The following is a 57,532-nucleotide window of genomic DNA, read 5'->3' on the forward strand; positions in this document are numbered from 1 at the left end:
AAAATATGCCGCTTTTGCTGAGATATAGTAAATTTTCTGGGCATTTCGAAAACATGCACAACTGAAAATTGCCGATTTTTGATTTATGACGTTCTTGAAAGGAGTGAGCGACATGTCCAAATCATCTCAACACACCTTTCTTAATTTTATCGATATTACTTATCTCAGCCTTGCATTCTTTCCTTATTTCATTATTTATTTATTTTATTATTTATTTACGATAATTACAATAATCTTTATAAAATGAAACAACTTGGTCTGAACCACTTTTTTATTGGTACATTTTTTCTCCAACCGGTTTTGACAAGAATCTTGTTATCATCAGGGTTAAACACGTACATGTTCAACCCTGATGATGACAAGGTTCTTGTCGAAACTGGTTGGAGAAAAAATGTACAAATAAAAAAGTGGTTAAAAACAAAGTTGTTTTATTTTATAAAGCTTATAAAATGTGCCACAAAGTATCTGCGAAAAATTCATTGAAGAAGATGAGATTTTGTATACAGATTAGAGGTTTGGCGTTCTATCCTCTCCCCTCACCACAGACGACACGATGGCAGTTAGCAGTTATTGGTCCGAAATCGGCCCTGGCTATAGGTGACGTGAGTGTGCACGTGTGTGTGTGTAGTATTACGTATGCAGCGTGTATGATATATAGATGCTTAAAGGTTAAAAACAAAGTTGTTTTATTTTATAAAGCTTATAAAATGTGCCACAAAGTATCTGCGAAAAATTCATTGAAGAAGATGAGATATTGTATACAGATTAGAGGTTTGGCGTTCTATCCTCTCCCCTCACCACAGACGACACGATGGCAGTTAGCAGCTATAGGTGACGTGAGTGTGCGTGTGTAGTATTACGTATGTAGCGTGTATGATACATAGATGCTCCTTGGGCAAACACGGGCGCGCGTGTGAGCGTGTGAGCGTGTGAGTGTGTGAGTGTGTGAGTGTAAATAAAAACAGGATGTGCCAGACAATACACATAAATAACACAGGATGCGAATGTTTGCTTTAGCATGGAAATACCAACAATGCGCCGCGCCACACTCTACACTACACAAACAGGGATGTCCACCGTCTGTCCGAAAATATTCCCTGAATATTCATCGAATGTACATTCATCATTCGAAACCTCATCCGCACATCCTGCGTTTATATGGTGCAGTGCACAGGGCACTGCACCATATAAACGCAGTGTTATCTTATTATTTTTTGACATCTCATCAAAGATGAAGAAGAATATAGAAGTCTGGACATTTACGGGGCTGACGACCGTCATAGGCTGGTTTAAGTGATCACTTTTCACACGTGTAACATTCACCAATTCTACCCATTTTTGACAACCACACTACTCAAATTCTTGGAAATTCTATATATTTGAAACTATTTTGAAACAGTGTTCTTGAATCACTAGAACTTCACTAGAGACATCTATTGGTGACATGAAAATCAGTGTTTTATTGATAGTTAACACATGAAGGAAAGATGATAGCCCTCCACATCAAGTACAAGTCCAGGGTGATATTCATCTTATTAGACCCCCCTGGGAATAAAACCCAGAACCTCCAGAAGGTAGCCGAGCGTGCTGATCATTGCACTACGGAGGTGGACAAAATATACATAGATGTAGGATCCTGGATAATGTACAATCCTGGATGTACGATACGAATCCTGGATTGTATTCAAATTAAACGCACGGACCTCACATACAAATGAAAGAGTTTCTGCTCAGTCAAAAAGCTTCTTTTCATCTTACCAATAGATGTCTCTAGTGATTCAAGAAAAATGTTTCTAAATTGGTTAACATACAAAGAACTTCCAAGAGTTTGATTAGTGTAGTTGTCAATCATGGGTAGAATTGGTGAATGTTACGTGTGTAAAGTGATCACTTTAACCACCCTTTGACCATCGTTAGCCCCATAAATGTCCAGACTTCTATATTCTTCTTCGTCTATGCTGAGATGTCAAAAAAATATGATTGTTTGATATATATTTTTTTTTCAAACCGCTAAAGATAAAATGTAATAATAGAGTCCATTAATAATATTATTTTAACAATTTTGTTTAATTAGGTAGTAGTAAACAACTAATTCGCTTAAATACTAGTAATTTATATCGATATAAAAAATATTCAATGAAAAGTTATTCATTGATAATTTCGTAAAAAAACATCCTGACTCAATGAAATAAACGTCGAGTCGCATCATGTATCTCGGCGTTTTTATCTCACAACCGGAGAAGTTGAAATGTTTGGCAGTTTTAGGAAGGTCAAAGCGACAAGATAATATGGTGCGATAATGGTGTCGGGTCAAGAACGAGGTTGGCTGATACAATAGCAGATTTTCTCCATTGATTCCTTGTTCAACATACGCACATACGGACATGTGCTCTGAACTATACGATAGCTAGTTTTATATATATATATTTATATATATATATATATATATATATATATATATATATATATATATAAATATTTATATATATATATATATATATATATATATATATATATATATATATATATATATATATATATATATATATATATATATATATATATATATATATATATATATATATATATATATATATTTGCTTGGCAAGAAAATAAACATCAATGCAGTTAGTCATTTCTAAGAAGTCAATATATTATTATACTTCCAAGTTTAAAATCCTTTGGGATTTTTTTCAGGGCAATATTAAGCTAGTAAGATATCAAATAGTCAATGATCATGTTTTTGTAAAAAATGACTAGGTCACTTTCTCCTGTATGATTACGAAATATATATATACACATATTTATAAATATATATATATATATATATATATATATATATATATATATATATATATATATATATATATATATATATATATATATAACGTGGTAATATTTTCCTTTTGAAAATTAAGTGTAAATAATATGTAAAGTGGGTGTATAATAATAAAATAAACAATGTGTTGCTTTGTAATTAAAGTTTATTCTTAATTTATCTTTATAATAACTTTATATCTATCTATCTATCTATCTATCTATCTGATTCTGACAGTTAATAATATTATCGGAAGTCTTTTGTTTAATTCTGAGCGACGCATGCGGCATCTGGTGGTAGAACTGTTTTATGTAGGTACTTTTTGTAAGTACTTAATAAAATGTATAGGTAGGTACCTAGTTATTTTATTACATCTCCCCCCTTGGGGATGAAAATTCATAGTAAAATTTTCACTCGTCCTCCGGATCATCTTCTTGTAGTGAAGGGACTGGTATAAGTTTAGTGATATGATAAAGTTTTTTTTTTTTTTTTTTTTTTTTTTCTTTCTTTCTTTTTTTTCCTTCTTTTTTTTCTTTTTTTTTCTTTCTTGCTTTTTTTTTCTTTCTTTTTTTTTCCGTTTTTTTTTTCTTTCTTTCTTTTTTTTGTATTTTTTTTTTCTTGGCCCTTTTAAAGTAGACACAGTTTTTTTCAATCCATTTGTTTTTTTCTTTTGAATTCCTTCATTTTTATTCAGATCTCTTAAAGTATCTTCTAATTTAACCAAATGTACAACTTTTAATTGTTCATCTGCATTTTCATTCGATTCTAAAACTGGATTCCTGCTTAGACAATCTACTTCTAAATTCTTCTTTCCTGGAGTATATTTTGTTTTATATTTTGTAGTATTTTTTTCTACTTTATTTTTATTTTCATTCTTCAAGCACTGTTTCTGTGTTATTTGTATGTCTTCATTTTTATTCTGATCTTTTAAAATATCTTCTAATTTAACCAAATTTACAACTTTTAATTGTTCATTTGCATTTTCCTTCGATTCTAATACTGGATTCCTGCTCACACAATTTGCTTCGAAATTCTTCTTTTCTGGAGTATATTTTATTTTATCTTTCGTAGAAATTTTTTCCACATTATTTTTATTTTCATTCTTCAAGCACTGTTTCTGTGTGATTTGTAAATCTTCATTTTTATTATTAATCTTATCATCGTCCTTTGTTTTAAACCAGCATGTTGCTTCAGGGTGATATCGAGTTCCCTTATTTAATTTTTCACAAATCTTACATGGACTTTTATCTTTAATTTTATCACTAGTTCTTAGATTTCCACGTCTTCTTTGATTATCTTCTAATCGTTTTCTTTGATCATCTTCTAATTTTTCTCTCTCACTCCGAACATATTGTAGTAATTGTTTTAATACATCTAATGTTTCATCATCCATTTCCAATTAACAAAATTGTCGTTTTATAACGTGGTAATATTTTCCTTTTGAAAATTAAGTGTAAATAATATGTAAAGTGGGTGTATAATAATAAAATAAACAATGTGTTGCTTTGTAATTAAAGTTTATTCTTAATTTATCTTTATAATAACTTTATATCTATCTATCTATCTATCTATCTATCTGATTCTGACAGTTAATAATATTATCGGAAGTCTTTTGTTTAATTCTGAGCGACGCATGCGGCATCTGGTGGTAGAACTGTTTTATGTAGGTACTTTTTGTAAGTACTTAATAAAATGTATAGGTAGGTACCTAGTTATTTTATTACATATATATATATATATATATATATATATATATATATATATATATATACATGAAGTAGTGTGTGTACAATGACTAGGTCGCCCGGGGTTGCATACCTCTACTAAAACAAGCTACCGCAGAGACATTCGAGTCGCTTGTGGTTAGAATTGTACGTAGTAATCAACTAAATTAGAGGTAATTGATATTTTAAGTAAAATCTTCAAGTAAAATTTTATAATCAATATACGTGATTTCTTCACTTATATCTTAATATTTATTCAATATTACCCTGAAGCGGAGGACTGATCACCTTATCTTCACCATTGGGTGCGGATAAGGGTTAGAAGGATGTTTTATTAGTCAATAGTCGAGAATCTAGTTTTCTTTATTTAGTTGGTGTACATCAAAAACTCACAGAAAAAACGGTTATTTGGTGTAATTCGCCGATTTCGTTATATGGAGGTTCGACTGGTTTTCGAAGAAATGAATGATTCGAACACGTTTACGAGCTAAAATGTTGTCAACCCTGATTTCTTAGAGAAGCAACAGCGCTTTGACGAGGGGACATTTGAAAAATAGATTATGTACTTTTAAACTTACTAGTTATGTTTGGAAATGTATACAAGTAGTATCGTGGACTTGCAGCATTTCTCGCAAGATACGATATCGACGCCGGGAACAGAAAAGAGCGAAAGCGACACTAAGTAATTTAAAAAAATATATATCCACAACGATTGTTGCCAGCAGTGGCGTGCACAGAGAATTAATTAAGGTAGGCAGTAGAGGTGGGTGGTAAGGTAAGCTGGTACTACCTACTAAGGTAGGCAGTAGAGATGGGTGGTAAGGTAAGCTGGTACTACTTACTAAGGTAAGCAGTAGAGGTGGGTGGTAAGGTAAGCTGGTACTACTTACTAAGGTAGGCAGTAGAGGTAGGTAGTATCGTGAGCTAGGTACTACTTAATAGGGTAGGCAGTTTTTTTCAATCCGTTTTATCAAGGTTTTCCTTTACTTCCTCTTCTTTTTAAACCTTTATCTGAACCCCAATGGTGCATAGGGCACTGCATCATATAAACGCAATGTCATCTCGATCGTTAACACATGAAGGAAAGGTGATCAGCCTCCCGCTTCAGGTACCAGTCCAGGGTAATTTGAATAAACCTTAGAGAGAAAAAAATCACATATGTTTATTTGACCCCCCCCCCCTGGGAATCGAACCCGGGACGGATGATTGGCTTCTATTGGCTTGTGTTTTTGTCTTTCTTTCTTCGGATCGGTGTTCTCGATCGATGCGTGATCACGGTGCGCGTAAACTCGACCAAGCTAAAGGGCGTTTGTGCACTACCCGGAATTTCACCGTCCGGCAGTCCGGTTTTGAAAAATGAAAGCGACTACGACAGTTTAGCGTGAAAGAAAGATGGACAAAAGCACAAGCCAATCATCGTTTTAAAACGCTAACTGAGGTGCCGGACGGTAAAATTCCGTGTAGTGCACATGTTGTTGAAAAACGTTTTGATTATTTACTTTCATATTCTTCTTCATCTATGTTGAGATGTAAAAAACTGTTTTTAAACTGTGTCCATACTCCATTTTGAAATCTTGCTTATTTGTTTAGCTGTCAGGAGATGCCAAATTGCGTGGCTCTTTCTCATATTAAGACATAAATTCATATTCACTTTAAAACCCGCTAATGTATGTTAAATTATTCATAAATTGACAAAAATATGTTTGCATTCGATATAAAGATACATATCTATTACAAAAAACTTGAAATATAAGAAAAAAGGCCGTTTAACCGTCTTCCCATATGAATTTTGTTAACAAAAAAATATTTTTTCTCAAAGATTTTTGCAAAACTGAGTATATTTACATATTATGATTGGATCAATTAACGTGTAATTCGTGTCTATTAACATAATATGTTATATAGCTCACTCCTTTCAAGAACGTCAAAAATCGTCAATTTTCAGTTGTGCATGTTTTCGGAATGCCCATAAAATGTACTATATCCCAGCAAAAGAGGCATATTTTTAAATTATTATTTACCCGCTGCAGGGCAGAAAATGTTTTTTTTTTGCATTTTGAAGAAAAGGTCTTGTTTAATTATTTTTTTTAATAAACTAAATATTTTTCAAATTTAGAACATTCAAGTTTTACCGAAAAAAATCAGTAACACAGTAAAAAGTTCAATAAGTGGCTTGATATTTATTTTTAAAACATTGTATTATGTTTTTAAACTTTAAAAACGATCTCTTGAAAAATCAAGTACTTTGATTTATGACGTTCTTGAAAGGAGTGAGCGATATGAATTTTGTTAACAAAAAATATTTTTTCTCAAAGATTTTTTGCAAAACTGAGTATATTTATTATGATTGGATCAATTAACCTGTAATTCGTGTCTATTAACATAATATGTTATATGTTACATATCAGTAGAATGTCCGCCTCCGTAGTGTAATGGTGAGCACGCTCGGCTACCGTTCTGGAGGTCCCGGTTGCGATTCTCAAGGGGGGAGTCAAATAATTATAAGTGGTATTTTCACTCTCATATTTATTCTTTATCACCCTGGACTGGTACCTGAAGCGGAGGGCTGATCACCTTTCCTTCATGTGTTAATGATCAAGATAACACTGCGTTTATTTGATGCAGTGTTCTATGCACTATCGGGGTGCGGATAAGAAGAGTTTGAAGAAGAGGAAAGAAGATATATAGAACATTTTGATATAGGTAAGCTTTAAAAATTGAGTGACATTGAATGATCAAAACGGAGTATTTTCATATGTTACACATTTATTTATAGTTAGAAACGATACAGTCATAAAATTTGTGTAAAAAAATATTTACCGTGAATCAGATTTCATTAACGTACTGGTAGACATTACAATAGAGCGACTATTTTTACTTTCAAGGTTTTTATTACTATAAATATCAATAACGGTTTTTAATAGAAGTACGTTCATGAAACTTACTTACATATATATATATATATATATATATATATATATATATATATATATATATATATATATATATATATATATATATATATATATATATATATATATATATATATATATATATATATATATATATATATATATATATATATATATATATATATATATATATATATATATATATATATATATATATATATATATATATATATATATATATATATATATATATATGTATATATATATATATATTGAATGTTACCAAGTGTAGTTTAAAATTAGAATTTCATAATTTTTTAATTAATAATATATATATATATATATATATATATATATATATATATATATATATATATATATATATATATATATATATATATATATATATATTTATATATATATATATATTTCCATTCGCCAGGAACTACGCTTGGATGGCTTGACTCTGGCCAATATCTGTACCCGACGGATTCTCCAGTTCTTTGGACACGTTGTGCGTGGCAACGAAGATAGCCTGGAACGACTAGTTGTGATCGGTAGCCTGGAAGGAACGAGAGGGAGAGGAAGATCCTCACACGATGGACCGATCAAATTAAGGCAGCAGCAGGCACCTCAGTGGTTGGAGCGCTACGTGCAGCGCAGTCAAGGGATAACTGGAGAAGAGTCATTGCTTCTGCAAGGGTCACAACCCTCAGCAATGAGGAATAAGACGGAGAAGAAATATATTTAAACATCATGTACAGAATAGAAATAAGTAGATTGTCGGGCTTATTGCTGAAAAGCAATATCAGACTAGTAATATTGGTCAAAACGTTTGATACCATATATAGCTGTTTGCAATCAGAGGGTAGATAGTGCTTGAACATTAAAAAAAAACACGTAAATTACATAATATAAATTACATAACAAGGAAGGCAAAGGAAAGGGAGTTTAGGGAAGGAGGTAGAGGGAAAAACAAGGGGAGGAGGTTTGATGGACAGTTAGCAATCTAATAATAGATAGTAATGTCACAGATGTTTCTTCAAAGTTATTAAAGAAAATGCATTTTTACAAGGAAAGGCAATTTATTCCATAGTCTGGCCGCTTGGACAGAGAAGGAATTATTTATTGATTTGACGTTTAATTTGTAGAACTCCATTTTAATTTTTTGAGTCTACTAAGTTGTATCTTATCAACAAAAACACATAAAAAATTAATATTGTGACAATTATTTCGCCTTGTTAGGGCATTATCAAACGAATGTCATTCGAATATCATTCGTTTGATAATGCCCTAACAATTGTCACAACATAATATTTTTTCAATGTGTTTTTGTTATTAAAATACAACTTAGTAGACTCAAAAAATCTGTGTTTGATTTAAAATTGATACATAAAGAGGAGGAATTATTGAAGAATGATGTGTTATGACGAGGAATGGAAAGTGTGCCTTTATCCCAGTCGTACAGGAGAAAGTGACTAACTACCAAAACGTAAAATGTTCAGGAGGGCTATTTAAGTCACTTTTGCTTGGCAAGAAAATAAACACCAATGCAGTTAGTCATTTTTAACAAGTCAATATACTATATTTTCAAGTTTAAAAATCTTTGGGATGTTTTTTAGGGCAATATTAAGCTAGTAAGATATCAAATAGTCAATGATCACGTTTTTGTAAAAAATGCACTTGGTCACTTTCTCCTGTATGACTACGATATATTGTTTCCTCTTTTACTTCCGCATAGAACAAATTACAAATTATAGGAAGTAGGAACTATCAACTCCTTCCTTTTTTAACTCTTGGGATTATCGTCGTTGTGGGTGAAGCGAACATCATAGTCGTGCTCTAGAGGGGATTTATACTTTTTGATCGTTAGTTGCCCAACTACGATATCCATCCACAAATTTCAACGTACAAGAAGGGATTTGATACTCTTGTACGGTAATTCTGTATTGTCGCTATGAAGGTTTATATATTTATTATATGGTAGGGTAGGCGCCATTTTTACAATGGAATATTGCATTTTTTTATATTTTAAGATTTGTTGTAAAATACTAATAAGACCCTTATCCGCACCCCAATGGTGCATAGGGCACTGCGTCATATAAACGCAGTGTTATCTTGATCGTTTATACATGAAGGAAAGGTGATCAGCTCTCCGCTTCAAGTACCAGTCCAGGGTAATATTGAATAAATATTACAGTGAAAAAATCACTCATATTTATTCTTTCCCCATGGGAATCGAACCCGGGTCCTCCAGAACGGTAGCCGAGCGTGCTGACCACTACACTACGGAAGCGGAGGCGGTTCTAAAATAATGTCCCCATTATTAAAATGGATTCTACCAGCGAATATTAGATAAGTTTTCTTGTATTAATAATATTTAAGTACAGTATCCAACAAATTAATTGAAACAAAACTTTTTTTCGCAATTTTCAACACCCTCTAAAAAAATGTTTTGGGATGTTCCTCGTATTATGGACCAGGGCTGCTTCTTTCAGTGACTGAGATGATGAATAGCGATAGGTATTACCCAATTCTACAGGAAAAATATGCTACCAGAAAAACGGAGGTCAAACTGTAATGGAATATTTCAGCAGTATTTAACCCCCTGCCACAAATCCAAAAAAAATATGAAATTCTTCACACAAAAACTAAGAACTGTGTTGGACTGTTTAAGAATTTTGCCAGACATTAAGGTTTACCTAGTTGAAAATCTATCGGCAATCTGTAAGAATCGACTCTCCAAAATTGATTTCACTGCGGTGGAAAAGCTAATTTTGTCTATAATTCAGGTATGGTTTCGAGACGAAAAAATGGCATCCACGTGCCAAAACCTTATATAATAGATGCCAAGAACAGTAAAACCTTTGATTGAGACCATAGATATTATATTGAATATTAATTTGTGATATAACTAATGAACAAAAGATTTTACAAAACATTGTGCGAAAATACGACAAAAAAGTTTTGTTTCAATTAATATGTACGATACTGTATATTCTCCTCCTCTTATGCACAAGGATTTATGGCATATTCAGTTTAAATATCTTAAAAATGATAGTGAACGTGTTTGTTCATAATAAATAAATAAGGTTGTTTCCTAAAAACAATACAATATGTAGATACAATGGATTCAATATCTTATACGAGTATCAATCAAGATTTGTCATATAGTACATTTATTTGTCTCATTCGTCTAGTAGGAAGGTTTAGGCAAGATACAGGATAACTGAGCTCGTAGACGGCCAAAATAAATAAAATAATTAAACGGGGATTACCCTTACAGTCAGTCCAGTGTTGCTAGGTCTCCTCGGCAAATGGCAATCCTATGTTTTTTTGCACTGAAAACACCGAACCGAACTCACAAAGCACTCGACTCCTCGCGCTAACCCGATCGTCCCACAAGTCACTCCTTTTGTAAACATTTCACCGCCATTTTAAACAATTATATCACACAAACAAAACAAATAAACCGAGTAGGTCCTATTCACACGACCGCCCCCGCGCTCCGGCCGAACTTTTCGTGAAAAGAAAAGAAAACATTTTTAAAAAATCGAACGCATAGAATAATAATTAAAGTCCAGGAACTTGCCGCTCGTACATTCGTGTCATTGCGTCATACGACATAATACATGGCGTACAAAGTTTGGTTGTGAGTGTAAAACAAATAAGCAATGTCAAAATAGCCCGCTCGAGTGTGTGTGTAGAACTTAACCAAACATTCTCACACCGGCGCAGGATATGCACGCTATACTAACACCAGCGGACTTCTCAGGAGGACAGATAACGCACACGCACTCCTCAGATAAAAAGCCGACAAAAAACGAACGAAAAATTCGCAAACTCGCGATAAATAGGTACTTATTCGTTACCCCGAGGGCGAGACCCCGAAATTCAAACATAAACGATACATTATACGTATTAAAAACATTTAAAAACACGTAAAACGGTTGACTCGAGCGCGAAAAATAATTATGTATCAATTTGAAGTTTACAGTAGTTTACGGCGCGTTTTCAAGGTAATTATGTAGGTACTTTTATAGACGTACTTTCTATATTGTTTAGTCCAGTTTATTAGTCCCGGTGGCGGTGACGCGGGAACAATGTTGCCGTTTTAAATTTGGTTCGGATGTTTGATTCCCGCCGAAAGTGACAGTTCGTTTCAAATTTGTTTCCGTTCCCGCGCGAAGATGGCGCGTGCCTTTAATCGATACGAATTGATCGATATTAGATCTGGTCGGCCGTCGGCTGTCGGCTGTCGGCCCGGAGGTGGCTGAACACTGACTTTACTGAACACCAGACTCTGGCTAGAGACGGCACGGAACACAGCACTGTCGAATAAAATAAACAACAACATACCTAAATAACCGACTTGTGTCGTTCGGACTTGTGTGCATGTGTGGATGTGTGAAGGGGGCGGGTGCCAGTAACAAACTCTAAAAAAATTAATTTATTTATTACTATCCTTAAAAAATAATAAAAAACGGAAAGCGAAATTCGAGCTTGACAGCGAAAAAAGGCTACACATCACAACCCGGTATTTTCATACATATATTCAGGGCTTTTTTTAAACATAAAAGGTCCTGGAACTCACTTAAAAATATTTTCAAATATCATTTAAACATTCATTACACTACAATATTTTATCGTTTTGACGAATTGTATAAATATAGATTATAATTTCGTAAGCATTGGTTCGTCTAATCGATGTTGCAAATGATTTTTTTTTTAAAAATCCATGAAAAAAGGTGCCGGAACGCCTTTCTACCGCATTATATGGAATAAAAAGCCCACCATATATCGCTCACTCCTTTCAAGAACGTCATAAATCAAAAATCGTCAATTTTCAGTTGTGCGTGTTTTCGGAATGCCCAGAAAATGTACTATATCCCGGCAAAAGCGCCATATTTTTAACTTAATATTTACCTGCTACAGGGCAGAAAGTATTGTTTTTGCAATTTGGAGAAAAGGTATTGTTTAATTATTTTTTTTAAATAAACTATTTATTTTTTAAATACAGAAAAAACCTTCAGGTTTAACCTAAAAAGATTTGTTGCACAGTAAAAAGTTCAATAAGTGTCTTAGTATTTATTTTTAATAAAATGTAATATATTTTTAAACTTTAAAAACGTTCTCCTGAAAAATCAAGTTTTTTGATTTGTGACGTTCTTGAAAGGAGTGAGCGATATGTATATTTCTTTCACTATAAACTCTGCTTATGAATGAATTCAAGGTAGACAAAGTCAAATAATATTGATTTTATTACTGTGCATAATTCGTTATATCGCCCAGCTACGCTTAAAACGATCAAAAATTTTATATTATTTCGTGGAAACAGTCTAACTTTGATTTTGCTAGAAAGAAAAGCTAGGGAAATTGTGCTTCCGGTTCAAAAAAGTTCGCTCTCCAAGTCAACAAATGTAAACTTTTCAGGTCAATAAATTTAAACCTTTCGAGCCAAAAATGTAAAGTAAGCCCCTAAATTGGCATTCTCTTCTTCTTCTCCGTATTATTCCCGATTACTGAGGGTTGTGACCCTTGTAGAAGCAAGTTGGCATATCGTTGGCTTAAACTGTAAAGTGTCCAACTCCATTCGAACTTTGTCTATATGAGAGAATAAAAACATTTTAATCAAACTATCAAACTGAATTTATCAATTCTAAAAAAACTTTTATATTATTCTCACATATATTTGAATGGTATACAACAATTTACTACTGCAAGAGTCGGTGAGTTCTATTTCATCGTTAAATTACAATGTTTTTACTCTATCCCATGGACTAAGCACGAATGAAGTCAGATATTTATACAAATATGAAAATGCAACAAAAAAAAACGAAACATTAAAAGTGCTAATCAAAACAGATTTTTTTCTTATTTGATCTATATCAACATACTTTCCAACTACTGGATGATGTATCAATATTATATGTATATCAAATTGAAACAATGTATCTATAATTTTTATATGAAAGAAGATGGAAAAGATTTCCATCTTCTTACATATAAAAACGATAGATGTTTCATCTCAAGTTAACTATACTTTAATATTCTTTATTAAAATATATTAGTTTTTAAATACATCATCTGCTCAGACATTCAAGAGCAAAAAAAAACTATTTAAAACCTTTGGCATTATAAATTATTACAATTTATAGGATTTTTTCTTAGGAATAAGTCCACCTTTGTGGGCTACGCTTTTAACTAATTTAATAAAAATTACAAAAACGTAAAAAATGCAAAAATGATGTGGTATAATCTTGATGGTAAATTATATGAACGTAAAAGTGGTCCGTATCATATCTCAATGTAAAAATGACTTAGTAATGAACTTTTAATAATTAATATCAATTTAAACACATTCTACTGATATTTGAGACAGCTGTTTTGACTTATCAATCTGTTCTGATCATTTTCAAGGTGAAAAGGCACGTATTTAACAAATCAATAAATTGTACTCAAATGGCCTCTCAGGCAAAGCATAGCTTTATTATAAAATTTAATATATTCAGAAGAATTATTAATCGTATTCTAATTTATAATATTAATAGTAATGTAAACATGATAACCCATTGACGCAAATGTTTGCCTTTGTTATTTGCAAATGAATGCTCCATTTATACCAGGCCAATTATCAAGACCAAAGCGAAGCCAAACTTAAAGACTTAACGTAAAATCGGGATCAAATACAAATTTCTTACACGTTTTCTAATAATTTTCGCATTTTGGTTCATAAAATAAAATTGCTTTGCGAGAGATGTCTGTCAGGAAGCCTAGATGCTTCTGTATCAGATTCGGGAATGCGGTTGGGAGCTTTCAAGTAACGTAAATAGGCATTCGTATTTTTCGTACTGAGTACATTGATAACTGATATATGAATCATAAAATTACATTATCTATGTGTAATTATTGATAAAAAAAAGCGTAAATACGATATAATGCCCCATGCATCATTGTCTGATAATATTGGTTAGAAAAAGAGAGGAATTTATTCTTCAAACCTTTGGTTAAATCGTGAATTGCACAATTTCCGAAATGTGGGATTGACTAATTTTATTGTAGCTCAGAGTATTACTTTATGGTCTGTTATTGGCGCCGTCCCCTTTCAGAATAAACACGTGACGTCATCCGGCGTAAACAAACAAACAAACACACGCGTCGCGCTTTAACGATCCATTAGCGCATTCGCGGGCACACACACCAACGCGACACCAGATAACAGAATAATAACTCATATTATATATAATACACTAAAAACTACTTACATAACAGCCCGGTGACGAGTAGTTGGAGCCGGTACCTACCTAATAAAAAAAACGACGTGTCTATGAAATAATAATGTCTATGTACTTTGGTTCGGATTTCGAATCGGACAGCGGAAATCGAGCAAAAGGGATCGCGGGAAAAGTTTTCGTCCGGCGAAGGTCACGGCCGAATGGCGCGAAACGAAAGCCAAAAGGGCGTAAGAGCGAATCTGAGAACTTAATGCATTTTGTTTTGTATTTATTTAATGTATGAATTTTTATATCAAACACTTTTTCGAGTCTTCTTCTTCTTTTTTCTGTGCCACTTGTAACGAAGATCGGCGATCATCATGGCTATCTTGAATTTTGATGCTGCAGCTCGGAACAGAGATTTGGTGCTTCTGCCAAACCATTGTGGTAGGTTTTTCAGCCATGATGTCCTTCGGCGTCCTTGAGTTCTTCGCCCCTCAATCTTTCCTTGTATGATTAGGTGGAGAAGAGGATATTTTTCATTTCTCATGACGTGTCCGAAGTACATTAGCTATCTCTGATTGATGGTTGGTACGAGTTCCTTTTGAGTCTACTAAGTTGTATAAAACTAACTAACTAAAAGAGGTAGGCAGAGAGAATAGAACGCCACACCACTAAGTCTTTGCAAACATTCTTAGCCTCTTCCACGTTCATGCATCTCCTCATACATACCCGCCGATTGTTACGACTCCTAACCTGACCACTTTCAAGTTTTAAGTTGTATTTTATTAAAAAACACATAAAATTATTATGGTGACAATCGTTTCGCCTAGTTATGGCATTTTCAAACGAATGTGAAGATTAAATGGACTAATGCCATAACTAGCAAAACAATTGGCACAATATTAATTTTTATGTGTGTTTTTTTTTAAAAATAAATTACAAGTTAGTAAACTCAAAAAATCTGTGTTTGATTTAAAAATTAATATATGAATTAAAATGGGGTTCTACGATTTAAACCCCAAATAAATTTTATATTTATTTTACAAAATAATATACACGATGATAATATACAATGTCCGAAGCAATATATAAACGGGAATTATTGATAATAAATAAAAATAATCATAAATATTAATATCTTTTTTTATACATCGCTCACTCCTTTCAAGAACGTCATAAATCATATATCGAAAATTTTCAGATGTTTTCGGAGTGCCCAGAAAATGTACTATATCCCATCAAAAGAGACATATTTTTAACTTAACATTTACCCGCTACAGGGCAGAAAGTGTTGTTTTCGCATTTCGAAGAAAAGGTATTTTATAATATTTTTTTGAAATTTACTAAATATTTTTCAAATGTAGAAAAAGCATTCATGTTTTACCTAAAAAGATCTGTTGCACAGTGAAAAGTTCAATAAGTGGCTTGACATTTATTTTTAATACATAGTATTTTACTTTTAAACATTAAAAACGTTCTCCTGAAAAATCAAGTTTTTTGATTTATGACGTTCTTGAAAGGAGTGAGCGACATGGTAACAAATATATATATTTTTAATTATTTTGTTTTCTTTGGAAGATATTGTTTCTTAATTTCCTAACAATAAGGCCAGCAATGACCAAATATTATTTACAATAAATTTAAAAAAGAAAATAAATAAATTATATCTCATCTTCCTGAAAATTGAAACCGGAAATGGCATTTTTCCGATTTGTGAACATGTACAACTTTCGGAATTTTAGTAATATGGTTGTCAATCATGGACATAATGATAATTCGTCATGAGTCGTCACTTAAACCAGTCAATGTCAGATCGAAAGTAATTTTAAATCATCACCTGGTTCAAAAAAATGAAAAAGATCGAAAGGCCTCTCGAATAAAGTCATAAAAATAAGGAAAAAACCTGTATTGAGAAAGAGACTTGTACTTTTACTTACAAAACACAAAAATATGGTATTTTAATACCTAGGTCTCCTTTGAATAATTTTAGGTTACCATGCAGGTTTTGTTAATATTAAGGGCATTATTACTATTTGTTTCATTTCGAATTCGACAGCACAACTCCCCCACGAAGGGGTTGACGGGAAAATTTACTAAACGAAGGTCATAACCGCAAAAACACATGTTGTTGCATACGTATTTATAATAGTTAATTACCTTTCGAGTTTAAAAAAAAAGAAGAGAAAAAAAAAGAAAAAAAGAAAAAAAGAAGTTTGTAAAATTAAGAAAGGTGTGTTGAGATGGTTTGGACATGTGGAACGAATGAGTGACGAAAGAACGGTAAAACAAATTTATGAGGCGAATGTTAGTGGGAAAAGAAGCAGAGGAAGGCCGAGAAAAACATGGCACGATCAGGTATGCCAAATACTTGAAAGTGGTCAGGTTAGGAGTCGTAACAATCGGCGGGTATGTATGAGGAGATGCATGAACGTGGAAGAGGCGAAGAATGTTTGCAAGGACAGAGTGGTGTGGCGCTCTATTCTCTCTGAATACCCCTGCGGGGAAGCGGCGTGATGGTTAATTAGTTAGTTTAGTTTGTTATGTTTGTGTTGTGTTTGTAGTTAGCGTGTTTAGCTACCGTGCTGGAGGTTCCGGGTTCGATTCCCATGGGGGAGGGGGGGGGTGAAAATTAATATCAGTGATTTTAACTAACTAATTAACCATCACGCCGCTTCACCGCAGGAGTAGGCTGAGACAATAGAACGCCATACTACCCTGTCTTTGCAAACATTATTCGCTTCTTCCACATTCATGCATCTCTTCATACATACTCGACGATTATTTCAACTCCAGACGCGGCCGCTTTATCGGTGATTTTACACTCTAATATTTATTTGATATCATCCTAGACTGGTCCCTGAAGCGCAGGACTGGTCACCTTACCTTCATATAAGTAACGATCAAGATAACGCTGCGTCAATACGATGCAGTGCCCTATGCACAATTGGGTGCGGATAAGGGTTAGTTGTTATGTTAAATTAGTTCAATTATCATTTTCTTAAGATTATTGACGAGATGATAATTGGTGGGAAAAATCTATCGTATTTACTTATCATTATTTCGCGCATACAATCTGTTCACAGTTATTTTACCTCTAGTTTTTTTTCTTATTATTTAATTGGCAGTATGAATAATGAAATAAAAAAATTAAAATAAAAAACAAATAAAAAATTATAAGTAAAATAACTGTGAACATTTTTTAAAATTATTTATTTGGCAGAATAAATAATTTTAAAATTTTTTAAAAAACTAGAGGTAAAATAACTAAACAGATTGTAGCTTGTAGTAGATATAACGTGGCTCAGTTGTTGCCAAGCTAAAGAATGATCGGCTAACGCAACAGTGTTGAAGTCCCTAAAATCTGGATTTATTGCTATCCTACCCTCCCAAACGGTTCCAAAAGAAAAATTGCCGTATTTATGGTAATCAATTAAATTTTAAAGATGTTCAATGAATAATATGGAGATAGGTTTGGAGATAAGACCTTGTTGATTCGCCTTTTAGTAAAATTTAATTAATTTGCCACACTTTAGTCACTTTAAACATTTTAAAAAATATATTTTAAATATATTGATATGATTTGATAAATGGAGTTATTTTAGTGCGATAAATATATTTTTAACATGTTTTTATTTTAATTACTTTTTGCTTTGAAAGTAATAAATAAAAACATTTAAAATAAGTTAAAATATAAAATTTTCATTAAACATTATAAAAATTATTTTGCAGGGCTTTCTTTTAATGATCATCACGTAGCACCTTATTTGTATAAATTAATTTAGTGGTTCTTGAGATGACTTTTAATCAAGTTGGAAGCCCACCGTACACTTTCATATGAAATCGAGTAAGCTCACAATCTGACTAAAACGATTTTGATTAAAAGTTGGATAGCGCACGACATCTATGATTGCTTTGTAAAAGATTGATTTTAGCATTTCATTTGGTTCGAGTCGCGGATATTGACTAATATGGTTATTTACTCAACTAAGTATTAATTACTTAGTAATATTGCAGGAAAAATACTTGATGTTTCAAATATCTATCAACATTATTAAGTTATTTTTATTAAAAAGTATGTGGAAGATATATTTGAAAACACAGTTTCCATCTTTTCAACTTGGTTGTTAGGTAATCAGTGTCAACTCGAATTGTGACATTTAGATTTATGAATAATGTCAATTTTTGCCCAAATATATATGAATGCACGTTATATCTACTGGTAAAAATTATAAAAATCTTCAATGTTGAACGTTTCTAATGTAGGTAAGTTCCTGTTTAATTTATTTAGGAGGTTTTTTTCCGAGGTCGCCACATTACGTATTATGGCAATAATGTTAAGTAAATTTCAATCAACATGGCGTCGCAGGAGCTGACTCCGATAGAAAAGAGAAATAATAATGTTTTCGGTGCTTCGCCCTTAAAGGACGACGTCAGACCCGCGGTTTGTGCAAATAATTTTAATGTCGTGTCATTACATGCGGCTTGTCCGAGTGAAAATAGCAACCACCGTGATATGTGCCACGAACTGACGCAAACAATGGCGTCGAATTCTCACAGTTCCTCGGAGTGTAAACCTGAAGATTTGCTACAAACAAAGCGCGAGATCGTTCATTTACACTGGAAGAAGGATTTCTTCGAGAGCGGGAAGCGGAGGAGGGTCAACCACGACTACAGGAAGCTGTCTAACTTGGGGTACAGCACCGGTGTTTCGGACGCAAAACCCCAGGCTGTGTCACCCACTAATGAGATAAAAGGTATTTATCATCTCGATATTTCACCTCCTGGTAGCTGACAAACCCGGCATAAACAGTCCAAAACATTTTGGAAGTGTATTTGGCCTGCATTTTTGTACAAATCGATCCCGCGCGCTATCGCAATCTTATCAGTTTGTTGGTGTACCTTTCTCTGTTATAGAAGGTTTGCTACCAAATTAATTTTTCACTACGCTAACCTACTTTTTTTAGATCAATGCCCGATTCGTATTATGTCACACACAAATGCAAGCATGTCGCAAAAAACGTATTTTCAACACGTCCAAAATTTGGCGATTTATTTATACAGGTTTTTTATTTTATTATTTATGGATGAAAAAGATGGCCTAGAGAATTAATAATGGCAGATTGGTAAAATATTTGACTGTCATTTTTCAAAATCTACTGAACAAACTCTTGATTTTCTTAATGAGATCTTGGATAAATACATACATTTCGTAGTTATACAGTTTTTGCAGGAAGTCAGCTAAGAAATTATACAATAATATGGTAAAATTTTATATATTCATATAGAAAAGTAAGTTGTTCTTACTTCAGATCACATTAAAGAAATCTCAAAGTAAAGCGATTCATTTCGAACATGCGGCATTTTAAATAATAGAAAATTAACATTAAAATTAACAAAAATAAAGACTAAAGTGTGTACTTACATATGAAAATGCTCCATCCCGTCCTAGTTCACCACACAACACTTCACAAATCACAAAAACGTATTTTTAAAACTAAACTTTGTTGTAAAAACTGAACTCAGCAGACATTCCTATATGCGAGCATTTTTGTTACTGTTGGAAAATGTGAAACCCTTAAGTTGTCTATGATTAGATTATTGTTGCACGTACTTAAAAAATATTTCCTCTGTGGTAAATAAGTACAGCCTGAAAAAACTTGTCTGTGAATTCGTGGAGGGGCCACATTCAACAGTGTTCACTGATATCATAGTCATACAGGAGAAAGTGACCAAGTGCATTTTTTACACAAACGTGATCATTGACTATTTGATATCTTACTAGCTTAATATTGCCCTGAAAATATCCCAAAGGATTTTAAACTTGGAAGTATAATATATTGACTTGTTAAAAATGACTAACTGCATTGGTGTTTATTTTCTTGCCAAGCAAAGGTGACTTAAATGGCCCTCCTGAACATTTTACGTTTTGTTAGTTGGTCGCTTTCTCCCGTACGACTACTATATATGAAAACTATTCCCATTTCTTACATATTATTTTCATTTTATTTTCTTATGAAAATTATATGCAAATAATTTTTTAAACAATGCGATGAAATCTATATGCTTTAAATATAAAAAAATATATAAAACACTTTGTAAGACCACTTTTTTGAGTTTATCAACACATTGTTTGCAGGAAGAGGAAGACCGAGAAAAACATGGCACGATCAGGTATGCCAAATACTCGAAAGTGGTCAGGTTAGGAGTCGTAACAATCGGCGGGTATGTATGAGGAGATGCATGAACGTGGAAGAGGCGAAGAATGTTTGCAAAGACAGAGTGGTGTGGCGTTCTATTCTCTCTGCCTACCCCTGCGGGGAAGCGGCGTGATGGTTAGTTAGTTTTAATTTTTTTTAGTTTTGTTTGCAGGAAACGCTTAAAAGTGTTTTTTTTTACAAACTGTTGGTAGTGACCGGGAGATGCTTATAAGCGTTCTGTTGCTTACTTTTGGTAGAATGCGAGAGATGCCTAAAAATATTGTCTTCTTCTTCGTGTGCTTTGTTAGGTGCCCCTGACGATTGATCACTACGGCAAAGGTACTATATCCCGGCAAAAGCGGGAAATTTTTAACTTAATATTTACCCGCTACAGGGCAGAAAGTGTTGTGTTTGCATTTTGAAGAAAGCGTATTGTTTAATTAGTTTTTAAAAAATACTTAATATTTTTCTAATGGAGAAAAAACATTCAGGTTTTACCTAAAAAGATCTGTTGCGCAATAAAAACGTTCAATAAGTGGCTTGATATTTATTTTTAATTAATGTTTTACTTAGTAAATACCACTATTTCTTAAAATCTACTGTGACACGCGGTTCGAAGCATTCCGCATCATTTTCAAACACCGTAATTTTTCACCACCGTAAATTTTGATTATATTTTATTATTTTTCAATACTTGAAAAACGATCTCCAGAAAAATCAAGTTTGTTGATATATGACGTTGAAAGAAGTGAGCGACATGTCATTGTTTACTTTTCCTAAGAACGTAATCCTTACCAATATCAAGGAATTACTGTTATCGACTCAAAATTCACATGTCACCTGACATTTAAAATTAGACAAAACTCTATTTGTGAATGTGATGAGACGCCATTGCAAGATATCCCTCATTTAGTGTAGATATATCCAATTTTTTAAAACGAATTATTTAAATTAGAAACAGAATAATGTGCGAAAGATGGTTTGCAGTTGACAAAAATTGATGAGGCAATAGGATATAAAGATCTATCAGATTTAGTGATGTCTTATTTAGAAACTATGACAAGACAAATAAAATAAATAAATGAGCCATGTGACAAATCTCGATTGATATAAGATATTGAATTCATTGCAATGTATTGTAACATTTTGAGTGTGTCCAAATACTTTTTCACAAAATCTGGATTATCTCCAATTACAGGAGTTATTTTCATATTATTTTTTAACATCTCATCAAAGATCGGCGGTCCAAATTTAAAACACAGTAAGGGACATTTTTTTGTAGTAGTTTTTTTTGCATTTTTGGACTAAGTAGAGTCCTACTACAAAAAAATGTCCCTTCTGTGTTTTAAATTTGGACAGCCGAGATGAAGAAGAATATGGAAGTCTGGGCATTTACATCTCACCAATAGATGTCTCTAGTGCAGTTCTAGTGATTCAAGAACAAGGTTTCTAAATTGGTTCATATAATATAGAACTTCCAAGAATTTGAGTAGTGTAATTGTCAATAATGGGTAGAATTGATGAATGTTACACGTGTGTAAAGTGATCACTTAAACCAGCCTATGAGGAATGTCAGCCCCGTAAATGCCCAGACTTCCATATTCTTCTTCATCTTTGATGAGATGTTAAAAAATAATATGTAATGTATTGTATTATTTTTAGGGATCAACCTTCATTCATTTTTTATTTACTACACAAATTCACATTCATTTTTAAGATTTATTAACTAAATATGCTATTAATCTTGTATGTACATAATAATCCAGTAGTGATCATGTCTTTAAGAACAGTGCCCGTCGATGGTTGCTTCTCGTTGGAAGGGACAAGGTAGAAAGTGAATTAATTAAAGTCCAGGTGTAATTATTTTATTGTAAAACCTTCATACATTACATTGTTATTGTATCTATTTTATGTTATGTATATAATCTAATAATTAAAAAATAAAATAAAAAAATAAAAAATTGTATTAACATGTAAGTATTTCGGCTCAACACAGGCCATGCCTAAAGAGCCGTAATAGAAATAGTAAAAAAAAAATTATGTATCTATGAAATAAATAAATAATAAAAAAATATGTACGGAGAATTTTCTCAGGCAGCTTATAAATATTATTTGAAGAAGAAAAAAAACCCCGACCTTACACCATGCGGCGCAATTGACATTTTTATTTTATACACTTATTTTTCTCAAGAACTATTGATTTTTCATAGCAATAATAACAATAACAAATGAGCCATTTAGATAATAAATTTTCCACAAAAACCTTGAAGAAGACTAGTGGTAACAAAACTTTTTTTCGCAGTGGCGTATTGTAAAAAATATCTTCTTCAAACCCTTATCCGCACCCGATGGTGCATAGGGCACTGCATCATATAAACGCAGTGTTATCTTGATCGTTAACACGTGAAGAAAAGGTGATTAGCTCTCTGCTTCAGGAACCAGTCCAGGGTAATATTGAATAAATATTAGAGTGAAAAAATCACCTTTATTTATTTGAACCCTCCTGGGAATCGAACCCGAGACCTCCAGTACTACTGTACTACTGTACTGTAGGCCACTGCCTAGCGTGCTGACCATTACACTACGGAGGCGGACAAAAATATAGTACGCATTTATTTTATTTCAAATATTTTTCAGTGTTTCATAGATACTAATCGTTTGACTGTCTTAGTGCTGGGAGTCGAATTTTGACTTTGTAATCCTTCTACCAAATTTACAAGTTTGGCGTCAGTGTATTTTAGCGGTTGACTTTACAGGTTGTGTTGCAGCGTACTTGCCTATTGCAATTGATTTCATTGACTGTTGGCTAATTAAAAAATAAAATAAAATGTTTAATATTACATATATATTTTATTTTTATATGATGTAGGAAATTACAAACTACTGTTACGCATAATTAAGGGGATATTCGCTAACACAGATTTCATTCCACCGGAGACCACCGAAGAGGTCACATGTCTGTTCACGCCTAATTTTTTTGGATATTTTTTTAGTTTTAAGATTATAAACATTTATATAATTTTTTTAACTACTTACCTTTCAATAACTCTTTTTCTTTTCGATATAATTATTTCTGAGAATTTTTATTATTTTTTTTAATGCAAAAATGGTGTTTTTAAAAAAAAATCAACTACGTAAAATGTTACCTGGATTTAGAGAAAAATTAAGTTGCGACTTTCGAATACTGGGCCCTAATGAATGTTGATTTTTTTCTCTCATTTTTTTACACCTTGTTATTTTGAAAAGCGTTAAAAGTGAGTTCAGTGTATAATTATTTATTATCCACAGATACAGTTCATACAGTTTTCATTAGCATACAGGGATTGCACAAAAATGTTTAAAAATTTAGGTTACTTTTCATAACATACTTTTAAATAATAAAATTTTATTAATAAGTAAAGCATTGAAAATAATTTTTGAAAATCAATTTTTTTATTGTAAATATCGCTTTCGCCAATATATCGTTTTGATTAGCTAAATCTCAGAAAAAATAATGGCATTTCTTAGTGAAATATCATACTAAATATCATATTAAATGATCCCGATAATTGGAAATAAAACTACAAATAAGTATTTTTCATCTGTACCTTGTCCAAAGTTGGTAAACAAATGTTGAATGTTTGCATTCGCAAGTTCAAGGCTAAGTGTGTGTGTCTGTGTGTGTGAGTGTGTGTACCAGTACCAGTGCCAGCCAGTAGTACTACTACTACTACTACTACCATCACGCCGTTTCCCCGCAGGGGTAGGCAGAGAGGATGGAACGCCACACTCTTCTGTCCTGACATACACTCCTCGCCTCCTTCACATCCATACATCTAGTCATACATGCCCTCCGATTACGCAGACTTTTGACACCGCCAGATTTTAGGTTCTGATTGACCAGCCAGTAGTAGATATAAATAATTGGTCACTCCAGTATTATGAGGCACTATTAGAGATTGTCTGACTTTGCAGTAACATTTGACGTAATGCTAGCCTATTGTTTTGTTTTTCCAAGAATTTTTATATGCTTTTTGCCTTATAATGTACTTATTCCGCTGTCCAAATTCAAAACACAGTAAGGGACATTTTTTGTAGTACGCTTTTTTTGCATTTTTGGACTAAGTAGATTCTACTTAGTCCAAAAATGCAAAAAAACGTACTACAAAAAATATGTCCCTCACTGTGTTTTAAATTTGGACAGCCGTATTTTTTATATATTTATTTATTTAAACTTCATGTACAGTCCGCCTCCGTGGTGTAATGGTCAGAGTGTTTAGCTACCGTGCTGGAGGTCCCGGGTTCGATTCCCAGGCGGGTTGAAAATAAATATTAGTGATTTTACACTGTAATATTTATTAAATATCACCCTGGACTGGTTCCTGAAGCGCAAGAGTGATCGCCTTGCCTTCATGTAAGTAATGATCAAGATAACACTGCGTCAATTCGATGCAGTGCCCTATGCTCCATTGGGTTATAAGTAATAAGTAACAGAATATAAATTAATTAACGTCATGTAATCTTAAGACTGTCATGAGATCAGATTTAATATTTTATTTTATCTTATTTTTTTCAAGTATTAAAGTATTTTAGTCGATTTAACAAAATAACTAAAAATGTTTGTATTGTTATGAAGAAAAATATATCTTTGTTATATTGAATGTTACCAAGTGTAGTTTAAAATTTGCATTTCATCATTTTGAAATTAATGTTATGGAGTTTATTATTAATTTAATTCAGAATCATTCTTCAGTAATTCCTTCTCTGTCCAAGCGGCCAGACTATGGAATGAATTACCTCTCCGCGTAAACAAATGCACCTTCTCTAATAACTTTTAAGAAATGTCTGAGACATTACTATTTATCATTAGAGTCCTGTCCTGTCCTGTCCATCAAAAAAATTCTGCTTCTCATACTTCAAGGAGTACTTCCACCTATTTATTTGGCCAATCGATGCTTTTGTCCATCATTAGACCGGTCTGATGATGTCCGTCAATGAGATAAGGCGTAAATTGGTCTAATAATCAATTATTTGCACTTTTGATCCAGTGACACAGCGTGGATGTTTTAATTTTATTTGTCTGCTTGTATGAAATAATATGAAAGATAAATTGAAATAAAATATATGATCATATCGCTCACTCCTTTCAACAACGTCATATATCAAAAAACTTGATTTTTCAGGAGATCGTTTTTAAAGTTTAAAAATATAATACAATGTATTAAAAATAAATATGAAGCCACTTATTCAACTTTTTACTGTGCAGCATATGTTTTAAGGTTTTTTCTCCATTTGAAAAATATTAAGTTTATTAAAAAAAATAATTAAACGGTACCTTTACTTCAAAATGCAAAAACAACACTTTCTGCCCTGTAGTGGGTAAATATTAAGTTAAAAATATGCCCCTTTTACTGGGATAATATACATTTTCTGGGCATTCCGAAAACATGCTCAACTGAAAATTGACGATTTTTGATATATGACGTTGTTGAAAGGAGTGAGCAATATGTGAAGGCAGAGATCAGTAACCAATTTAAATTTATTTTTTGACATCTCAACATAGATGAAGAAGAATATGGAAGTCTGGGCATTTACAGGGCTTACGACCGTCATAGGCTAGTTTAAGTGATCACCTTACACACATGTAACATTCACCAATTCTACCCATGATTGACAATCACACTACTGAATTCTCAGAACCCCTATATATATTAATCAAACTCGTAACACAGTTCATGTTGGTTCACCACTAGTTCTTTGTGAAGGTCATAAGCCCTTTAAATGTAGTCTCCCATATTTTTCTTCATCATGTTATGTGAAGACATGTTCATGTTAAAATGTCAAAAAGTTTATAGCGGAGATAATCTAGATTTGCGAACAAGTATATGGACGCACTCCAAATGTTGTTAATTTAAATATCGTAGTCATGCAGGAGAATGTGACCAAATGCATTTTTTATAAAAACGTGATCATTGACTATTTGATATCTTTCTAGCTTAAAATTGCCCTGAAAAAAATCCCAAAGGATTTTTAACTTGGAAGTATAGTATGACTTGTTGAAAATGACTAACTGTATTGATGTTTATTTTCCTACCAAGCATAAGTGACTTAAATGGCCCTCTTGAGCATTTTACGTTTTGTTAGTTGGTCAGTTTCTCCTGTACGACTACGATATACAAAATAAAACGTAATCTATTCTCTCTGTACATTGTATTTTAGATATTCCGCTGTGGATTCTTATTTTGTTTATTTTTTTCTTTTAGGTCTCAAGCGCAAACACAGCGACGAGCCGGGTGACGACGGCGCCAAAAGCGGCGACTCTCCGACGTGCAAACTGGTCCGCAGACCGCCGGTGTGGCCCGTCTTCGACTCGGGAGGATTCGGCCATCGGATCTCTCTGTCTACGACCAAGTACACGAGCGCAAGGCTGTCGTCCGCGGCTCACCTGCGTCGGCTCTCCCGCCGCGTCGTCATGGACCTGTGCTGCGACCTGATCAGCGATCTGCGATCGTCGATAAAGCAGCGACAGCTAAACAACGTCTTCGTCGTCCACTCGTCGATATTTAAAACCCTCGGATCAGTCACCAAGCAACTGTGCCTGATTAATTCGTTTCTACAGACGGCCATGTTCAAATTCCGGTATCCCAAGGTCAGCCGGTCGAATGTTTTCGCCGCGCCGACTTCTAGGGGCGAGCGGCTGTTCTTCTCCGGGCGCGGGGGGTCCGTGAGCGCCGTCCGGTTCGCGCCCGTGCCCAAGATACGCCAGCTGCCGTGCTACGGCAACCTGGAGATGCCCACGCGCGTGAAGCAGGAGCGCGCGGCCGTCATCAACAGCAACTGCGTCCGCGGCGGGCGCAAGCGGCACGCCGAGACGCAGGTCAAGATGCAGGCCAAGGCGCAGGTCAAGGCGCAGGTCAAGGCGGAGGTCAAGGCGGAGGTCAAGGCGGAGGATGAGGACTACAACCCGAGCAAGCAGAGCGCGAGAACCAGCGTTGAACACCTTGTCAAAAGAGGTAATTTAAAACACTCTTCATTGTCCATTTTTCACTTTGTGTAATGCCACTTTTATAAACACTTATTCGCGAGTGCCGGTTTCGGAAAATCATTCCATTGTCAGGTAATTAAAATAAAATTATTACGATTTGACATTTGTATAATATTTTTTTTCTAATTGTGATAATTTAATTCAATTCAGGCATATATATTATCAATATAAATTACCAAGTAGGTATTATTACATATTTTTATTACTGTATTAGTACAACAATAAATAAAAATGGGTAACCAAATACACATTTCTTAAGGGAGGAGGTTTGATGGACAGTTAGGATTCTAATGATAAATAGTAATGTCTCAGATGTTTCTTAGAAGTTATTAGAGAAGGTGCATTTGTTTACGCGGAGAGGTAATTCATTCCATAGTCTGGCCGCTTGGACAGAGAAGGAATTACTGAAGAATGATTCTGAATTAAATTGATAATATATTCCATATTATTAATTCAATTCATTCATTCAAACCCTTATCCGCACCCCAATGGTGCATAGGGCACTGCATCATATAAACGCAATGTTGTCTTGATCGTTAACACATGAAGGAAAGGTGATCAGCCCTCCGCTTCGGGTACCAGTCCAGGGTAGTATTGAATAAATATTAGATTGAAAAACTCACTTATATTTATTCGACCCCCCCACGGGGAATCGAATCCGGGACCTCCAGTATGGTAGCCGAGTGTGCTGACCATTACACTACGGAGGCGGACTATATGTAGATAAAATCTGCCACTTATATATGAAGATAAAAATTAATAGAACCGTGTGTAGCTCAGTCCTTGGGTACTTGAATGGGATATCGGACAGATTTGCATCAGGTTCCCGGAGATTTTCTAAATTTCTCTTGTAATTATTGTCGGTTCCGTTATGTGCGCTGAGACGTGAAATACTGTTTTTTTTTTTTTTCATCACTAATAGTCGGATGTCTTTGTGAAACTAAACTGTAATTAAAAGGAAGTCTTCCAGCTTACAGTTATATTTTCTATATCCATTATTTTGCTTGTAGACCAGTACTGATTGAATAATTCGATAATAACAGTTACATATTATTATTATTAATTTTTTTTTTGACATCTCACCAAAGATGAAGAAGAATATGGAAGTCTGGCCATTTACGGGCCTGACGACCGTCATAGGCTCACTTTACACACGTGTAACATTCACCAATTCTACCCATTATTGACAACCACACTACTCAAATTCTTGGAAGTTCTATATATATGAATCAATTTAGAAACCTTGTTCTTGAATAGAACTTCACTAGAGACATCTATTAGTGAGATGTAAAGAAGCTTTTTATTAAGTAGAAACTCTTATATTATAACAGTTACATTTGTGTCCCGTAAAAAAAAACTAATGGGAGACAATATGCTTATGGAGGAGATCTGTTTCAAAGTGGTTGGACTATGACTTTCTATGGCAAGTTTGTTAACACATTGTTGTCTGGGCGGTTTTTTCATCAACCCCGAACCTGATTAGTATACTAATTAGGGTCGTATACTAATCACAAGTAACCACAAACTCAATTCCCATCTGTACAATGTAATTTGGCATCTCTCATACTCTACCAAATAGTAAGAAAGTAGAGCGCTTATAAGCGTCTCCCGCTCTCTACCAACAGTACGTAAAAGACGCATTTAAGCGTTTCCCGCCAACAATGTGTTAAAACAGTTCACGAAAAAATCTAAAGGGGGCCCCAAAACATAGTATTTTTATAGATTCTTCTTCTGCTTGTGGCTTGTTGGCCTGTTTTTAAGATGGATTAGCCTCCTGCGATGTTGATTCCCGGCCGTCAATTCATCTTTTTAGTGGTCTGCCTGGAGTCATCTACCTTGGGGTTGGCCGTGCAGTGCAGCGTGGGGGAGACTGGATTGTTCCATTCTCCTCGCATGCGCATACCATTGTCTCTTATGTTGTCTTCCCCACCAAACGACGTCTTAGATCTCGATCATTTCTCTTATCCTGGTGTTCCTTATTCTATTCCGTAGACTCTTGCCAGATATCGTAGTCGTACAGGAGAAAGTGACCAACTACCAAAACGTAAAATGTTCAGGAGGACCATTTTTGCTTGGTCATTGGCATTTTTGCAAGTCACTTTTGCTTGGCAACAAAATAAACATCAATGCAGTTAGTCATTTTTAACAAATCAATACCTTATACTTTCAAGTTTAAAATCCTTAGGAATTTTTTTCAGGGCAATATTAAGCTAGTAAGATATCAAATAGTCAATGATGCACTTGGTCACTTTCTCCTGCATGACTACGATATGCTCCTTAGAGTCTTCATTTCTGACACTCTTAGTTTTGTTACTGCGGGTCCGCTCTGCATTCGATCCCGCAATATATTTAGTATAAATTAGTAATACTATGCGCCTGTCTCGTTGCAGAGTCGGCGTCGTCCGCTTCGCAGTCTCACGAGGCTGGTCTGGCGGGCGGGTGTCGGCGCTGCCGGCGGCGCGCGCGCGTGCGGCGCTGCTCCATCGGCGTGCAGTGCCGGCGCCAGCACGACGCGCCCGACGGCTGGGCCCCGCTGGCCGCCTGCTCCCCGCACCACCTCGCCCCGCACAACCTCAAGTACCACAGGTGACCGGACACATCCATCACTACACCCGCACCCTAGCCCATCGCACTCGCTACACTGGATATATCGCCCACTCCTTTCAAGAACGTCACAAATTAAAAATCGTCAATTTTCAGTTGTGCGTGTTTCGGAATGCCCAGAAAATGTACTATATCCCAGCAAAAGCGGCATATTTTTAACTTAATATTTACCCGCTACAGGACAGAAAGTGTTGTTTTCGCATTTTGAAGAAAAGGTATTGTTTAGTTATTTTTTTAAGTATACTAAATATTTTTCAAATGGAGAAAAAACCTTCAGGTTTTACCTAAAAAGATCTGTTACACAGTAAAAAGTTCAATAAGTGGCTTGATGTTTATTTTTCATACATTGTATTATATTTTTAAACTTTAAAAACGATCTCTTGAAAAATCAAGTACTTTGAATTATGACGTTCTTGAAAGGAGTGAGCGATATCATCACACTAACCACACTCATACGCTAGAGCAGTGGTTCTTAGTCGGTGCTCCGTGAGCTTGTCGCAGGTGCTCCGCAAAATTTGTATTATTGGATGTATTTTGGATTTTTGTTCAAGACAAATACCCAGCTCTCTCCCCGAGGGCATTGAAAATTTTATTACAGTTTTCAACCTCATATTTGCGTGAGATAGATTTCTCCATATTAACCAATATCGAAATGAAGAAACGCAAAAGGCTTAGCAAATTGAATGAAGATATGAGACTAACTATATAAAATATTAGACCTAATATCGCTGAAATTTGGAAACATTTTGAGTGTGTCCAAATACTTGTTCACAAAATCTGGATTATCTCCAATTACAGGAGTTATTTTCATAAATTATCTGGTCAAATTATAAGCTTAATAATAAAAATGGTATTATCTGGCGTTTCTCATGTGTGTGATTATAATCCAGGATTCGGACCTCACATACTAATATAAGAGTTTCTGCTTAATAAAATGCTTCTTTACATCTCACCAAAAGATGTCTCTAGTGAAGTTCTTGTGATTCAAGAACAAGGTTTCTAAATTGGTTCATATATATATAGAACTTCCAAGAATTTGAGTAGTGTGGTTGTCAATAATGGGTAGAATTGGTGAATGTTACACGTGTGTAAATTGATCACTTAAACCAGCCTTTGACGGCCGTCAGCCCCGTAAATGCCCAGACTTCCATATTCTTCTTCATCTTTGATGAGATGTTAAAAATAATATGAAATTTGGAAAGGTGACAATTTCAGGTGTCACATTAAATAATTTTCGCCGCAAAAAGTTTCATTTAAATATTTATGTTTTTATATATATTTTTTAAAAATCATGTAATTTTTAACTTGTCTGTAATAAAATAATCAGTTTTATTTCTAGTAAAAGTTATCTTGTGTTTTTTCAATCTTTAGTTTTGGTGCACTACAAATTTTGCATATGATCAAAAGTGCTCCTTCACTTCAGAAAGGTTCAGAACCACTGCACTAGACACTGCATTTGTTTTTAATTAATGTTTTACTTAGTAAATACCACTATTTTGAGAAACAGTGGTATTTACTAGGTAAAACATTAATTAAAAATGGATTATTTTACCACAAAGTGACTGCCGAATTAATTACTGCGTTTGTTACTACAGCCATATTCCGCCCATTTTGCTAATCACATTGCACTCATCTCATTACCACCCTACTCTCGCTACCTTAAACTCCCCGCACACTCTAAACTGAACATAACTGCTTTACCGAATCAGATAAATAATATCGCTCACTCCTTTCAAGAACGTCATAAATCAAAAAACTTGATTTTTCAGGAGAATGTTTTTAAATTTAAAAAATATAATACAATGTATTAAAAATAAATATCAAGCCACTTATTGAACTTTTTACTTTGCAACAGATCTTTTTAGGTAAAACCTGGAGGTTTTTTCTCCATTTGAAAAATATTTACTATATTTAAAAAAAATGATTAAACAATACCTTTTATTGAAAATGCAAACACTTTCTGCCCTATAGCGGGTAAATATTGAGTTAAAAATATGCCGCTATTGCTGGGATATAGTACATTTTCTGGGCATTCCGAAAACATGCACAACTGAGAATTGATGATTTTCGATTAATGACGTTCTTGAAAGGAGTGAGCGATATGATCTATTCTGTATTACATTAAAAATTGAACAGTGCCCTGATGATTTAAAAAAAAAAATAATAATACAAAGTTGGAGTAAATAAAGTCCTATTTATTAATTTGTTCTCGCGAAAAAATAATAATAATTGGCATAACAGTCTGGTTTGGTCTGTTGGTCGAGATGGCTGAGGGGGGCCGCGTCGGTGCAGCGCCCGGCCAGCTGTGGGCAATAAATCAATGTATAAATATACACATCACCGCTGTTGTTTGGGCTAAGAAAAACACCCGTTTACGTCAATTACGCCGTGTTGCGTGATCAAACAAGTACGCCTATAAATAATAATATTGCAGTAGCGTGAATGCAAACAGATTTCTCTCGGAGCCGGAGAGAGAATACGCCAATTAACCGTTTCATGCTGCCGTTTATTTTTATGAACATGTAAATTTCATTTGGCAAATTTTTTTAGTAGTGCAGAGATGATCGCGCTCCTGTGCTATATAAAAAAATACAAATTTAGTCAAACGAGGATTTTTTAGCAATCAAATACATTGAAACCTCTTATAACAAACGTAATTTGTTCCAGAATCTTACTCATTAAGCGAAACATGATTGGTTTTGACTGGCGCGGAAGTTCCGGCTCACAAGTGAATGTCGTGAAAGGGGGACTTGCCCTTTCTCTGTAACTCGCTATGCAAAATTTCGGTTGTAAAGAGAGCAACTTTTTCACATTATTTTTTGCTCATTCTGAGAGGTTCCACTGTACGTAAAAAATCAAATATAGTCAGTCTACTATTAATTACATAATTTGATTCGGCAGTCACCTTTTGGTGAAATCTATTCATTTTTAATTTAAGTTTTACACAGTAAATACCACTAAATAGTGGTTTTTACCATGTAAAACTTTAATTAAAAATACATAAAAGTAATTATTATTATAATAGACTTTTCTTCTTCTTCTTAGTAACTTTAAACATAAAGAGTAAATCCATTTACGGGTAGGCATAGGCTATGCAACTTAAAGAGTAGGGTTATGATAAGCGATGTTGCTGATGCCGTAGCTAGATTTCAGAGTCACTTGGACGTTAGGTAATTTAAAAAAAAAATGTAATTATTGTTAGTGTATGAATGAGCCTGTCCGTTTGTTATTATAGCGTTAGTGTTGATGTGTGCTCTGTGTACTGTGTGTACTGTGTCCGGGCAATATTTATGTTGACGCCGGCTTGTTGATCTCCCTTAATACATAATATGATATTGATTGCTCCGCAAAACAGTTGGGTCAATATTGGCGTCGTACATCACGAGCCATCGGCGCACTCACTTGTCTCTGGGGCAATCAATCCGCTCGCCTCTAGTCGCCGGACACGCATTACCGCCAACCCCAGATCCAGCCATCTTCGGCTTAATCAATATTCTATTTTGTATTTTTTTCCTTTATTAATGGTCATAGCCGATTTGTACATAATAACATAATGTATACTTTATTTTTTTATCCGCCTCCGTAGTGTAATGGTCAGCATGCTCGCCTACCGTTCTGGAGGTCCCGGGTTCGATTCCCAGGGGGGTTTAATAAATATAAGTGATTTTTTTCACTCTAATATTTATTCAATATTACAATGGACTGGTACCTGAAGTGGAGGGTTGATCACCTTTCCTTCATGTGTAATCGATCGAGATAACACTGCGTTTATATGGAGCAGTGCCCTATGCACCATTGGGGTGCGGTAAGGGATTTATTTTATTATTACTATATTTTATGATAAATAATAATAATGTTTTCTCTTAAGTATATTATTGGTTTGAAAAATACTTATCCAAACTTCTTCTAACCCTTATCCGCACTCAATGGTGCATAGGGCACTGCATCATATCGACGCAGTGTTATCTTGATTGTTACTCACATGAAGACAAGGTGATCACTCCTGCGCTTCAAGGACCAGTCCAGGGTAATATTAAATAAATATTAGAGTGTAAAATCACTAATACATATTTATTTTCACTCCCCCCTGGGAATTCAACCCGAGACCTCCAGCACGGTAGCTAAACATGCTAATTATTACACCACAGAGACAGGCAAATTATCTTAACAAGGATGAACATATAAAACAAGGAATTATGCATTAGCCTGAAATATTGTAATTATTATTATTAGTGGCTGGGTTTCGTCATTACCATCACTATCAGGCTGATGAAAATAAAAATGGCAAATAATATAGAGTTGCCATTTCTTACAATCTTTGGTTGAATATTTCTCTTGACATATTTCGATATAAAGTAACATCTTACAAACTATCTCGTAAGTACAGTAAAGCCTTGGTATAACATACCATGTAATTGGGGAGAGGGGATGTACATTAAAGCCGAAAGTCTGTTATATAAAAATAAGTTTAAAATAAATCACAAAACTTTTTTTGTAAATGTGAATAAACGATACAAAATTCTAATTATTGTCTTGTGAAGTGATGTTGCTGTTTGATATCGACGCGTTTGCTTTCGGTAATCCTGCTTTGAAAAAGGAATCAAGTTTTGTTGGCACTTTTGATGTTTTGAAACATAATGACTGCTGAAAATTGTTTACATGTGGCGACACTTGAATTTAAGCATGTATAATATTAACAGGACGTTTTTAATTATTTTACATTTGACCGGATTTCTGTCTGTTATATCCAAAGTTCGTTAAATAGAGGTCCGTTATATCGAGGTTTTACTGTATTTAAAAATATAGTCTACATATCGCTCACTCCTTTCAAGAACGTCATAAATAAAAAAACTTGATTTTTCGGGAGAACGTTTTTAAAGTTTAAAAATATAATACAATGTATTAAAAATAAACATCAAGCCACTTATTGAACTTTTTACTGTGCAACAGATCTTTTTAGGTAAAACCTGAAGGTTTTTTCTCCATTTGAAAAATATTTAGTATACTCAAAAAAATAACTAAACAATACCTTTTCTTCAAAATGCGAAAACAACACTTTCTGTCCTGTAGCGGGTAAATATTAAGTTAAAAATATACTGCTTTTTCTGGGATATAGTACATTTTCTGGGCATTCCGAAACATGCACAACTAAAAATTGACGATTTTTAATTTATGACGTTCTTGAAAGGAGTGGGCGATATATTAAAGACAATTACTCTCAAGTGATAGTCGACCTCAGGGGGACCTGATATGACACGTACAGAAGAAGAGATCTCTTATCGACAAAATGTTCACACTTTTGCCACCGCCCAATGTCTACTGTTTCATATAATGCTCGAGTTGTGTGCGGAATGTGAAGAAACCCTTTGTCACATACTGCGATCTTATTCTTGTCCTGTCTGTCGACTTTTTAGCTTTAAACGAGAAGATGACAGGGAGAGAAATAAAAGCCATATTCAGAGCGCAGACTGTTGTCTCATTGTACAATTTGTTGGTTTTGTGTCTCACGTTTGCGTGTTGTTCCAGACTGATCTACTGCGAGACGCATCCCAACGGGGGCGCCTCGGTGCTGTACCTGCAGCAGCGCGACGTGGACATGCTCACCCTGCACCAGCAGGCCGCCCTGGCCGACGAGTTCCTCAAGGTCGGTACTCCGCGTACTATGAGCGGTGAGCTGGAGAAACTTCCGGAGGCAGCAAATCTAGATTGTTAACTGTTAAGATAGCTGAGAATCCACATATTCACTATGGTATACTTCTTCTTCTTACCCTTATCCGCCCCCCAGTGGTGCATAGGGCACTGCAATTGTTGCAGTGTCATCTTGATCGTTGCTTACGTGAAGGCAAGGTGATACTCCTGCGCTTTGGGGACCAGTCCAGGGTTATATTAAATAAATATTAGAGTGTAAATCGCTTATATTTATTTTTACCCCTTCAATTCAATTCTTAATTATGGTAAAATATTCTGTTCCGCATTGCGACTACATGCTCGCGCCTTTAGTTAGGCAATTTGAGAAATATGAAGTTTTATCGAGTAAAAAAAAAAGTAAGGTATCTAAAATACATATATCATTTCGCTAATCCAAACATAATGATTTAAATATAAAAATAAAACACTTGTATTAAACCACTTTTTAGTTTATAAATGTCAGCACGACTAGTTTCGAGACCTACAGATGTTCTCATTAACGGCTGAAAATTTAAATTCAGCTTCGAGAACTACAGATAAAAACTTGCTTTTTTTTCATCTGTAGTTCTCGAAACTAGGCACGTTTCCATTAATAAACTGAAAAGTAGTGTTATACAAGCGTTATATTTGTATATATCTATAAGTCCATGATGTTATTCCACAAAGTTGATGCCAATTCAATAAATAAATCCAAACATACGTTTTATGCTGGATTAATTGATATTGCAGTCGCTTTGTGGCAATATTTATCCATTATTTTTATTTCTTAAAGTCAGGTTAGTAAGTTCTTATTATTATTAACCATATCCGCTCCCTAGATGGAGCATATGGAGTCCACAAACTGTCTCCAGGCTTTTCTGTCGGCTGCCAGCTCCCTTGCATCCTCCCAAGTCAGATCCGCGTCCCGAAGTTTGAAGTTCTAAGTTCCGCTTTGTCAATAATATTCACGAATTGAACAAATTTTTTGTGAGAAATTAATTTATAGTTTTCACCCTTACAATGTCCACTAAATTTGAGATAGTCCATTCAGCAATTTTAGCATACACATAAGAACAAAATCTCAGCTCTAAAATGGTTAATGACGTTTAAGCGAAAGCTTAAATAAATAAAATCAGAAGAGGCCTACACGCAGCGGTGGAGAGACGACTGATAAAGAAGAAACAAGGGCTTCCAGAAAAATTCGATTGCCTTGAAAAACTGTCTATTTCATTTTAACCATATCTCAGTATGCTGAGGAGGGTGTAAGGGCGCTTGTGCACTTTACTGCATTTTACTGTCAGGCAGTCAAGCTTTTTCTAATAAAGCGACTACAACAGTTTAGCGTGATCGAGTTCACGCACACCGTGATCGAGTTCACGCGCACCGTGATCGTGCACCTATCAAGCGCACCGATCCGGAGAAAGAAGGATAATTGCACAAGTCAATCATCCATTTTTTCCTGCCGGACAGTAAAATTCCGTGTAGTGCACAAGCGCTTCAAGGAAGTGAGCCAACTGGCTCTTTCTCTCTAACTTTGTTAGAGAGAATGGAAAGGAAGTGATCCTTGGTTTGTTGGGAGGGCTGCAGGCAAGGGATCCAGTTTGCTACAGAGTCTGGGAGCTAGTATAATGAGGTTCGGCACTGTGTTTCCCCCAGCTGGTGTTCAGCGAGGACTCGGGCGGGTGGGCGCAGTACAGCGCGGGGGTGGTGCGGGGCGCAGCGGGCTACCTGCCCTGCTTGCTGAACTACATGGCCAGCACGCACCCCGGCCTCACCGTCAAGGCGGGGGCGCTCGCCCGCAACTCGGACATCTACACCACCACCATGCTCACCTACCAGCACCAGGTACCGTCGCATCTTCTACTTCTTCTTCCTGCTCCGTGTCAGGTCCCGATCCAATCTCTCGAGATGCTTGCCTCGCCAACGCACTTCCGCGTGCAACGGTGATATGCATTTTGTACACCATATGAAAATGTGGTGTACAAAACAGGAAAAATATGAATATTCCCATATGTTGCTTTTATTGACCATAGTTGAAGTTGAAATGTAACAATTTTGCAATGTTAGCTCTAGTAAGTATCTGAAAACGGGAAAAAATACATCGCAAATAGCCGCAATAGCTAGCGTAGCAACACGACCGCTGCGTAAGACTATCTGTGTAATACTGGCGCAGTAAACACGCTACGACATGCGTGTATACACAAAGCACACTCTGAGAAATGTTTGTGTATTGGTCATTTTATACCCGATTTTTTCATAAATTATTTATTTCCATCGCTGCAAATGAATAATTTTATATTATAATACTTTCACGTGATACATAATTATACAATGGAGGAACACAAAAATCCTGAGCCTGTATCTATTATATTGTATGTTGATATTCTCATTTGAAAAGTCAAGTTGTAGTAAAAACATATCACCTGGAGCGGTGAGGACAGAATAAAAAATATTTTACCTAACACATTTTTATTTCTAGAAATTACTTACAAATAAGTGTAAGTGTAAACAAAATTTTACTGAAAATTGTGCACACAGATTGATACAATATCTATCCCTCAACAAAATTTAAAATACACATTGTGTGCCTGGTGGTTAGCAATAAAGACCACATGTTAAAACTGTCACTTAGAATTGTATAGCTACATAAGAACCGTAGTCCATTTGATCTTCACATTCGTTTGATAATGCCCTAACAAGGCGAAACAATTGTCACAGTATAATTTTTGATGTGTTTTTGTTAATAAAATACAACTTAGTAGACTCAAAAAATCTGTGTTTGATTTAAAATTAATACATAAAATAAAGACCATGTTTTATTAACTTTTTTAGTATATTTTTTAATTTAGTTTAGTATAAATAAAAGCATTTACTCTATTAGTTTTAGTTTAGTTTTTTTTTAATTTAGTTAAGTTTAATTAAAAGCATTATTTCTTGAAAATATGAGGTAATATATATATAACACTACTTATTTTTAGTATTTTTATGACTGACTCATCTGTCATTTTGCTTATTTTGTTCAATAACCTCACAAAATTGATAAACCAAGATACAGATAACCTATAAATATCCTGACATGTGCACATCGCCACAATAAATAGTCTGAAATAAGCTCCGAGACAATGATACCGACATGAAATCTTTACAAGCACCATTTCAGTTACATAGGCAACACATATTGCACTATGGTTTTAACTAGGAACCTGTAGGCACTTAGAAAATTTATAATTTGTGGTTGGCAGCAGTAACCAGTTGTCCTGAAAGGGTTAAGAGCTTAAATATATTACTTAGACAGGCTACTTTTACTTTTTTAGGCGTGCAGTGGTTTGACTTTGTGAGGAATTAAGAGATAAGGCGTAGGACGCAGCAAATCTTGGTCACAACTGTCATCAAGAAAAGGCGATTCAGTTGGCTTGGCCATGTACTCCGCATGCCTCCCGAGAGCCTTAATCAAGCTCGCCTCTTTTACAAGGCATCAGGTCCCAGACCACTGCTGACAATTTGTCAGCAGTTCTCGTCGGAACTTCGGGACGCGGATCTGACTTGGGAGGATGCAAGGGAGCTGGCAGCTGGACTCCATATGCTCCACCTAGGGAGCGGATATGGTTTAATATAAAATATATATATCACTTAGGGTTGGGGTTGATGATACATAGACTTGGTATGACATGCGACGGGGAGAGTAAGAAGGCTTGTCTGATGGGAGTGTGGTGTGTCAGGTGGAGCAGAGCTACTCGATGGGCACGTTCCGCTGCGGGCCGCTGCACCAGATCTCGCTGGTGGGCACGGTGCACGAGGAGGTGGGCGGCTACTTCCCGGCGCTGCTGCAGCTGCTGGAGGCGAGCCCCTTCCTGCGGCCCACCATGCCGTGGGGCGCGCTGTCCGCCGTGGCCATGCGGCCCGAGGACAGCAACGACGGGCCCATCCTGTGGATCCGGCCCGGCGAGCAGCTCGTGCCCACCGCCGAGCTGGGACGCAGCCCCGCCAAGAAGAGACGGTCAGTACACACTTCTCAGTCTCATCCAACTCATCCCCCCCACTGCCGCCGGGTGACGTATGCCCTGTCTCTGCCTCTATTCTCATGTTTACTTCAGATTTCCCATTGAAACATATCGTAGTCGTACAGGAGAAAGTGACCAACTACCAAAACGTAAAATGTTCAGGCGGGCCATTTAAGTCACTTTTGCTTGGCAAGAAAATAAGCATCAATGCAGTTAGTCATTTTTAACAAGTCAACATATTATACCTCCAAGTTTAAAATCGCTTTGGGATGTTTTCATGGCAATATTAAGCTAGTAAGATATCAAATAGTCAATGATCACGTTTTTGTAAAAAATGCACTTGGTCACTTTCTCCTGTATGACTACGATATTATTGTATCAAAACATTATTGTGGGAATCAAAATTTGAACCAATTTCAAATGGTTATAAAATAATTATATTAATATTTATAATAAATAATGATTATAAATATTATTAATTATTAATATTATATTACGGACCCCCAGGCAGACCTCTGAAAAGATGGAAAGACAGCTGGGAGTCGACATCCCAAGAGCGACATGCGGAGGCGCAAACAGATCCCTAGGATCTACAAAAAGAAGAAGAAGAAGATTATAAATAGTGAAAGTTCTTCAATTCAATATTGAAATGACTAAAATTCTAAAAATGTTAACTCATATTTAAAATAAATTTTTAAATAATATTCACTTTATATACAAATTTAATTTTGTGCAGCGATTTTTACAAAGTTATGCATGTTTTAATGTATTTTACCTCTACTCATAAACTCATTTTGGAATTGTGGCAAAATAAGATTTTTTTGTTTTTTAAATGTCAAATCATCGAATGTTTTGCATGAAACATTGTTACAGGGAGCAGAATTTCAAAATGTCCTTCAAATTACTCGTACAGTACGGTATTCTAACTAATACCGGTTATAATGAATGAATTTCGAATGCATAGTGGATTCAAGTCATTCTGGTATTGAACCGCCGCTTTGTTCCCTGTTACAGCGCCGGCATCAATGAGCTCCGCAACCTGCAGTACCTGCCGCGCTGGAGCGAGGCGCGCGAGACGCTGTTTGAGGACCGCACGCGCGCGCACGCCGACCACGTGGGACACGGCCTGGACCGGATCACCACGGCCGCAGTGGGTTAGTAGTCATCCGCACCCTCTAGCTCCTTCAAGTGCCGCAATTTGTTCCTTAAGATAATAATTACTACTACTACTACTACTACTACCATCACGCCCTTTTGCCGCAGGGGTAGGCAGAAATGATGGAACGCCACACTCTTCTGTCCTGACATACACTCTTCGCCTCCTTCACATCCATACATCTAGTCATATATGCCCTCCGATTACGCAGACTTATGACACCGCCAGATTTTAGGTTCTGATTGATCTGATCGTGCCAAGTCTTTTCGGTCGTCCTCGTTCTGTTTCCACGCTTACATTCGCCACATATATTTTCTTAGTCATTCTCTCGTTATCCATTCGCTCCACATTCGGTATGGACATGTGGAGATAATAATAATTTTGGATAATTTATACTGAGCTATTTTTTTTAGTAATATCACCTGCCTCAAGGGCGTCGGTTTTTAACTGTCTTGTGCTGAGATTTTTTATCTTATATGTATGCTAAAATTGACGAAGACTTTTTTGCCAAAATGGCCCTTTTTATTAGGTGTTTGTTCAAAATTGACAATATTTTTCTCAAACATTGACCGATTTTAGTATTTCTTTTTGGTATCGAGATAGACATCAAACTACTCAATTTAAACAGTATCTTGTAATAAACACAATGATACATCGCTTCAAGAATGATGTAAGTAATGATCACGGTAACACTGGGTCATTTCGATGCAGTGCCCTATGCACCATTGGGTGCAGATAAGGGTTATAAGTAAGTAAGTAAGCTATGGTTTATAATGGCCAGAGATCTGAGTGTGTGTGTGTGTGTGTCCAGGGGTCCTGAAGGCGGTGGGCGGTGCGAGTTCAGGAGCGGGCCGCATCACCAAGGACGTGGTGGCCTTCCACGCCGCCGACTTCCCGCGCCTCGTGCAGCTGCTGCAGCTGGACCTGCACGAGCCGCCCATCACGCAGTGCATCAACTGGTAACCCACCCCCCTACTGCATATTAACCATCCACCCTCTCCAACTCCCAGCGAGCGGATCTCTCTTCCACAGCCTTCTTCTTGTGTCCAGTAATGATCAAAGGCCTCCCTCTTGGACTTGCACAGTTCTCTGTTGGACGCCACTTTCTTCCAGTGCAGGCCCGCCACTTTACTAATGTCATATGACCATCTTGTCTGGCGCCTACCCACGCTTCTAGGCCTCCAGTCAAGCACCTGCTTCGTCCATCTATCCTCAGACATGCGTGCCACATGACCGGCCCAGTTCCACGTTTGTTCCGCGATTCCTTGAGTCACATCTGTTGCCTTGGTCTTTTTCCTTATCCAAGCATTATTATTATTTTCCATTATTTTATTTTAATTCTTTCTTAACATACGTGGAACATATTTATTTGTCAAACAGAGAAATAATATAACTGCAAAGATTAAAACTGCATATTTTTACTACTTCGGGTATCATATTGGTGACCAGGAAAAATTATTCACAGTAAAAGTGATTGGCGTTCATATATTTATCTAAAATAAGCTTAAAAGCAGTGTTTCGTTCTACATAATGGTATTAAAGTTTCAATGTATGGGGTCCATACAAACAATAATATGGCTGTAACATGAAAACTTGACGAAATACAAGCTTGTCACCGTATAGACAACTCAAAAATCAGTCATCAAAATTCCAGTTACAAAATCATTGTCGACCAGTGTTGTCATATCCTGGTTCTTACTCTAATGTTGTTTAAAATTTGGAGACCAAAAATAATGAGTCTTGTTGCCCACGACAGGTTGGAGGAGGCCAAGCTGAACCAGCTGCGCAGGGAGGGGGTGCGCTACACTCGCCTGTCTCTCCGGGACAACGACATCTACTTCCTGCCGCGCAACATCATCCACCAGTTCCGCACCGTGTCCGCCGTCACCAGCGTCGGTGAGTCCCCACATGACCTCACCTTACCGCTAATCCAACTAAACCGATTGCAATCTGCTTTCTTCTATACCCTTTTGATGCTAAATATTCTATGTGTGGTGTAATGTTTGAATACCTAGCTCTCTTAGACTCATCAGAAAATTGCTTATATATAAAAAAATGTACTTACTTGATCACAGTTTATTAAATTAAAGTTATAAAATGAAATACAAGGTAGGACTCTAAAACTATTTTTTTAATAATAAAAATCACTGATTCTATTTCTTCTTCTTAACCTCCTGCGATGTGGATTCCCAGCTGTCAATCCATCTCTTTGGTGGTCTGCCCGGGAGTCGTCTACCTTGCAGTGCGATGTGGGGGAGTCTGAATGGTTCCATTCTCCTCACATGCGCATACCATTGTCTCCTTCATTGCCTTCCCCACCTAACGACATCTTTCATCTCGCATATTACCCTTATCCTGGTGTTCCTTATTCTGCCTCTTAGACTCTTGCGAGATATGCTTCTTAGAGTCACTGATTCTAAGTGACTATAATTTCTTCATTAATTGATTCGGCAGTCACTTTTTGGTAAAATCTATCCATTTTTAAATAATGTTTTACCTAGTAAATACCACTATTTCTTAAAAGTTTCTGTGACACGTGTTTCGATGCATTCCGCATCATTTTCAAACACCGTATCGGTAATACGGTGTTTGACAATGATGCGGAATGCATCGAAACACGTGTCACAGTAGATTTTAAGAAATAGTGGTATTTACTAAGTAAAACATTAATTTAAAAAAGACAATAAATTCACTACACAAAGGTCGTGTTCGCTGGCAGCAAGTGTCTTGAGCGATGATCGTGCAGGAATAGAAAGATTACAGGTGCAGATGGGTTTTTATGGACTCTTGCTCAGTACGCAGGGCTAACAACCTGGCAGGTTTAGCAGGGCTAACAACCTGGCAGGTTTACCAGTGCAGGCAACCTGGTGGGGTTGCTTATGTTTAGGTACCTACTCATGACTGAGTAACGAATCACCGCACCTTGATTTAATAATTAACATTTGATAGTAAATTATGTTCTTGCAATATTAGATTCATACGAAGACTGTTATAAGCTTAATTTGATGTGTTTTTTGCGCAGCGTGGCACCTTCGGCTCAAGCAGTACTATCCGGAGTCGGAGAGCTCCCCCAGCGAGGGGACCCCCGAAGACCTGCCCACCCCCCTCCCGGCCGCGCCTCCAGCCACACGTAAGTAACAATTCTTCTCTCGACCGATAAGAAAACAATTGAAATGATTACCTACTGTTATGGTCTCACTAACTTTCCTATCAATCCATGGTACTCCACTCTGATGCAGATATCATCATTGAAAAAATCTTTTAAAATTGACTGCGTTGAGAAATAACTTCACTTTTACAACATTTTGAGTGTGTCTAAATACTTGTTCACAAAATCTGGATTATCTCCAATTACAGGAGTTATTTTCACATTATTTTTTGATATCTCATCAAAGATGAAGAAGAATATGGAATAAGAATATTGGTGAATGTTACACGTGTGTAAAGTGATCACTTAAACCAGCCTATGACGGTCGTCAGCCCTGTGAATGCCCTGACTTCCATATTCTTCTTCATCTTTGATGAGATCGCTGACTGTACGTTACATTTAAACCCCTATTTTACATTTTTCAAGGGACCAAAAAAAAAACTTAATAGGAGGGAAAATGCAAACAGGGAATATTGAAAAAACAACATAACATTAAAAATTTTATTTTTTATTTAAAAAATCATGTAAATTAGTCTGTAGCGTTTTTTTCTGTAACTCTTTTTCTATTCTGTACAAAGATTTGAAGGTTTCATCTTGAACACCACTAATGCTAGAAAAATATGTTTTTAGTCCTTCGATATACTTGATTGCTTCTTCTTTAGTTGGGATAACATTCAACTCTTCTTTGTCAGATAGTTCTTCTTCAGCAGACAAATTTTCTTGTAGATGGTTTTCTGCAATGTCGTCAACTTCCACCGAGCCTGACGTCATTACATTGGAGTCAAGTATTTCCTTCTTCCTCCACCTCCTCCTTGTTTATTCCGGCTCTCCAGAAGCAGTTTCGAATAGTTACGGGTGTTATTTCACCCCATGCCTTAACGGTGTAATGCATTGCATCTAAAATGGATACCTTCAATTTTTTGGGGGTCCTCACCTCGTTCTAACTCAAACAATAGCTTGTTTACCAAATTTCTTCGGTAGTAGTGCTTGAATGCACATTATCCCCAAATCCAGAGGTTGAAGTTCACCCGTGCAGTTTGGTGGGAAAAATGCCAATTTTATATTCCTCAGTGTCAAGTTTGTGGAATGAACAGGACACCTATCGAGGAATAATAAAATCTTCCTATTCTTTACACCCATTAAAGCATCTAATTTTGAAGCAGCGGGGTTTTCAGACTTGCCAATAACTAATGGGGGAAGCTTCTCACTGCCATCTGAATTAGTAATCAAAAGAACAGTGAGCCTCATCCTACTTAACTTCCCCCTGACAAGTCTCCCCCTGGAAGCAGAAGGTCTTCCACGGTAGAACACTGAAGAACAGCCCAGTCTCGTCGGCGTCGAAAATATCTCTGGGAGCATATTCAGCAATTAATGTAGGCACATCTGTCCAATCTTCGACAATATCCAAATTAACGCTTCGTGATTCCCCGCAAACTGATCTGTAGACCACGTTATGTCGCTTTTTAAATCTATCTATCCATCCATTTGATGCAGTGAACCCTTCGATATTGAGTCGATTTGCGATGCGCAGCGCCTTTTCACAAATGATGGAACCGCTGACAGGAACATTGCTGGCTCGCGCACCGACATACCACTCTTTCAAAATTTCTTTGAGTTTGTCGTACTTAGATGTCGATATGTACATTCGTTTTTTCGCCATGGGACCACATTCCAGTGCACTTTTTTTAATTGAAACTCGATTTTTAATTGTAGTAACCAAAGTAGTGATAGGTATCCCCAAATCTTTTAGATAAACCTTTTAGAGAATGTTCATTTTGTCTCGCACTGACAAAGCTTTTCTTTGTTGGGACATTGCTAAATATATTAATGTAAAAAATATTGTAAGAAACTAATAAAATAAATTTAAAAACGTAAAAACTGTGTGTAAATGATGATCGCGAATGATGTCAAAGGAATAGAAGCGTCTCAAACCGAGTCGAAAATAGAATGACAGTACAAACGTCATAGCATTTTAACGGTTAAAATTTAAAGATATCGGCCAATCACCACGTTGCGTGCCGTACGCCGACCAATCACAACGTCGCTCGCCGACCAATCGCGGCCGATGTAATGTCTCTACTGCGCAGACTCATTGTCAAGCGCGCGTAACTCGCATATTTGAAATATTTACAACGTAAATTGGGGGGAAAAAACGTTAAAGCAGGTAATAAATGTACTGAAATATATTGGGACTAAAATAATAACACGCAATTGGCGGGAAAACTTTAAATCCGGGCATGTAAAATCCGGGTTATCACTGTATTTATATTTGAAACCTTAAAAGAGAAAACTAATACTGAGAATTAGTAAATTTGCACCCAATTTTGGTAGGATTGGCAACCATTGAAATGTCAATTAATAGCGTATTAATTATGAAAATTCTTTGCCATTAAAAAACCTCAAAGAAAAATATTGCAAACTTATAATTTTTACACACTTTTTTCGTCTCATAATATTTTTTTGTAAAAATGTTGCTTAATAAAGGCGCATTACTTAAATTACGCCATGTCTTTTAAGAATGTTCTTTAAATGAAAAATAAAAAATCAGCAAAAAAAAGTATACCTCCGTTTAAGTTTTTTCTAGGTCTCTTAAAAAATTTTAATGAAGGTCTTTCTGAACGAAATGTGTAGTATAATATTTCTTTTGTTTCTCCAGCTTCTCGAAAGAGGACAAACTCCGCCTCGTCCTCTTCCAAAAAGGACAAAATCGAAATGCGAGCGCTCCACTCCGACGCCAAACCGAGAAGTGTCCACAAGAAGGAGCATACGGAGACCGTCACGCCCAGGAAGCACTCGGCATCCTCCAAGGCGCACACCCACTCTTCCCACAGCCAGGATAAGAAGAAATCCCTCGAGAAGAAATCCTCCGTGGACAAGGGAACCACCCAAGACGAAAACAAGCTCAAAAGGTTGATGACTTCCGAAGCCATCAAGAGTTTGACGGAAACCGTCATTTTAAAAGAGGAAGAAAAGAGCGTTCTCAAAATACACAACGGCGCCGAGATAAAAAAAGAGTCCAGGACCGATGGGAGGAAATCTAGCAGCGATGAACGCAAATCTAACGACACCGCTTCCAAGGCGTCGGAGATCAAGCCGTCGGACAAAACCCCGTCCAAATCCGGCGACGCGTCGTCCAAGAGTTCTTCTTCCAGCCACTCTTCGGATCGCCACCACTCGCGAAAGCATTCCGACTCTTCGTCCAAGCACCGCCATCGCAGCTCCCACGATCGCCATCGCAGCTCCCACAAGTCCTCGTCCTCGCGCCACGGCGGCCACAAGGACGACAAGGAGCGGCGACGCGCGAGCCCCCAGAGGACAGTCTGCGCAGACTGTGATCTGAGGATTGTCCACGACTGAGGTCGTATCTTCCCGACTCTTTCTTTGTGCAAGATGAAAATGACAAATAATATGAAAATGTTTGATGTAGAGATTATTTATTTGGTTGGAAAAGTATTAGGATTACGGCGTGCCACCCACTTCCTTTATACAGTTCCATTGGTACATTTGGTTGGAAAAGTATTAGGATTACGGCGTGCCACCCACTTCCTTTATACAGTTCCATTGGTACATTTGGTTGGAAAAGTATTAGGATTACGGCGTGCCACCCACTTCCTTTATACAGTTCCATTGGTACATTTGGTTGGAAAAGTATTAGGATTACGGCGTGCCACCCACTTCCTTTATACAGTTCCATTGGTACATTTGGTTGGAAAAGTATTAGGATTACGGCGTGCCACCCACTTCCTTTATACAGTTCCATTGGTACATTTGGTTGGAAAAGTATTAGGATTACGGCGTGCCACCCACTTCCTTTATACAGTTCCATTGGTACATTTGGTTGGAAAAGTATTAGGATTACGGCGTGCCACCCACTTCCTTTATACAGTTCCATTGGTACATTTGGTTGGAAAAGTATTAGGATTACGGCGTGCCACCCACTTCCTTTATACAGTTCCATTGGTACATTTGGTTGGAAAAGTATTAGGATTACGGCGTGCCACCCACTTCCTTTATACAGTTCCATTGGTACATTTGGTTGGAAAAGTATTAGGATTACGGCGTGCCACCCACTTCCTTTATACAGTTCCATTGGTACATTTGGTTGGAAAAGTATTAGGATTACGGCGTGCCACCCACTTCCTTTATACAGTTCCATTGGTACATTTGGTTGGAAAAGTATTAGGATTACGGCGTGCCACCCACTTCCTTTATACAGTTCCATTGGTACATTTGGTTGGAAAAGTATTAGGATTACGGCGTGCCACCCACTTCCTTTATACAGTTCCATTGGTACATTTGGTTGGAAAAGTATTAGGATTACGGCGTGCCACCCACTTCCTTTATACAGTTCCATTGGTACATTTGGTTGGAAAAGTATTAGGATTACGGCGTGCCACCCACTTCCTTTATACAGTTCCATTGGTACATTTGGTTGGAAAAGTATTAGGATTACGGCGTGCCACCCACTTCCTTTATACAGTTCCATTGGTACATTTGGTTGGAAAAGTATTAGGATTACGGCGTGCCACCCACTTCCTTTATACAGTTCCATTGGTACATTTGGTTGGAAAAGTATTAGGATTACGGCGTGCCACCCACTTCCTTTATACAGTTCCATTGGTACATTTGGTTGGAAAAGTATTAGGATTACGGCGTGCCACCCACTTCCTTTATACAGTTCCATTGGTACATTTGGTTGGAAAAGTATTAGGATTACGGCGTGCCACCCACTTCCTTTATACAGTTCCATTGGTACATTTGGTTGGAAAAGTATTAGGATTACGGCGTGCCACCCACTTCCTTTATACAGTTCCATTGGTACATTTGGTTGGAAAAGTATTAGGATTACGGCGTGCCACCCACTTCCTTTATACAGTTCCATTGGTACATTTGGTTGGAAAAGTATTAGGATTACGGCGTGCCACCCACTTCCTTTATACAGTTCCATTGGTACATTTGGTTGGAAAAGTATTAGGATTACGGCGTGCCACCCACTTCCTTTATACAGTTCCATTGGTACATTTGGTTGGAAAAGTATTAGGATTACGGCGTGCCACCCACTTCCTTTATACAGTTCCATTGGTACATTTGGTTGGAAAAGTATTAGGATTACGGCGTGCCACCCACTTCCTTTATACAGTTCCATTGGTACATTTGGTTGGAAAAGTATTAGGATTACGGCGTGCCACCCACTTCCTTTATACAGTTCCATTGGTACATTTGGTTGGAAAAGTATTAGGATTACGGCGTGCCACCCACTTCCTTTATACAGTTCCATTGGTACATTTGGTTGGAAAAGTATTAGGATTACGGCGTGCCACCCACTTCCTTTATACAGTTCCATTGGTACATTTGGTTGGAAAAGTATTAGGATTACGGCGTGCCACCCACTTCCTTTATACAGTTCCATTGGTACATTTGGTTGGAAAAGTATTAGGATTACGGCGTGCCACCCACTTCCTTTATACAGTTCCATTGGTACATTTGGTTGGAAAAGTATTAGGATTACGGCGTGCCACCCACTTCCTTTATACAGTTCCATTGGTACATTTGGTTGGAAAAGTATTAGGATTACGGCGTGCCACCCACTTCCTTTATACAGTTCCATTGGTACATTTGGTTGGAAAAGTATTAGGATTACGGCGTGCCACCCACTTCCTTTATACAGTTCCATTGGTACATTTGGTTGGAAAAGTATTAGGATTACGGCGTGCCACCCACTTCCTTTATACAGTTCCATTGGTACATTTGGTTGGAAAAGTATTAGGATTACGGCGTGCCACCCACTTCCTTTATACAGTTCCATTGGTACATTTGGTTGGAAAAGTATTAGGATTACGGCGTGCCACCCACTTCCTTTATACAGTTCCATTGGTACATTTGGTTGGAAAAGTATTAGGATTACGGCGTGCCACCCACTTCCTTTATACAGTTCCATTGGTACATTTGGTTGGAAAAGTATTAGGATTACGGCGTGCCACCCACTTCCTTTATACAGTTCCATTGGTACATTTGGTTGGAAAAGTATTAGGATTACGGCGTGCCACCCACTTCCTTTATACAGTTCCATTGGTACATTTGGTTGGAAAAGTATTAGGATTACGGCGTGCCACCCACTTCCTTTATACAGTTCCATTGGTACATTTGGTTGGAAAAGTATTAGGATTACGGCGTGCCACCCACTTCCTTTATACAGTTCCATTGGTACATTTGGTTGGAAAAGTATTAGGATTACGGCGTGCCACCCACTTCCTTTATACAGTTCCATTGGTACATTTGGTTGGAAAAGTATTAGGATTACGGCGTGCCACCCACTTCCTTTATACAGTTCCATTGGTACATTTGGTTGGAAAAGTATTAGGATTACGGCGTGCCACCCACTTCCTTTATACAGTTCCATTGGTACATTTGGTTGGAAAAGTATTAGGATTACGGCGTGCCACCCACTTCCTTTATACAGTTCCATTGGTACATTTGGTTGGAAAAGTATTAGGATTACGGCGTGCCACCCACTTCCTTTATACAGTTCCATTGGTACATTTGGTTGGAAAAGTATTAGGATTACGGCGTGCCACCCACTTCCTTTATACAGTTCCATTGGTACATTTGGTTGGAAAAGTATTAGGATTACGGCGTGCCACCCACTTCCTTTATACAGTTCCATTGGTACATTTGGTTGGAAAAGTATTAGGATTACGGCGTGCCACCCACTTCCTTTATACAGTTCCATTGGTACATTTGGTTGGAAAAGTATTAGGATTACGGCGTGCCACCCACTTCCTTTATACAGTTCCATTGGTACATTTGGTTGGAAAAGTATTAGGATTACGGCGTGCCACCCACTTCCTTTATACAGTTCCATTGGTACATTTGGTTGGAAAAGTATTAGGATTACGGCGTGCCACCCACTTCCTTTATACAGTTCCATTGGTACATTTGGTTGGAAAAGTATTAGGATTACGGCGTGCCACCCACTTCCTTTATACAGTTCCATTGGTACATTTGGTTGGAAAAGTATTAGGATTACGGCGTGCCACCCACTTCCTTTATACAGTTCCATTGGTACATTTGGTTGGAAAAGTATTAGGATTACGGCGTGCCACCCACTTCCTTTATACAGTTCCATTGGTACATTTGGTTGGAAAAGTATTAGGATTACGGCGTGCCACCCACTTCCTTTATACAGTTCCATTGGTACATTTGGTTGGAAAAGTATTAGGATTACGGCGTGCCACCCACTTCCTTTATACAGTTCCATTGGTACATTTGGTTGGAAAAGTATTAGGATTACGGCGTGCCACCCACTTCCTTTATACAGTTCCATTGGTACATTTGGTTGGAAAAGTATTAGGATTACGGCGTGCCACCCACTTCCTTTATACAGTTCCATTGGTACATTTGGTTGGAAAAGTATTAGGATTACGGCGTGCCACCCACTTCCTTTATACAGTTCCATTGGTACATTTGGTTGGAAAAGTATTAGGATTACGGCGTGCCACCCACTTCCTTTATACAGTTCCATTGGTACATTTGGTTGGAAAAGTATTAGGATTACGGCGTGCCACCCACTTCCTTTATACAGTTCCATTGGTACATTTTGTACTGTATCCAAACGGATTTGCAGCCTCTGGTTAAACTTGTTTGGGAATATGAAATCTTGGCCACTCACAAGGCTTATTACCTGTCATTGGCTAATTTAAGCAATCACTATATAACTTTATAACATTCTACCCGTGATTTAACAACCATGTTTCTCATTGTTTCCTTCCATATTCCCATCTTAATAACTTCTTCATCTTTGTCGCTTCTTCTTCAAACCTTCATCCGCACCGGATGGTGCATAGGGCACTGCAACATATAACCGCAGTGTTATCTTGATCGTTGACACATGAAGGAAAGGTGATCACCCCTCCTCTTTGGGTACTAATCCAGGGTAATATTGAATAAATATTAGAGTGAAAAAATCGCTTATATTTGTTTGACCACACCCTGGGAATCGAACCCGGGACCCCCAGAATGGTAGCCGAGCGTGCTGACCATTACGCTATGAAGGAGGAAATAATTGACTTAGGAGGTTGCAAATCTGCACAGACAATTATTTAAACATTGATTTATGTCATAATTCTGCATTTATAAAATGCACCCGCAGTTGAAGAATATGGACTGTTTTGGTTTAGATAATTTTTTTTATATTTCAAAATAAATAATTTATTGAATTAAAGATGGTGTCTTTGAATTGACTGTATCGAAGAGTTGACTAAAGGCACATTTTTTGTTACTGACGTACAATAGTGTCATTTCTTGAAAATGGTTTCACTATCGCAATTTCCCGTGATTTATTTTTGTAAATAAGATGTATATATGTATATTGAGGTGTATTATATATAGGTACAATTAATATTTCTTATAGACGGTTGATTTTGAATGCGTAACGATACTTTATGTGTATATATGTTTGTTTTAATCTAAGTTACATATTGGTTGAGGATGTTATGCCTTCGTTGATTCGCTTTTCATTTTCATTTATAATTTACGGATAATAATAACAATACAGGTCAGCTGTCCAAACTTAAAACACAGTAAGGGACAATTTTTGTACCACGTTTTTTTTTGCATTTTTGGACTAGGTAGAATCTACTTAGTCCAAAAATGCAAAAAAACCTACTACAAAAAAATGTCCCTTACTGTGTTTTGAGTTTGGACAGCCGAGGTGGTATTGTATGTTCCTAAAAAGGTTTTGAATATTCCTCGAAAACACAAGTAATTCCTGCGCCCTCCAATCTGATGGCTGTGTAAAACGTTACTGTTTACATATCGCTCACTCCTTTCAAGAACGTCATAAATCAAAAATCGTCAATTTTCAGTTGAGCATGTTTTCGGAATGCCCAGAAAATGTACTATATCCTAGAAAAAGAGCATATTTTTAACTTAATATTTACCCGTTACATGGCAGAAAGTGTTGTTTTTGCATTTTGAAGAAAAGGTATTGTTTAATTATTTTTTGAAATAAACTAAATATTTTTCAAATGGAAAAAAAATCTTCAGGTTTTACCTAAAAAGATCTGTTGCATAGTAAAAAGTTCAATAAGTGGCTAGATATTTATTTTTAAAACATTGTATTATATTTTTAAACTTTAAAAACGGTCTCCTGAAAAATCAAGTATTTTGATTTATGACGTTCTTGAAAGGAGTGGGCGATATCTTGCATATGTTAACGATCAAGATAACACTGCGTTTATATGATGCAGTGCCCCATGCACCATTGGGGTGTGGATAAGGGTTTGCAGAAGAAGAAGAAACTTTTTTCACAGAATGTATCGTAGTCATACAGGAGAAAGTGACCAAGTGCATTTTTATACTATTTGATATCTTACTAGCTTAATATTGCCCTGAAAAAATCCCAAAGCAATTTTGAAATTAAAAGTACAATATATTGACTTGTTAAAAATGACTAACTGCATTGGTGTTTATTTTGTTGCCAAGCAAAAGTGACTTAAATGGCCCTCCTGAACATTTTACGTTTTGTTAGTTGGTCACTTTCTCCTGTATGACTACGATATATTCTGTGAAAAGTTTCTTCTTCTTCTTCAAACCCTTATCCACACCCCAATGGTGCATAAGGCACTGCATCATATAAACGCAGTGTTATCTTGATCGTTAACACATGCTTCAGGTACCAGTCCAGGGTAATATTGAACAAATATTATTTTGAAAAAATCACTTATATTTATTTGACACCCCCCGCTGGGAATCGAACCAGGGACCCCCGGTACGGTAGCCGAGTGTGCTGACCATTACACTATAGAGGCGGACTATTACAATAACTCAGTAGCTATTGATTACAATATTTTAAGTGTGTCCAAATACTTGTTCACAAATCTGGATTATCTACAATTACGAGTTATTTTTTTACATTATTTTTTGATATCTCAACATAGATGAAGAAGAATATGCAAGTCTGGGCATTTACTGGGCTTACGGCTTTCATAGCCTTTACACTTTACACGTGTGTAAAGTGATCACTTAACCAAGCCTATGACGGTCGTAAGCCCTGTAAATCCCCAGATATTCTTCTTCATCTATGTTGAGATGTATAAAAAAGCCATTTGTTATCTTCCTATCAAAGTATTTACCACTCCTGCACTGAATATTACATACACATAGTTGGAATTAATTTTCGAATTGTGTGAATACAGTAAAAGCTCTAAATACAGTAAAAGCCCTTTAAATGTTTGGGGTTTTTTCATACAAAAATAGAACTAAAAATATCAGGTTACTTTTTTTTATTTTAAAACGCAAAATAAAAGCAATGAAAAATTGAGAAAAACTTGACCAAGTATTAAAAAAATAACAGTAATAAAACTAAAATAAAGATAATATTTCGTGGGTATACTGGCAAAAAACGTTAACTCTAAAATCCCTGTTTGAATAATCCCTGTTATTTGAAGCTTTTTGCCTGAATAAAATACCCGCTATTAAACTTAAAGTTGAATTTACTTGTAAAACCACATAAATATGACATTTCAAACTACTTAGTGCATTTTTCCAGTTTATAGAATGTTGAAAACTTTATAATACTGCATCATTAAGTCTAATTTGCATATTTTCAAGTTAACGCATTTTGCCAGTATACCCATTATCAAATCATTCATGTATTCATTTATCAAAGAATTTCTAATAAAAAGCGTTGAGTGGCAACTGGTGAGCTTTTTTGAGTTATTTATCATATCACTCACTCCTTTCAACTACGTCATATTTCAAAAAACTTGATTTTTCAGGAGATCGTTTCTAAGGTTTAAAAATATAATAAAATGTATTAAAAATAAATATCAATCCACTTATCGAACTTTTTACTGTGCAACAAATCTTTTAAGGTAAATAATCTTTTAATTTAAAACCTGAATGTTTTTTCTTCATTTGAAAAATATTTAGTATATTTAAAAAAAATTATTAAACAGTACCTTTTCTTCAAAATGCAAAAACAACACTTTCTGCCCTGTTCTTCAAACCCTTATCCACACCCCAATGGTGCATAGGGCACTGCATCATATAAACGCAGTGTTATCTTGATCGTTAACACATGAAGTAAAGGTGATCAACCCTCCACTTTAGGTACCAGTCCAGGATAATATTGAATAAATATTAGAGTGAAAAATCACTTATATTTATTTGACCCCCCCCCTGGGAATCGAACCCGGGACCTCCAGAACGGTAGCCGAGCGCGCTGACCATTGCACTATGGAGGCGGACAAAAGGCATTCTGCACTGTAGCGGGTAAATATTAAGTTTAAAATATGCCGTATTTCTGGGATATAGTACATTTTCTGGGCATTTCGAAAACATGCACAACTGATAATTGACAATTGTTTTATATATGACGTTGTTGAAAGGAATAAGCGATATGTGCTGCAAATAAGTTGAAACACGTGAGCAGTGCTCAGCTGTATGAAACATGTGCCGCCTGCAAACACTGCTGGTTCAAAAGCATCAAGTTGTTGGTACAAAGTATGATTCAGAACTCTGCAATAGTGTTTTTTTAAATTTGGTCCCTCCCAATAGTTTTTCACACAAAAATTTTGATAATAAAATAATATAAAAAATGAATAAATACTAAGAAAATTATGAGAAAAGTTATTTATCGAAATTCCAAGTTGTGTTTGATTTCATATAAATGTTGCAAACTTCACTTTTTGTTACTCAAATCGTAATTTTTTTGTATTCCCGCATTATCACCCATTATCCATCAGCTACGAAGGGTAACATCCGAATATGATACTACCAATCTCTAACAGCTGTGAAGTTTTACAAAGTTTTATAATTTTTAATAGTTTAAAAAAAGAAAATATCAAATGAATAAATATATTGCTAGGGCACCTATTAGCTGTGGCAAGTTTGGCACATTTATAAAAATATATAAAGTAAGAACTTAAGTAAATTGGGGTCGAATGTATTATTTTTATCTAATGAAATACTTAACTAATAATATGATTTACTTGTAAGTAATTTATGAATATATTTTATGACTTGTTTCTGATGATTGAACCTAAATATTTAGTATTTCCTATTGAAGTGGTGTATTTATATTGATATACAGGGTGTTCTGTTTAGAATGATGTGTGAAACAGTTTTACGTGAATATTTTGTATAAGTCATTAACATCAAATCAAATCAAACCCTTATCCGCACCCCGATGGTGCATAGGGCACTGCAATATATAAACAGAGTGTTATCTTGATTGTTAACACACGAAGGAAAGGTGATAAGCCCTCCGCTTAAGGTATCAGTCCAGGGTGAATAAATATTAGAGTGAAAAAATCACTTATATTTATTTGACCCCCCTTGGGAATCGAACCCGGGACCTCCAGTAAGGTAGCCGAGCTTGCTGACCATTACACTACCTAGGCAGACATTGAAAAGAAGACATTGCGATAAAAAAATATTTAGTTTAAGAATTAATTTTTAAATCAAACACAGTTTTTTTGATTCTACTAACTTGTATTTTATTAAAATCACAAAAATTTATATTGTGACAATTGTTTCGCCTAGTTAAGGGATTTTCAAACGAACGTTTCGTTTGAAAATGCCATAACTAGGCGAAACAATTGTCACAATATTAATCTTTATGTGTTTTCAATAAAATACAACTTTATAAACTCCAAAAAAATTGTGTTTGATTTAAAGATTAATTAATAAATTAAAATGGAGTTCTACAAATTAAACGCCAAATCAATAAATATATTTAGTCTTTGTGAACAGAACACCCTGTATATTTTGTCATTCTTTTAGTGCGTAACGCGCCAAGTTTGATTGTGAAGTATTCTGAATTTTCCAAAAATTATAATTTAGTACTTAATGTACTAAGAACTTTATTGAACGTGCATCAATTTTTACTTTTAATTTACTAAGGTATTTTTTTTTAAAGGTGTGTTATAATTTTTATTGAATTGATTGCACCCGATTGGAGGATTACTATTATTGTAGAGTTTAAGTAATTTTTGTATGTGTATCTGATCATATAGATTAATTTAAAATTATACACTGTATTTTATATATTTAAAGATTTC

The 57,532-nt window shown here is 35.9% G+C and overlaps 1 protein-coding gene across 2 annotated transcripts; it reads left to right on the forward strand.

The window, feature by feature from the left end:
* The first annotated feature begins 18,998 nt into the window (after positions 1–18,998).
* Positions 18,999–47,857, forward strand: LOC148299753 (uncharacterized). 2 transcript variants are annotated; one of them, XM_088275722.1, is made up of 12 exons: positions 18,999–19,425; positions 27,111–27,860; positions 30,283–30,478; positions 36,023–36,140; positions 37,820–38,008; positions 39,883–40,160; positions 41,179–41,318; positions 42,132–42,279; positions 43,077–43,216; positions 44,343–44,450; positions 47,125–47,763; positions 47,796–47,857. In XM_088275722.1, the coding sequence occupies exons 1-12, from the start codon at positions 19,026–19,028 to the stop codon at positions 47,801–47,803; spliced, it is 3,114 nt and encodes a 1,037-aa protein (XP_088131848.1). In that variant the 5' UTR covers positions 18,999–19,025; the 3' UTR covers positions 47,804–47,857. The 2 variants fall into 2 exon arrangements, with proteins under 2 accessions (XP_088131848.1, XP_088131847.1); XM_088275721.1 differs by having other exon boundaries at positions 47,125–47,857.
* Positions 47,858–57,532: the final 9,675 nt, after the last annotated feature.

This window comes from Brachycentrus maculatus, unplaced genomic scaffold (assembly GCF_059751285.1).
Source record: "Brachycentrus maculatus isolate JH-2025_06_01 unplaced genomic scaffold, ASM5975128v1 h1tg000966l, whole genome shotgun sequence".
Taxonomy (NCBI): Eukaryota; Metazoa; Arthropoda; class Insecta; order Trichoptera; family Brachycentridae; genus Brachycentrus; species Brachycentrus maculatus.

Excerpts from the sequence above, each read along its gene's own strand:
- LOC148299753 (XM_088275721.1), top strand. The coding sequence starts at position 19,026 with ATGGCGTCGCAGGAGCTGACTCCGATAGAAAAGAGAAATAATAATGTT. Across the intron at positions 30,479-36,022 it reads CACAACCTCAAGTACCACAG|ACTGATCTACTGCGAGACGC; the intron begins GTGACCGGACAC and ends GTGTTGTTCCAG. Across the intron at positions 43,217-44,342 it reads GTCCGCCGTCACCAGCGTCG|CGTGGCACCTTCGGCTCAAG; the intron begins GTGAGTCCCCAC and ends TTTTTTGCGCAG.